This window comes from Pituophis catenifer, unplaced genomic scaffold (genome assembly GCF_029215685.1).
Source record: "Pituophis catenifer annectens isolate HBS135680 unplaced genomic scaffold, rPitCat1.0.hap2 SCAF_2, whole genome shotgun sequence".
Lineage (NCBI taxonomy): Eukaryota > Metazoa > Chordata > Lepidosauria > Squamata > Colubridae > Pituophis > Pituophis catenifer.
In genome coordinates this window covers 159296402-159352062 of record NW_027256882.1, presented here as the reverse complement: position 1 = coordinate 159352062, position 55661 = coordinate 159296402, and the positions used below count along the sequence as shown (strand labels likewise).

The window sequence follows — 55661 nt, the reverse complement described above, 5'->3', positions numbered from 1 at the left end:
TTCTCAAGCTAGGGGATAATTATGTCTAAAATTGCATGTCTGTATAGTTATTTTACATACGTCCTCACTCTTTGGGGGGAGGGAATTCATTTGGTGTTACCCTGAGGCGGGAAAGGGAGAGTGAAATGGTGACTCATCCCAGGTATTATGAATGCATTGCTGTCACACGTTGTTGCACCTTCCTGTGCTGCTTCTCTCTCTGTATCTGGAATCCAAGCATACGTGGAATGCTGTTGTTAGCTACCAGTGCCAACTTTTATCTCCTGTTATTGGTTCTACTCCTGGTCCCATTTCTACCAATTAATCGCAGTTCTCCTCCCCTGATCTACACTGTTGACTTGTTCTAAGCAACACAAATGATGGCAAGTTTCCTTCCTTCTCAGCTCCTTCTCTCTCTGCATCAGAAAAATGCAAGAACTAAATTGGGATAATCTAAATGGCTACGGGAGACAGACTGAGCTCTATTGAATAGCCCTCAAAGAATTTCTGTCTGCTGCTTCTTGGAAGATGGAAATTAAGCCAAAGGAAAGAACTTTGATGTACTGTATTCCCTTTGAACCCTGGAATCACTTTAGGAAGGGAATGGCTGCAGGCAGTTCCTGAGGACACTTGCTCCCATCGGCATTCTATGCCAAGAAGAAGACTCTTTATAGATCTTAAAGTACTATCTTCTTTTAAGAAGATCTGCCTTCCTGGGACCTCCTACAAATCCTCACAGGTTCCAGTGCAAAGCTGCTCTCAGTTTTTCCCTCTTTCACAAGCCAACCATAACAGCCTTCAGCTCAGGGTTTCGCTTCATATTTCGGCTGCCTTAAATATTGAAGTTAAAAACATCCTACTCATTTCAAAACAAGTAACAAATATTGGTGTATAGATGAGAGGAGCTCAAGCCACTGTGCCCCCCTCCCCCCAAAAAAGCCTGGAGCATATCAATAAACCTGTAATGACAAATTCTGGACTCCTGCCATGAAGTCAAATGTCAATATCTAAACAAATGACTGTGCCCTGTTGTAAAAAGAAAGAAGAAAATAAATGTGGATAGAACAATCCTGGAGCACATCCAGGTTTCTGCAGCCCCAGGAGGTGAAGGTACTGTCTTTGTCTGATTTTGCTGTTTGAATGAGCCATGTTTTCTCATCCACTCACATACATACAGCCGCGGATTCAAGACAGTTATTTAGGCAAGTAAGCTGTTTCCATTCCCTCTTCAGGTCCTGGGCACTGGAGGAAGTTTCTTGGGCCTACAAGGTATACAGTGAGTGTTTATGGACATGCAAGCCATCCGGTTCCTTCTCTCCCTCTCCTTCTGATCGCTTTTGTTTATGGAGAAGACATTTCCATGCTTTTCTCTTTGTCTTCCCATTCTTCCTCTGACTCATAAGTACCTTTGATGATGGCTACTCTTTCATTCATATTCATTGAGTGAGGAAGCAGAAGGTAGTTGTACAACAGAGAAGCTAGAATGGCTCCAGAAATGGGTCCAACCCAGAACACCTAAAAAACCAATACAAGAAATTAGTTAAAGACTTTCCAATTTCGCCAACTAAGCCAGCTAGCGCAGTTAATACAGTTATTGGTGGGTTTACACAACATACGGGTATTGGTTAAATAGGGCCGAAGTAGGTTTGGTAGGTTCTGAAAAGCTATTTATTATTTTAACAAGTTGTATGAATCAGAATATCCTATTAAGACATAATAACATTTGATTTGATATTATGTGATACATTATGTGATTTATTATGTGATATTATGTGATACAGCCTAGTTCATAATGCCTCTGAATTTGAGAAACATTGAATTGTTTCTGCTTATGCAAAATATCTGTGACTTTTCAGAAGCTAGTATGAACTGTATCCGGGCAGTGATGTGTGTGTGTGTGTGTGTGTGTGTGTGTGTGTGTGTATATATATATATATATATATATATATATATATATATATATATATATATATATATACACAGTATATACATTTCTTGATTGTCTTCAGATTCTGATGAAATTACATCAATTTGAAGGTTCTTTTTTTAAAAAAAATAAAAACACAAAGACAAACAAAGAAAAATACTGTTTCCAAGGAAGGAAATAATGTTTCAGTGATACTTGTGGTGATGTTATGGGCTTCTGCATTTCACTGTTTTTTCAGTTCAAATTTTGAGAACCATAGTTTCAGCTGAGATATGAACATGTGAGACTAGAGAGAGAGAAATCCTGTTCTGTTACGAATGTTACAGAATTTTTGGCTCAGCATGGTTGCAAAGCAGAAGAGAATAATGCTATACTTTTTTTGAAATATTTCTGGGTTATATATTGTAGTTTATGGAGTAGACCATAATCCAACCCTATTTCTACGTAGCGCAAGGATCCATTTCTTATGATTTGGAAACTATATTTCTGTTGACCAACCCTCACTTTGATAAACTACAATGTCAAGGTCCTTTTCATACGTGATGTTATTAAGGTAGGTATTGCCCATGCTATACCTGTGGATTAGGTATTTTTAATGGAGAACTTTGTATTTATCTGATTAAATTCCATTCTGTCCTTTCCTCCCGCTTTTTTAATTTATTATAATATCTTGGATGTTCTATTTTCGTCAGTATTAATTATCCTTCCCGGTTTTATTTAAGCATCCCTTCTCTAGAAAGCTGCCATTAAGAATATGGTTTGATCAATTTCATTTTGATTACTATGAGCTATGCCGCTATGATAAATCCACTTCTTACCCAATGAGCAGAGGTAAATCTTTTCATGACAACTGCAGGTCCAAAAGACCTGGCAGGATTCATAGAGCAGCCGGTGAAATAGATCTGTAGAGGAGAACAACAAAATAGGTTAGGCATATAAACTTCCCTTGCCACTTCAAGGCGGAGTTTTCTAACAATCTGTCTGCTCCTTCCCCTGGAAGATCACCTGTTCACAGAGAACACGAAAGGTCAGGCAATACATACCAAGGAAGAGTTATTGTTTAAGAGGAATTTTGGCACTTCCTTCTGTGGCTTGATGCTACAGAGGCTCTACCATCTGTGCTGATGTTTGGAGGAAAGAGAGCCAGCTTGAAGTTCAACACAGGCACCACATGGATTGTGAAGACTGAGTGTTATGAATTCTGTTAATTACACTACTCACAAAAGCTTCTGCCTACAACATGGGTGTCCAACCTTGCCTTGGGCTGCATTGAGTGAAGAGGAATTGTCTTGGGCAGTATATATATTATATAACATAATTAATATGTATTGATAACAAACTTTATTTTTAAAAAATATTTTTATTGTAGGGCCACATTACTAGTTGTCCAGGGTTGTATGTGGCCTGTGTGGTTGTTTGTGGGTTGGAAACGCCTAGTCTACAATGCCTATAGTAGATCCTAAGTTTGTTTTGAAAACTTGTGCCTCAGAATTGGGAAGTAGTTGTCTAGGAAGTTATCCTATTCTCAGAAAATCCCCATATTCCTAATGGTCAACTGTGCAGAAAAGATTGTAGCTACAGATGCCTTGTTCCCCTAGAGTTCACACACAAGCTGCTTGCACAGAAGGAGAAACAGACTGTCATAGTTATAGCACCTTATGATCTGAGGGTGGTTACCAGCCAAAGTGGCAGTGATGAGTCGAATAAGTACACTGCTTTCTTCGGCTTTTGCACAATGAGCACAAACAACACTTACCCCCACCAGATGGCCCAGGGTGACTGACAATCCAATGGACAGAGATGGGGATCCCACGATGTCATTTCGGCGGTTGTCGGTTGAGGCAAAAATGCACAAGACAAGCTGGAAAGTCAAGATAATCTCCACAACCACAGCCTGACCTGCTGTTGTGTTGTTGCTAAGCTGTTAGAAGAAAAAGGACACAGGTTTAGTCTTTAGTCTTTTATGTTCTTGTCAGGAAGTCACTTCTGCTGAAAATCAAGAAGAATTGTGAATGCTGAACTGTGGAACAGATCTTCGTCATTGCCTTTTGGTTTAAATCTTTTGAGATGTGATCTGCAATTAACTCTGCACAGTGGTTTTTCTTGTGTCATTGGGGGGGGGTGTTCCTTAATCTCAAATAAACAATTCCACTTACCAAGTTTCAGCACAGGTATGAGATTAGAGGTACCTTCCCAAAAGAACAAGCTAAGAGGCTTTTGAAAGCTCTTGAAAAAATAGAGCATGGTTCTTTGGGTGTTAAGAAGTTCAACCCTGATTTCGTAAAATCTCTTTCATATTGTGTCTTGGTCACAGAAATTAAGCCTCGTCTCCTTCATCCCATCTGGAATATTTTCCTTTGGATAATGTTGTATCTACCAGTATGTCAAATGGGCTTTAAAACCATGGGGGCTTGTTGAAGATAACAGAAGGAAAGATAAGAGATTGTTCAGTAATTTGGAATAGATTTAAATTTTCTTTTAGGTAGTCTCAGTTGGAGGTACCCTGACCTTTAAATGGGTCCTGATATCATACTTAATGCAAGAATCTATTAAATATGACTTAGAAAAGACTAGTATTAATATATACTTCATTTAAATTCCATTGGGGATTTACATATATTTTTTTACCACCTAAGGCAATGCTTACTTTAGTTGGGGTTATAAAGCAAATAGAAAGCTTTGATGGAGCAAGAGGCTCTGGGTTACTCCCCTTAGGTTTTTCTTCTAATAACCATAATTAGACAATTGATACAATATCTACATCACTGGGACGGTGAGTGCTGATGAAGTAAGAAGTGTTGGAGAAATAAAGGGAGAAATAAAAGCTGGTTTGACCTAGTGGTTAAGACACCAGTCTAGAAAAGAAGACTTGGTGAGTCCTAGTTTTGCCTTACATGACAGCCGGCTGGGGGACTTTGGACTAGTCACTCTCTCTCAGCCAAGCTCACTTCACAGGGCTATTGTTGTGGGGCAAATAAGAGAAGGAAGGTCTATTAGGTATGTTTGCCACCTTGAATTATTTACAAAAATTATAAAGGCAGGGTCAAAAATCTAAAACAAAGGGGGTCCTTGGGAAAAGCGTGGAATGAGGGGAGTTCATCCATAACCTGAAATCATGGCATAATTCTGAATAGAAGTAGTCTCAAATTCTACTTGCAATTCTTAGAGATGAGACTTGAAACTCCCACTTGCATTTAATAAGGGAGGTTTATGGATATGATTTCCATTATTCCATATTATCTCCATGCCGTTTTCTGTATCTCTTTTTGTCCAGCTCTAATAATGGTTCTCACAAGCTTCCCAGATTGTTTGTCTAATTTATTATGATGAAGCCTTGGGTTCAATGAATTTAAGGCTGCCCTGTGATCTTTTCCAGGGATCTTAAAATAGGCCTGTTCTACATGTTTGTAGCTGTCTGTCCTTTTCTGTTCAAAACCCTCTTTCTTTGCACTGAGCCAGAAATGATTACCTTGATTATCAAAAGCTATTTTTCAGGAGGCTTGGAGGAAACAATATAGTAAATGATATGTATGTGTATGTTTGTGTGCGCCCATGTAAATCCTAGGCATCATTCTTTTGATGCCTTTCCAAGAACACACAAGCCAACACTCACAAATTTGCATCAAGTGTGAAATTACTGGGAAAAGGAAAACAATGAATCTTTAATAAACACCCAATAACTCTAGGTAGATTACTTAAACTGTTCCTGCTGATCCTTTGATCTATGGCAGTGATTGAGTTAATGCAGTTTTTGCTTTCCTTTTTAAACCGACTCACTCATCCCCTTAGGATATGGGGACATTTGCACAGAGCTCTTCCTTGTAAATAGCTCCATGCATGCTAGCAAACTTCTAGGGCCATGGATAAGAGAACATTTCCCTCTTACGTTCCATCTGTTGTACCACCTGCTCTCTGGGAATGGAAAAAACACTCTTGCACCAGTATCCAGGAACAGAACAGCTGCTATTTCTTTTCCCCTGAGATGCAAATTTTCCTTGGACCTGCCTGAGAATTCTTCCTACAGATAATTAGACCCCACCACCTTGTGAGAAGATGTACTTACCCCATTGGCTGCCAGATTACCACGAGCATTTGTGGGGGTCACTCCGTAAAGGATGCCTGCACCAGCAATGCCCCCCAGCAGCTGAGCCACGATATAAAACAACATCCGGAGGAAAGAGATCTGATTCCCAACGAAGAAGGCGATGGTCACCGCTGGGTTGATATGGCCACCACTGATGTGACCAAATGTCTGTACCATTGTGCCAATTGCCAAGCCAAATGCCAGGGAAATCTGAAGGACAGTTGGCAAGGCTGATGGCCACTTCAAGGCTGACCCCAAACCAAAGAACACAAAAATCATGGTTGCCAAGAACTCGGTGAAGACAGCACGGAGAAAAACAACGGTGCAAACTTCTCTCCTCATGGCTGGGCTGGAGCTGGTGGACTGGCAATGATAAGGCCAAAGATGTAAAAGGATTGTCCAAAAGTTGGGGCCATGCAGATATCTATAAATATATATAGCTTTCTTTCTGTAGGTGTAGCAAGAAGGGATTCTGCCCAAGTGTGGGTGGAGCCCAAGTGTGGGTAGAGCCAAGAAGTTGGCCAGTCCCTTTTTCTACCTGCTCTTGTGGAGTTTGGAAACTTTCCATCTTCAAGCCAAGGTCTAAGAGCTTTCCCCTTTTCCAAGCTTCCAATTTGGATGCTAATTTTCTTATTTTTATCTCCACACAATGGAGCCCTGTTGAATGGCCTTGCTGTCATGAGATAGCCACAGCACTGCATAATGACATACAGATTAGCACCTAGTCTGTTTACTCTGGCCCTTCCCACTCCCAGGCCTTTCCTTTTCTAAGCATCTTTGATTTGTAACCTTGGGCTTTTTTTTTTTAAAGGATTTTTTTTAAAACAGCATTTGGATTGTGGCACCTTTGGTCTACTTCTTCTTTTAATCCTTGGACAATTATAAGTGGGCAGCTTTGCCAAACTGGATTCTTTGGAAAATGAATATTTTTCCCCCAATGAATTTTTTTTTCCAGAGGAAAGAAACTGGAGAACCTGAAAGCCAGGCCATGCCCTCATATGCTGATTTGTCCCAAGGCTAGAGTTCCTAAGGAAGCTGGTGAATCAGGTATAACTATAAAAAGAGCTCTTTGCTGCAGAAAACCTGAAATCTATTTGATTGGACAAGATTCTTCATGATTTACAATCAAGGGAATGCTACATCAGGAGCGCTGGTGCCTTACAGTTTAATTGGCCCTAGTTGATTCTCAGCAAATATCTTCCAATGGAGTTTCTTCAAGCCCTTGGTAGATCTATTTGTTTATTATGGTTATCCTGCCTTCCCTTCAGGAACTCAAGAAACTGCACTCCTTCCTCCAAAAGCTGTGGTGGACACATGCAGACTCGATTTGGATTAACTGCCATTGCTCCTTGCCGAATGTTGTTTCATTTCACAGTTGTTATTTGATATCAACAATTATTATCTGTCTCATCTATCTTCCGAGATAGGTTGATGGACTTTTCATTTTGCAAGTAAAAAAAAAAACAGTCTGAGAGACAGAAAGGCAGCAAAACCTTTACTCAGCTGTCTGGGCAAGGGTTTGTGCTCAAGGAAACTGTCTGGATTGAGGGTTTGTCCTCAGTCCCGCCACTGCTGGATGTGCACAGAAATGAATGCAAAATAAAACAGACTGAAAATGCCACAGGTCAATGAGGTCTGCAAAATGATTAGCATTGACCATTATCCATGTTTAAATCTAGGCAATGCTCCCTGTTCAGTGGTGGGTTTCAAAAAATTTTACTACCAGTTCTGTGGGTGTGGCTTGGTGGGTGTGGCTTGGTGGGCATGGCAGGGGAAGGTTACTGTAAAATCTCCACTCCCTCTTGATCAGCTCTGACTCCGGAGGCAGAGAATAGATGGGGGCGGGGCCAGCGAGAGGTGGTATTTACTGGTTCGCCAAACTACTCAAAATTTCCGCTACCGGTTCTCCAGAACTGGTCAGAACCTGTTGAAGCCCACCTCTGTCCCTGTCCCAGTGGGAGACATGTAACCAGCCTCCATACTATGTTTTTCCATAGCAAACCCACAAACGCACAGGACCTGTTTTCCATTAGTAGAGAATCTTAATAATGAGAGAATTGTTGCTGGGAGCTGGACTGATAACACTTTCCTGGCAAGGTTGCTTAAATTCAACTGGAGAGGAAGCTGGCAGCCTGCTGGCAAATACATATCCACGCAGGCTTGGTTTGCCACTATAATCTTTCATGATTTGTAGCTACAAAGGCAAATAAACAGTGCTCTTTCTCTGTGCATGAATGCATATGTCAGCCTGTCTGTGTGATGTGAGCACAGAAAAAAAAAAGGGGGTGTGGGTCTTTGCAGGAGGGACAGAGGCAGTCTTATATATCTCTGTGTGTGTGTTAGTCTCAGTGATGGGTTCTGCCTTCTCTCTAAAGACATTCAGCAGCTCAGTGAGTCCTAGGAAATGATGGGGGAGCAAACACGGAAGAAAGATTGGAGTATTAAATGAGAATTTGGACTATGTTTTACTTGGAACAGTTTACATCTTATATCAACAATATCTGCCTATTGCAGGCCCTTGGGAAGGACTCGATAGATAAATAAAAGTGTCAGATGTAGTCTAAACATCTGGCTGACTGTGCAAAAAACTTTAATCCCCATGTAATTAAAACCGCAATATGCATAAATTAATAATGTAATAAAATCTTAATTAAATAATCAATATAACATTGATAGTAATTATATATTATATTATTATTTTATATAATACATGATCCCCAAAACAACTGGAGCACCACTTGAACAATAATTGGCATTGACAAAATCGTCATCGGTCAATTACAAAAGGCAGCTTTACTTAGAACAGTTTATATCTTGCAATCAGGGGCAGGTTTCAAAGCCCGTCTCTACCAGTTTGCTTCTTATTATGAAGGGCAACCAAGCCACAACTATAACTCCAAATGCCTCGTTTCCCACATGGGTACTGTGCAACAATTGGGGTGGGAAGGGGTTAGAGGTTGTCAGAAAAATGGGTTAGTAAGCCAATTTTTATTTATTTTTTTAAATTTGATTTATATGCCGTCCTTCTCCAGAGACTCAGGGCAGCTTACAATGCGTTAAGCAATAGCCTTCATTCTTTTGTATATTTTATACAAAGTCAGCTTATTGCCCCTACAAACTGGGTCCTCATTTCACCTACCTTAGAAAGGATGGAAGGCTGAGTCAACCTTGAGCCTTGGAGAGATTCGAACCAGCATAAATTGCAGGCAGCTGTGTTAATAACAGGGTGCACTAAACCACTGTACTATCAAGGCTCAAAATTAATTATTTGTTTCCTTGTTGGCAGCAAATATCAAGTAAAGGACCAGAATATAGGTCCCCAGCCCAGGTGCCCATAAACACCAATAGGTGGCCTGAGGCTGTGGTACATGTGGTGATTAATTGTAAGAATACAATTAGTCCTCAACTTTCAACAGTTCATTTAGTGATTGTTCGAAGTTACAATGGACTGAAAAAAGTGACTTATGACCATTTTTCACACTTACGACCATTACAGCATCCCCATGGTCATGTGTTCAAAATTCAGATGCTTGGCAACTAATTCATATTTATGAGGGTTGCAGTGCCCCGGGGTCATGTGATCACCTTTTGCGACCTTCCGACAACCAATGGGGAGGCCAGATTCACTTAACAACCATGTTACTGACTTAATATCTGTAGTGATTCACTTAACGACTGTGGTAAGAAAGGTCGTAAAAGGGGGAAAACTCACTTAACAGATGTCTCACTTACCAACAGAAATTTTTGGCTCAATTGTGGTCATAAATCAAGGACTACCTGTAGTAGATGGAGGGACAGAAGCCATCTGTAGTGTTAAAACGAAAAAAATACTCATGTAGTGCAAACTGGCTGGGAGGGAAAGGTCATAGTTGTGCCCTGCTTGTTCTCTTCACACCAAGAAGGAGTTCTAGAAGGTTCTATATCGGTCTATGCCATTACTCGTCCTAGTGTGCAATCTACAGAACAGACACTGCACATGGCAGATAGCCTAGAGGATGGTGACTGATGGGGGCAAATCAGGTCCCACAGCAGAGCAGAGGAAAATAAAATCCCCATCATCAATGGCCTGAACGGCCTGTGGGGAAGGGATTCTTCTTGATTCCGAATACAGGTAGTTCTCAACTTACAACTGCAATGTAGCAAAAAAGAAATTCTGTTGCTAAATGAGACATTTGTTAAGTGAATGTTGCCCCATTTTATGACCTTCCTTGCCAAGCTGATAATGAATCATTGCTGTAGTTACGTTACTATCAGGGCTGTTAAGTGAATCTGACTTCCTCATCAACTTTGCTTGTTCAGAAGGTCACAAAAGGGGTTCACATGACCCCAGGACACTGCAATTGTCATAAGTATGAATCCGTTGCCAAGCATCTGAATTTTGATCCCAGGACCATGGGATTGCTGCAACGGTCGTAAGTGTGAAAAATGGTCATAAGTCACTTTTTTTCAGTGCTGTTGCAACTTCGAACGGTCACAAAATCGAGGACTATCTGTATCGCAATCTAGAAAATCCAGTTGCTCCATTGACAGTGCCAGGTTAACAGTTGTCTTTGTAGTGCCACAGACTTTAGAAACAGAGGGACAACGCATAATCAGATCAAGAAGGATGGACTCTCGCAATCTGTGAGCAAGACTGATGGAGACATGCAGAATTAGCCTCATTGTTTCCCCTTCCCTTGGAAGGAAGGAGGAAGGTGGATTTATGGAAGGTGTGGTTTCATATGAATTCAAGCTTACAAGGAGTTGGGCATTGGGTGTAGGCCCTGAGGTGGCAACCAACACAGATCTTGAGTATCTAACCCCAAAACTAGGGGCATTTGCAGGGGAGGTGATAAAAATCAAAAAGGGTGATCAGGACTCTATGTTTGACATTCCCCCCCCCCTTTTAATATGCATCGTTAGTGCAATTGATTAGAAAACAGGTGGGGCTTTGATCATGAAGTTGTGACGGCCATCTTCATTTGTTTGTTGTCCCACTGTGAGCAGCTCTTTCTGAAACATGCAATACCTTCACATAAGGAGTTCAGTTTCCCTAGTTCAAGAGAAGGTGATTTAAAAAAAAAATGTTTTGGGAATGTTTTCCAGTTCTAATTCCAAAGTTTTTCAAGTCCAATTCCAGACTTTCAGCAGCGAAAGATAACAATGGGGTCAAAATACAGTAACATTACAAAGAGTGGAGAGGCCCAAAATATTTGTGGGTTTCTCTCTCTCTCTCCCTCTCTCTCTCTTCACCGCCCTCCCCCCTTTCTCTCATTCTCTCACTGTGTGTGTGTGTGTGTGTGTGTGTGTGTGTGTGTGTGTGTGTGTGTTTGTGTTTGTAAGGAGCAGAGTGAAGTAGTGCTTTACTTTTTTAGATTTATAATGTCTATCCAAAGGTTGACATAGCTTTTCCTTTTGCTTCTATTTTGACAACTGAAACCAATTTTTTATATATATGTTGGTTTCTCACCACACTTCATAGTATCATTTTAGTAACAGTAACAGAGTTGGAAGGGACCTTGGAGGTAATCTAGTCCAACCCCCTGCTCACGCAGGAGTCCTGTACTAGGGATTCAAACTGCTGACCTTTCTGATCGACAAGCTCTGTGTCTTAGCCACTGAGCCACCTAAATTTATTTTTAAATTCTAAATTTAGCCACCAGGCTAAAATCTCAAAGCAGTACTAGGCCTATACAAATGGGGTTTGGGGGTGGGGTCTAAGTTGACCCATGGGGGATGGAGGATTCCCACAGACAATTCTTCTTACTTCAGTGTCTTCTGTTCATTTATTCTAGTAGACATCTCATTTGGGATCTGTGACATTTGTGACTCTTGAGAGAAAGAAACTCCATCAGTCAAGTCTCACCCTGGTGTCATTTCAGCTCAGCATGAAATTACAGAGTAGAGCAGTGTTTCTTCTCCAAAACAATTTTCTACACCTCTGAGCTGAGAACTTGTACAGCATTTGTCAGAGGGGGAATGTATCTGGCTTATTGTTTTATTTGGAGTACTGATGGCCAGATCTTTGAACCCTCAACCTCTCTCATAAGACTTGTGCATAAATCCTCTTGAAACATACCCAGACCAATTTGAGGTGGTCCATTGCAAGATCTGGGCTCAAAAGATGAGCAAATATCTTTCAGGAAACGTTTCCTTCTTTCGCCATGGAATACGTAGGAAGAGTAAGGGATCCAGATTCAGAAATTATTGGAAACAGTTACACAGTGTATTTTAATTATTTTAAATACTATAAAACATTAGTGTAATAATGGGAAGACAAAGAGACACAAACAACTGTAAAAAAGTAAAACAAAGACCAAAGACTAGGGGAATTTGGGCTACTACTAATTAGGTACAGTATAGCTTAGATTTTTGAAAAACCATAGAGACCTATAAGGAGAAATTAGTGTAAAGATAATAACAGATAGATCATGATGTATTTTTGGAAGTTTGAACATAATTTTACCAACACAATTCTATCATAAAATGAAACATATTATGTATGAAAATATTTGACTGTTGATACCTTGTGATTTGGGGAATTAAATCATCTTCTCTCATCTGCCCATGACTAACCAATAAACATGAGACATGAATCATTAAATAAATAGATGGGAAATATATAAAAACTACTCAGGAACCATTTTAGCTCTCCCAAAAAACAACTCCTCTTTTGCATGTTTGATTCAAATAAGCAATTATTTGACAGGCACAAAAACAGTAGTTCTTTGGAACAGAAATGTATTACTAGTATGTATTGTTTAATAAATAATAAATTTTAACAAATGTGAATGTTATGCTGTATATTAAGCTGTTGAACTAATCTTTTGGTATAGATTTGGCCGTGATGTATTAGATTTTGAACAGTATTTATGTTAGAAGAAGAGAAGAGGAAAACCTTTTGTCCCAGAGAATGATTTAAAGATAAAATTATTGTATTTGTAAGACTCCATCAGACATTTCCCAAGGAAATTTGACAGTGTATTACAAAAATGGTGTCTGGTAATTTGTATGGCTAATGGCTTAGCTAAACAGAGCTTAACTAAACAGTGTGATGTTACAACATTCTTTTTTTTAATAGAGAACAATTATTCTTAAGCTTCTTTTTCAAGAGGCTTGGGGGAATATGAGAAAGTTAAACAAAAGAAAACCTCTTTAAACACAACTTAAGTACCAGTGCTTTACAATGGAAATTTGGACCCTGAGACCAAATCCATATAGCCTGCTGAGATTTAATGTAATATTTTGTTGTGAGTTTGACTAGGATGTTGTACGAGTCTAGCCGTGGTTCATGGCTGAACACATTTATGTTAAGGGTTAATTGCTGAGGGCTTAAATGTTACACAAGTCCAACAAATAATAGTTTATTCCATACATTGTGGAAAACCAAATCACCCTTTCCACATTCTGTTGAACTCAAGTCCACTGTTCTTTAGCAGCACTGAATTCCACAAGCATTTTTTAAAATGGACTTTGTACATGGTGTCTGAACACAGATTTTATTTCCACTGGTGTCTAGTGTCATGCTAGTCTAGTACATCATGTTGCTACCTCTTGGGGTAAAAAACCGGTTTGCCTGGATTTTTTTTGGTAAGTGGCCAGTTTAGTTTCCTTTCAAACTGCATGCAATTTCAAATGCAGCTCCAGAGGATCGCAGACTACAGCAATTGCAAAGCTTCCAGTACCTTTGTCTCCTGTTAAGCCCAGACCAAGTGGTCCAGTGAATGTCAGATGATTGGATCATTCTCTAAATGAATGTGTGTCTCCTTCATTTGCGTTCTTCTGTCAAGAAGCTCCCATGGTTTACTAGAGAAAGCAGTTTTAATGGTCAAGGCCCAAATTTATTTAATCAAGTGTAACTTCTTTCCTGGATTTATGAAAGGCTAATTTTGTCTAGAGGGAATTTGACTTCACGACCCATCTTGAAAGCAGTATGGAAGGTGAAGCTCTTTGTATGTTTGGATCTGACAAGCTTAGAAAATAAGCTTTATTATTAGGATGGGGTGGTGTCCAAATTGGATCACCAGTCATGCAAAATTAACACGAGGGAGGACCCTGGAGTCAAAAATAGCAAGGGATTCCTTTTATCAAAAAAAACTGAACAGAGTGCACAGGGTGTATTTTATATTAGTTAATTGGATTAGATTAAGAATTCTGTTTTCGGAGCAATTGCAACATAGGTACTTTTGTCCAAAAATGCACAGTTATCATATCATCGTTTAAAATGCCTTTTGATTCATAGCTCCGAGCTAACAAAGTGCTTTCAAACTATTTTTTAGCATTAGAGAAAGTAACATGAGTTTTACAAAATATTAAGCCAATAAAGACTATTTGTAAATGATTGTTCAAAGACACCAAATTTCAAGAATATAGAACAATATGGGTTAAGGAATAGCAGTTTGCAAGCATGAATGTTTGCTCAGATATTTAAGTTGCTTCGGCTCAATTTCTGAGCAGTTTACAATCTGCCTACTATATAGTAAGATTAAAACTGACAAAGAACAAAACAATAAAAAGGGCCTGGTGGCTCAGCAGACTGATAGCATTGTGATTAACACCAGCTGTCTGCAATTACTGTAAGTTCGAATCTTGCCAGGCTCAAGGTTGACTCAGCCTTCCATCCTTTCTAAGGTAGGTAAATTGAGGACCCAGTTTGTGGGGGCAATAAGCTAACTTTGTATAAATATACAAAAGTATGAAGGCTATTGCTTAACGCATTGTAAGCCGCCCTGAGTCTCCGGAGAAGGGCGGCATATAAATCAAATTAAAAAAAAAAATAAAGAACAGCAAACACAGAAATATACAGCTGCAACCACTTTAAAATCTGCAGCTAAAACCTGGAGATAGTAGCAATCTCTTCTCCAAGACCATTTCTCAAACAACTGAACAGGGAGAGGGCAGGCCTTATATCTGGGGAGAGGATAATTCCACAAGAATGATATGTTGCCACTTGCACATCATATTTCTATAGATCTAAAGTTAAGATCAATTCAACTACAAACTGAAACTCTATCTGTTGGTGGCGTCCTGCAGCTGACATGCTGGGAACACATAGTGTGGTCTGCATAGGGTGATTCCTCTTGTAGAATACCGATATTTATTCATTTCTATAGATGCTCAGGTTACTAAATGTTTGGACATTTAACAATGGAAATAGATATCATGATTTTTTTTATGATTGTAAACAACAAAATCAGCTCCCCCAATTCCTACTGAGTTGAGAAGACACTGGTTTTCCATTAGTTATAAAAACATGAAGTTGGACCGCACATTCAATTTTACTATTTTCTCCACTTTGTGATTTAAATTTGAGTAAATGTGAATATTTATTCATATCATAGGAACTCTTATCATAGGAAGGGAATATATAAGATACAATAGTATACAGGACAAGTAATTGCCTATGGGAATCCATCTTCACTCCCTCCTTCCAGGCATATCAATTAAACAAAGAAGCATCATTTATAGCTCCCACAATGCCTCTTATCTGACATCCCTTTGGGTCATTATGCAAATTAAATAATAATAAAAAGGGAAAGAGGTCCTGGCAATGTAATAATTGCAGGAAATTCACTCCTTGTTCTGGGCCAGGATTTCAGAATGGCTCAAGGCTTGACAAATGTATATTTGATTAGAGAAACAGAATGATAAATAACAGAGTTGGAAGGGACCTTGCAGGTCTTCTAATCCAACCTCAGGCAGGAAACTATACCATTTCAGACATATGGTTCCCAAAAGAGAGGGTGGCTTAGCTAAATCTTATACCAATATGTGTTGACACAATTCTTAAATATCCATCTATTCTTGATCTCAGTTGCTTATTCCCAAGCTGATGCACCTCCTTTCAAATTAACAGGTGGGATCAGCTCCCTGCTTGCGGGAGAAACAAGATGGTGGCTGCATTAAGTGTTAACCCTGTCCTTTCTGAACACACATCGACATACATTTACAAAGAGGGTGGCGCTTCCACTGTGTAGTTGTGCTGTCATCTTCACTTCCTTGCCTCTTCTCCCCCATGCTGTTCCTTAAATCTCACACTTTCAGACAAGGTTATTATACACCCTCCTCCTCTTTTATTGATAATAAATAATTCAATACATAACAAATAATGACAAAGCCTACAAGCAAAACACTTACTTCTTTTGTAGAAAAACAATAGTTGGACATGGCCTGTTCCCTCCAAAATTAAGTTATAAAGCAGACAAGTGTATAACATTTGTTCTGGACTTTTAGGTGGAGAATGAGGGCTTTTCCCCCTCATAAAAGGTAGGCTTTCTTAAAATTCAACTTTTGGCTTGGTCTTTCATCACATTCTCTTGAACCACAGCTGTTGTCATTCAGGGAACTTTATCTTGGTTTGTAGGCCTGACAGATAAGGTGGTCTTTCTCTGCAAGTAGATTCCCCCCTTCCCCCATCAGGCACACACTGAGCTCAGATTAGTTTATTTAGGACTTCTAAGTGGAGAATGAGTCTTCCCCCTGCCCTATATATCAATCAGGCTTTCCTAAGGCCCACCCGAGAACCCTTTTGCAGCCAATATAATTTTGTCCACATGGATGTTATCTGCTCCTGATCTTTCCCCAGAGCGCTAAGAAATATTGCATCTTTCTCAAGCTAGGGGATAATTATGCCTAAAATTGCTTGTCTGTATAGTTATTTTACATACGTCCTCATTCTTTGGGGGGAGGGAATTCATTTGGTGTTACCCTGAGGCGGGAAAGGGAGAGTGAAATGGTGACTCATCCGAGGTGTTATGAGTGCATTGCACTCACGCGTTGTTGCACCTTCCTGTGCTGCTTCTCTCTCTGTATCTGGAATCCAAGCATATGTTGAACGCTGTTGTCAGCTACTAGTGCCGACTTTTATCTCCTGTTATTGGTTCTACTCCTGGTCTCATTTCTACCAATTAATTGCAGTTCTCCTCCCCTGATCTCCCCTGTTGACTTGTTCCAAGCAACACAAATGATGGCAATTCTCCTTCCTTCTCAGTTCCTTCTCTCTCTGCATCAGAAACATGCAGGAACTAAGTCGGGATGATCTAAATGGCTACGGGAGACAGACTGAGCTCTATTGAATAGCCCTCAAAGAATTTCTGTCTGCTGCTTCTTGGAAGATGGAAATTAAGCCAAAGGAAAGAACTTTGATGTACTGTATTCCCTTTGAACCCTGGAATCACTTTAGGAAGGGAATGGCTGCAGGCAGTTCCTGAGAACACTCGCTCCCCTCGGCATTCTATGACAAGAAGAAGACTCTTTATAGATCTTAAAGTACTATCTTCTTTTAAGAAGATCTGCCTCCCTGGGACCTCCTACAAATCCTCACAGGTTCCAGTGCAAAGCTGCTCTCAGTTTTTCCCTCTTTCACAAGCCAACCATAACAGCCCTCAGCTCAGGGTTTTGCTTCATATTTCGGCTGCCTTAAATATTGAAATTAAAAACATCCTACTCATTTCAAAACAAGTGACAAATATCGGTGTATAGATGAGATGAGCTCAAGCCACTGTGCCCCCCTCCCCCCCAAAAAGTCTGGAGCATATCAATAAATCTGTAGTGACAAATTTTGGACTCCTGCCAATGTCAATATCAAATGTCAATATCTAAACAAATGTTCAGTGACCTGTTCAGTGGTGGGTTTCAATTTTTTTTACTACCGGTTCTGTGGGTGTGGCTTGGTGGGCGTGGCTTGGTGGGCGTGGCAGGGGAAGGATACTGTAAAATCTCCATTCCCACCCCACTCCAGCGGAAGGATAGTGTAAAATCTCCATTCCCTCCCCACTCCAGGGGAAGATTACTGCAAAATTCCCATTTCCTCCAGATCAGCTAGGACTCAGGAGGCAGAGAATAGATGGGGGCAGAGCCAATCAGAGGTGGTATTACAGGTTCTCTGAACTACTCAAAATTTCTGCTACTGGTTCTCCAGAACTGGTCAGAACCTTCTGAAACCCACCTCTGGACCTGTTGTAAAAAAAAAGAAAAAGAAAATAAATGTGGATAGAACAATCCTGGAGCCCATCTAGGTTTTTGCAGCCCCAGGAGGTGAATGTACTGTCCTTGTCTGATGAATGAGCCATGTTTTCTCATGCACTCACATACATACAGCCGCGGATTCAAGACAGTTATTTAGGCAAGTAAGCTGTTTCCATTCCCTCTTCAGGTCCTGGGCACTGGGGGAAGTTTCTTGGGCTTACAAGGTATACAGTGAGTGTTTATGGACATGCAAGCCATCCGGTTCCTTTTCTCCCTCTCCTTCTGATCGCTTTTGTTTATGGAGAAGACATTTCCATACTTTTCTCTTTGATTTCCCACTCTTCCTCTGACTCGTAAGTACCTTTGATGATGGCTACTCTTTCAGACATAGTCATTGAGTGAGGAAGCAGAAGGTAGTTGTACAACAGAGAAGCTAGAATGGCTCCAGAAATGGGTCCAACCCAGAACACCTAAAAAACCAATACAAGGAATTAGTTAAAGACTTTCCAATTTCCCCAACTATGCCAGCTAACGCAGTTAATACAGTTATTGGTGGGTTTACACAACATATGGGTATTGGTTAAATAGGGCCAAAGTAGGTTTGGTAGGTTCTGAAAAGCTATCTATTATTTTAACAAGTTGTATGAATCAGAATATCCTATTAAGACATAATAACATTTGATTTGATATTATGTGATACATTATTATTATTATTATTATTATTATTATTATTATTATTATTATTATTATTTTATTTGATTTATATGCCGCCCTTCTCCGGAGACTCAGGGCAGCTTACAATGCGTTAAGCAATAGCCCTCATACTTTTGTATATTTATACAAAGTCAGCTTATTGCCCCCACAAACTGGGTCCTCATTTAACCTACCCTAGAAAGGATGGAAGGCTGAATAAACCTTGAGCCTGGTAAGATTCGAACCTGCAGAAATTGCAGGCAACTGTGTTAATAACAGGGTGCCTTAAACCACTGTACTACCAAGGCTCTTATTATGTGATTTATTATGGGATATTATGTGATACAGCCTAGTTCATAATGCCTCTGAATTTCAGAAACATTGAATTGTTTCTGCTTGTGCAAAATCTCTGTGACTTTTCAGAAGCTAGTATGAACTGTATCCGGGCAGTGATGTATATATATCGATTCCTTGATTGTCTTCAGATTCTTATGAAATTACATCAATTTGAAGGTTCTTTTTTAAAAAAATCAAAACACAAAGACAAAGAAAAATACTGTTTCCAAGGAAGGAAATAATGTTTCGGTGATACTTGTGGTGATTGTAATGGGCTTCTGCATTTCACAGTTTTTTCAGCTCACATTTTAAGAACCATAGTTTCAGCTGAGAAATGAACATGTGAGACTAGAGACAGAGAAATCCTGTTCTGTTACGAACGTTACAGAATTTTTGGCTCAGCATGGTTGCAAAGCAGAAGAGAATAATGCTATACTTCTTTTGAAATATTTCTAGGTTATATATTGAATTATATATTAGATCATAATGTTATTGATCTGGAGTAGACCATAATCCAACCCCATTTCTACGTAGCGCAAGGATCCATTTCTTATGATTTGGAAACTATATTTCTGTTGACCAACCCCCACTTTGATAAACTACAATGTCAAGGTCCTTTTCATACGTAATGTTATTAAGGTAGGTATTGCCCATGCTATACCTGTGGATTTAGTTATTTTTAATGGAGAACTTTGTATTTATCTGATTAAATTCCATTCTGTTCTTTTCATCCCACTTTCCTAATTTATCATAATAACTTGGATGTTCTATTTCCTTCAGTATTAATTATCCTTCCCGGTTTTATGTCATCTGCTAACTGAATAAGCATTCCTTCTAGAAAGCTGCCATTAAAAATATGGTTTGATCAATTTCATTTTGATTACTAGGAGCTTTGGCGCTATTATAAATCCACTTCTTACCCAATGAGAAGAGGTAAATCTTTTCATGACAACCGCAGGTCCAAAAGACCTGGCAGGATTCATAGAGCAGCCAGTGAAATAGATCTGTAGAGGAGAACAACAAAATAGGTTAGGCATATAAACTTCCCTTGCCACTTCAAGGCGGACTTTTCTAACAATCTGTCTGCTCCTTCCCCTGGAAGATCACCTGTCAATTGTCCTTCAGGTAGCATTTCTCTTGCCATATACTATGGGAAACCTGGTTTTCCGTATCACAGCAGCCAAATATTAAAGGCCTCCTATGGCTCCTGTTCCCAGCACCAGTCATGGAGAACACGAAAGGTCCGGCAATACACACCAAGGAAGAGTTATTGTTTAAGAGGAATTTTGGCACTTCCTTCTGTGGCTTGATGCTACAGAGGCTCTACCATCTGTGCTGATGTTTGGAGGAAAGACAGACAGCATGAAGTTCAACACAGGCACCACATGGATTGTGAGGACTGAGTGTTATGAATTCTGTTAATTACACCACTCACGAAAGCTTCTGCCTATAACATGGGTGTCCAACCTTGCCTTGGGCTGCATTGAGTGAAGAGGAATTGTCTTGGGCAGCATATATATTACATAACATAATTAATATGTATTGATAACAAACTTTATTTTTAAAAAATATTTTTATTGTGGGGCCACATTACTAGTTGTCCAGGGTTGTATGTGGCCTGTGTGGTTGTTTGTGGGTTGGAAACGCCTAGTCTACAATGCCTATAGTAGAGCCTAAGTTTGTTCTGAAATCTTGTACCTCAGAATTGGGAAGTCGCTGTATAGGAAGTTATCCTATTCTCAGAAAATCCCCATATTCCTAATGGTCAACTGTGCAGAAAAGATTGTAGCTACAGATGCCTTGTTCCCCTGGAGTTCACACACAAGCTGCTTGCACAGAAGGACAAACAGACTGTCATAGTTATAGCACAGGGGTGGGCAGATGTGGCCCTTTTACAACCTGTGGACTTCAACTCCCAGAATTCCTGAGACAGCTTGGCTTTTTCAGGAATTCTGGGAGTTGAAGTCCACAGGTTGTAAAAGGGCCACATTTGCCCACCCCTGTTATAGCACCTTATGATCTGAGGGTGGTTTTCAGCCAAAAGTTGCAGTGATGAGTGGAACAAGTACACTCCCTCCATTTGCTCCTTTCTTCGGCTTTTGCACAATGAGCACAAACAACACTTACCCCCACCAGATGGCCCAGAGCGGCTGACATTCCAATGGACAGAGATGGGGATCCCACGTTGTCATTTCGGCGGTTGTCGGTTGAGGCAAAAATGCACAAGACAAGCTGGAAAGTCAAGATAATCTCCACAACCACAGCCTGACCTGCTGTTGTGTTGTTGCTAAGCTGTTAGAAGAAAAAGGACAGAGGTTTAGTCTTTAGTCTTGTATGTTCTTGTCAGGAAGTCACTTCTGCTGAAAATCAAGAAGAATTGTGAATGCCGAACTGTGGAACAGATCTTTGTGATTGCCTTTTGGTTTAAATCTTTTTTAATTTTCTGAACTGCAATTAACTCTGCACAGTGGCTTTTCCTGTGTCATTGGGGGGTGTGTTCCTTAATCTCAAATAAACAATTCCACTTACCAAGTTTCAGCACAGGTATGAGATTAGAGGTACCTTCCAAAAAGAACAAGCTAAGAGGCTTTTGAAAGCTCTGCAAAAAATAGAGCATGGTTCTTTGGGTGTTAAGAACTTCAACCCTGATTTCGTAAAATCTCTTTCATATTGTGTCTTGGTCACAGAAATTAAGCCTCGTCTCCTTCATCCCATCTGGAATATTTTCCTTTGGATAATGTTGTATCTACCAGTATGTCAAATGGGCTTTAAAACCATGGGGGCTTGTTGAAGATAACAGAAGGAAAGATAAGAGATTGTTCAGTAATTTGGAATAGATTTAAATTTTCTTTTAGGTAGTCTCAGTTGGAGGTACCCTGACCTTTAAATGGGTCCTGATATCATACTTAATGCAAGAATCTATTAAATATGACTTAGAAAAGACTAGTATTAATATATACTTCATTTAAATTCCATTGGGGATTTACATATATTTTTTTACCACCTAAGGCAATGCTTACTTTAGTTGGGGTTATAATGCAAATAGAAAGCTTTGATGGAGCAAGAGGCTCTGGGTTACTCCCCTTAGGTTTTTCTTCTAATAACCATAATTAGACAATTGATACAATATCTACATCACTGGGACGGTGAGTGCTGATGAAGTATCTGTATCTTTTTTTGTCCAGCTCTAATAATGGTTCTCACAAGCTTCCCAGATTGTTTGTCTAATTTATTATGATGAAACCTTGGGTTCAATGAATTTAAGGCTGCCCTGTGATCTTTTCCAGGGACCTTGAGATAGGCCTGTTCTACATGTTTGTAGCTGTCCATCCTTTTCTGTTCAAAGCCCTCTTTCCTTGCACTGAGCCAGAAATGATTACCCTGATTATCAAAAGCTGTTTTTCAGGAGGCTTGGAGGAAACAATATAGTAAATGATATGTATGTGTATGCTTGTGTGCACGCGTGTAAATCCTAGGCATCGTTCTTTTGATGCCTTTCCAAGAACACACAAGCCAAAGCTCACAAATTTGCATCAAGTGTGAAATTACTGGGAAAAGGAAAACAATGATTGTTTAATAAGCAACCAATACCTAGGTAGATTCCTTATGTTGTTCCTGCTGATCTTTTGATCGATGGCAGTGATTGACTTAATGCAGTTCTTGCTTTCCTTTTTAAACCGACTCATTCATCCCCTTAGGACATGGGGACATTTGAATAGAATAGAATAAAATAACAGAAGGGACCTTGGAGGTCTTCTAGTCCAACCCCCTGCCCAGGCAGGAAACCCTACACCACTTCAGACAAATGGTTATCCAACAACTTCTTAAAAATTTCCCCTCTTGGAGCATTCACAACTTCTGCAGGCAAGTTGTTCCACTTATTAATTGTTTGCACAGAGCTCTTCCTTCTAAATAGCTCCATGCATGCTAGCAAACTTCTAGGGCCATGGATAAGAGAACATTTCCCTCTTACATTCCATCTGTTGTACCACCTGCTCTCTGGGAATGGAAAAAACACTCTTGCACCAGTATCCAGGAACAGAACAGCTGCTACTTCTTTTCCCCTGAGATGCAAATTTTCCTTGGACCTGCCTGAGAATTCTTCCTACAAATAATTAGACCCCACTCCCTTGTGAGAGGATGTACTTACCCCATTGGCTGCCAGATTACCACGGGCATTGGTGGGGGTCAATCCATAAAGGATGCCTGCACCAGCAATGGCCCCGAGCAGCTGAGCCACGATGTAAAACAACATCCGGAGGAAAGAGATCTGATTCCCAACGAAGAAGGCGATGGTCACCGCTGGGTTGACATGGCCACCACTGATATGACCAAAGGTCTGTACTATTGTGCCAATTGCCAAGCCAATTGCCAGGGAAATCTGAAGGACACTTGGCAAGGCTGATGGCCACTTCAAGGCTGAGCCCAAACCAATGCACACAAAAATCATGGTTGCCAAGAACTCGATGAAGACAGCACGGAGAAAAACAACAGTGCAAACTTCTCTCCTCATGGCTGGGCTGGAGCTGGTGGACTGGCAATGATAAGGCCAAAGATGTAAAAGGATTGTCCAAAAGTTGGGGCCATGCAGATATATATATATATATATATATATATATATATATATATTATATATATATATCTTTCTCTCTGTAGGTGTAGCCAGAAGGGATTGTGCCCAAGTATGGGTGGAGCCAAGAAGGTGGCCAGTCCCCTCTTCTACCTGCTCTCCTAGAGTTTGGAAACTTTCCATCTTCATGCCAAGGTCTAAGCTTTCCCTTTTTGCAAGCTCCAATTTGGATGCTAATTTCCTTATTTTTATCTCCACACAATGGAGCCCTGTTGAATGGCCTTGCTGTAATGGGATAGCCACAGCATTGCATAATGACATACAGATTAGCACCTAGTCTGTTTACTCTGGCCCTTCTCACTCCCCGGCCTTTTTCCTTTTCTAAGCATCTTTGATTTGTAACCTTGGGCTTTTTTTTTAAAAAAGGATTTTTTTAAACAGCATTTGGATTGTGGCACCTTTGGTCTACTTCTTCTTTAATCCTTGGACAATTATAAGTGGGCAGCTTTGCCAAACTGGATTCTTTGGAAAATGAATATTTTTCCCCCAATGAATTTTTTTTTCCAGAGGAAAAACTAGAGAACCTGAAAGCCAGGCCATGGCCTCATGTGCTGATTTGTCCCAAGGCTAGAGTTCCTAAGGAAGCTGGTGAATCAGGTATAACTATAAAAAGAGCTATTTGCTGCAGAAAACCTGAAATCTATTTGATTGGACAAGATTCTTCATGATTTACAATCAAGGGAATGCTACATCAGGAGCACTGGTGCCTTACAGTTTAATTGGCCCTAATTGATTCTCAGCAAATATCTTCCAATGGAGTTTATTCAAGCCTTTGGTAGATCTATTTGTTTATTAGATGGTTATCCTGCCTTCCCTTCAGGAACTCAAGAAACTGTACTCCTTCCTCCAAAAGCTGTGGTGGACACATGCAGACTTGATTTGGATTAACTGCCATTGCTCCTTGTCAAATGTTGTTTCATTTCACAGTTGTTATTTGCTATCAAGTTATCATCTGTTTCATCTATCTTCTGAGATAGAATTCAGCAATAAAAAGAATAAAAATATTTAATAAATCAGAGAAGCTAAAATTAGAAATTATATGCCTACAAGAAGTTCATATTGGAAAACAACATAAAAAACTTTTGGAGTGAAGAAAATTGGGGACATTGTATACAACATTGGCCTGTCAAAGTAAAAGAGGAGTAGTATTTTACATTAAACGGACAATACAATCCAAAGAAATATTTGAGGATGAGGAAGGAAGAGTACTAATGGTAGAAATTGTAATGAACTACAAAAAAGTATTACTGGTGGGTATATATGCTCCAAATGAAAATCAAGAAGAATTTTATGCAAAACTACACAAGAAAATACTAGAATATGAATATGAAGAAATTTGCATAATAGGAGATTTTAATGTGATTGTTGATAACGAGCTAGACTATAAATCTAGAAAAGTGAATAAAAATCCAAGAAAGACACTTCCGAAAACATTTAAGACAATGAAAGATGAATTAAGCTTGCAGGATGCTTGGAGAAAAAGAAATCTGAAGGAGAAACAATATACATTTTATTCAAACAGTCATATGTCATGGTCAAGAATAGACATGATGTGGATGTCAACAGACTTAATATCTAAGATAGATAACATTGAAATAGAAGCAAATATATGGGCAGATCATAATCCAATAATGATGATATGGAAAGGACAAGGAAAAAGAATGAGATGGACATTAAATCAAAGTTTACTAAATGAGAAAGACTTTATACAATATATGGAAAAAGAATTGATTTTTTTTCTTTAAAGAAAATAGAAAAGAAGATACATCATTGCAAAATGTATGGGACACTAGCAAAGCATATATAAGGGGTTTGGTAATGACCTATACAGGAAAAAGAAACAAACATAATAGACAAGCTCAAAAGAAATTGGAGGAGGAATATAAGAAGTTAGAGAAAGAATTGCAAAAAAATCCACAAGATAAAAAAATAAAAAACTTAATGGACTTGAAAAAACATAAATTGAACTTAATAGAAAATGAAGACCTGGCAAGAAAAATAAAATCATCAAAGCAAAGTTTTTTTGAAAATGCAAATAAACCAGGAAAATGGCTGGCATATAAGATGAAGAAGGAAAAATAAAGGAAATTGCTAATTCAATTATTAGATCAAGAGGGAAAGATATGCTATTGAATTGAGGAAAAGAATAATAATAATAATAATTGAGGAATACTATAAGAAATTATATCAACAAGAGCAGATATCAGAAGCAAAGATAGAACAATATTTGGAAAAAGTGATGATCACTAAAATACCAGGACAATTTAAAAAAGCATTAGGAGAAAGAATATCAATTAGGGAATTGATGGAGGGAACTAAAAAGCAGAACAGAAAAACTCCAGGACCAGATGGACTACCAGCATAATTATATAAAAAGTTGCAAGATGTACTAAGCAATACACTGTTACAAGTATTTAATGATTTACTAATAGAAGCCAAGGTTCCGAACTCATGGATGGGGGCATATATAACTCTTAAACCAAAAGAAGAATCAAATAAAGAATTATAGACCAATTTCTCTATTAAATGCAGATTATAAAATATTCGCATCAATTATGGTGGAAAGATTAAAGAGGTTGCTAAATGAATTTATAAATTTAGATCAAAATGGTTTTTTGCCTAAAAGACAAATTAGAGACAATATAAGAAATACACTGGATACATTGGAATATTATGAGGCACATTCAGAGAAACAAATGGCATTGTTATTTTTAGATGTGCAGAAAACATTTGATAATGTGAATTGGCAATTTATGACTTTACAATTACAAAAGATGGATTTGGAGGATAGGTTCATTAATATGGTTAAGACCATATATAAAGACCAATCGGCAAAGGTAATCATAAATGGTGAAATGACAGAGAAAATACATATAAGACAAAGGGTTTATTTTGACCCTAGAAATTTTAAACAGAAAAATAAGACAAGATAAAAAGTAAAAGGGATGAGAATTAAAAAAGAAGAATATAAGCTACAAGCATTTGCAGATGATTTAGTTTTCATTATGGAAGAACTAATAGAAATGGGCCCAAAGCTAATTGAGCAAATAGAGGAATATGGAGAAGTAGTGGGATTGAAAATAAATAAAGATAAGACAAAAATTATAGTTAAAAATATGAGAGAAAAACAAAAGAAGCAACTAACGGAGAAGTTAGATATTCAAATACGGAAGAAAGTGAAATATTTGGGCATCCAATTAACTCCAAGATGTATTACAGTGAAGGAAGATAATTAATGTAAATTGAGAAATCAAATTGAAACAGATTTGGAAAAATTTACAACTATCTTTAATGGGAAGAATAGCGTTAATCAAAATGAATATATTGCCAAGACTGTTGTTGTTTTTTCAAACAATTCCGATAAAGTTGGAGAAAAAATATTTTGAATGTCTGAATAAAATGATGTGGAAATATATATGGCAAGGGAAAAAAGCAAGAATTAATCTTAAATTGCTTCAAGATTCTAGAACTAGAGGAGGATTTGGTCTACCAAATTGGGAATTGTATCACCAAGTGGTGATGTTAACTTGGATTAAAGAATGGATTTTATTGAGGAATATAAGACTATTGACTTTGGAAGGACATGATTTACAACTAGGTTGGCATGCTTTCTTATGGTATAGAAAAAATAGGATACATGGATACTTCCAGAGACATTGTGTAAGGAATGGTTTGTTAGCAGTATGGAGAGAGAGAAAGAAAAACACTATATGGAAATACCAATGTGGCTTTTAACAATAGAAGCGTTGACACATCCAAATATGATTAACATGGACAAGATTGTACGATACAAGGACATTTTAACATAGAAGGGAGAACTAAAACAGAAACAAGATTTAGAAAAACAAGGGATTGAGACTGATTGGTATACCAGGCTGCAGATACAATAAAGATATGATAAAAATTTGAAACAATATGATTTTAATCTGGGGGAATCAGAGCTGGATCAGATAATGACTGGGAAAATGAAAATGATGAAAAAATGATTAAAAGATTGTACAATTATTTGTTGCAAATTAGACTGGAAGATGAAGAAGTAAAAGAGACAATGATAACATGGGCGAAAAACTTTGGTTATGCAATAGAATTAGAGAAATGGCAACAACTGTGGGAAAGGAATGATAAACTGACAATGGCAACTGCATATAAAGAAAATCTATATAAAATGTTTTATAGATGGCATATGCCACCAGAAAGAATAGCAAAAATGTTTAAGGATAAATCAGCCAAGTGTTGGAAATGTTCACATTTGCCAGGATCATATTACCATACGTGGCGGTCATGTGTAGAAGCGAAAAATTATTGGTCTAGAATACAGACATGGTTGGAGGAAACGTTACACAAATCTATAGAATTAAAACCAGAGGGTTTTTTATTGGGTATTCTCCCAGAAAGATATAGTAAAGAAGATGTATATTTAATTATACATATAATAACAGCAGCAAGAATTGTATTTGCGCAAAATTGGAAGACAGAAAAATCCTGTCAGAAGGTGAAGTAATAAAAAAGATTTTAGACTGTGTGGAAATGAATAGATTAACTTTAAGAATAAAAGATAAAGAGGAATTGGTGTTTTTCAAGACATGGGGAAGATTTTATGTATGGTTAGAAAAGAAATATGAATAAAAGATGATAGATAAATGATTTAGATAATAGAAAGTTAAATGAGGGAGAGGAGAAAAAAGAAATAGAAACCCAGAGTAAATGGAAAAGGGGGATGGGAGGGAGGGAAAAGAAAGAAGACTATAAGGATAAATGTACAATTATAAAGATAACAGTGATAGATTGAGTAAAATTGAAAAGAAAGCGAAAAGAAGGTATATATTATTAGAATACTGGAATTGCTTGGATACCAAACAAGGAAAATATTCCATAACAAAGGAGAAAGAAAGGAGAGAGGAGCAGAGGGTAAGAAGAGAAGAGGGAGAGAGGAATGGAAGAAAGGGGAAAGGAGAGGAAGAAAAGGCAGGGGACAGGAGTAGGAGAGAAGGTAAGAAAGGGGGAAAATAGGAGAGGAGTGGGGGAAAGGAAGGGAATGTAGGAAGAGGAAGGAGAGGAGGAGGGAGAAAGTAGGAGAGGAGAGGAGGGAGGGAGGGAAAGAAGGAGGTTTGTTGTGAAACGAGGGAAAAGAAAAGGTAGAAGAGCAACCCCAAATGTAATTAAAATGCCTTATTTTTATACTTTCTTTAAGAAAAATATGTATATGTATGACCAATTATATATAAGAGAATGTACATTTATATTATGTGTATAAGAAATAAAAATGAAAAGTTTTTTTTTTTTTTTTTTTTAATGGCAACTGTCTGGATTGAGGGTTTGTCCTCAGTCCCGCCACTGCTGGGTATGCACAGAAATGAATGCAAAGTAAAACAGACTGAAAATGCCACAGATCAGTGGGGTCTGCAAAATGATTAGCATTGGCCCATATCCATGCTTAAATCTAGGCAATGCTTGGTGGGCGTGGCAGGGGAAGGATACTGTAAAATCTCCACTCCCTCTTGATCAGCTCTGACTCCAAAGGCAGAGAATAGATGGGGGCGGGGCCAGTCAGAATTTTTACTGCTGGTTCTCCGAACTACTCAAAATTTCCGCTACCGGTTCTCCAGAACTGGTCAGAACCTGTTGAAACCCACCTCTGTCCCTGTCCCAGTGGGAGACATGTAACCAGCCTCCATACTATGTTCTTCCATAGCAAACCCACAAACGCACAGGACCTGTTTTCCATTAGTAGAGAATCTTAATAATGAGAGAATTGTTGCTGGGAGCTGGACTGATAACACTTTCCTGGCAAGGTTGCTTTAACTCAACTGGAGAGGAAGCTGGCAGCCTGCTGGCAAATACATATCCACGCAGGCTTGGTTTGCCACTATAATCTTTCATGATTTGTACCTACAAAGGCAAATAAACAGTGCTCTTTCTCTGTGCCTGAATGCATATGTCAGCCTGTCTCTGTGATGTGAGCACAAAAAAAAAATTAAAAAAAATGGGGTGTGGGTCTTTGCAGGAGGGACAGAGGCTGCCTTATATATCTCTCTGTGTGTGTTAGTCTCAGTGATGGGTTCTGCCTTCTCTCTAAAGACATTCAGCAGCTCAGTGAGTACTAGGAAATGATGGGGGAGCAAACACAGAAGAAAGATTGGAGTATTAAATGAGAATTTGGACTATGTTTTATTTGGAACAGCTTACATCTTATATCAACAATATCTGCCTATTGCAGGCCCTTGGGAAGGACTCGATAGATAAATAAAAGTGTCAGATGTAGTCTAAACATCTGGCTGACTGTGCAAAAAACTTTAATCCCCATATAATTAAAACTGCAATATGTATAAATTAATAATAAAAATCTTTAATTAAATAATCAATGTAACATTGATAGTAATTATATATTATATTATATAATACATGACCCCCAAAACAACTGGAGCACCACTTGAACAATAATTGGCATTGACAAAATTGTCATCGGTCAATTGCAAAAGGCAGCTTTACTTAGAACAGTTTATATCTGGCAGTCAGGGACGGGTTTCATTTGTGACTCTTGAGAGAAAGAACCTCCATCAGTCAAGTTTCATCCTGGTGTCATTTCAGCTCAACATGAAATTAGAGTGTAGAGCAGTGTTTCTTCTCCAAAACAATTTTCTACACCTCTGAGCTGAGAACTTGTACAGCATTTGTCAGAGGGGGAATGTATCTGGCTTATTGTTTTATTTGGAGTACTGATGGCCAGATCTTTGAACCCTCAACCTCTCTCATAAGACTTGTGCATAAATCCTCTTGCAACACACGCAGACCAATTTGAGGTGGTTCATTGCAAGATCTGGGCCCAAAAGATGAGCAAATATCTTTCAGGAAACGTTGTCCTTCTTTCACCATGGAATACGTAGGAAGGGTAAGGGATCCATATTCAGAAATTATTGGAAACAGTTACACAGTGTGTTTTGATTATTTTAAATACTATAAAACATTAGTGTAATAATGGGAAGACAAAGAGACACAAACAACTGTAAAAAAGTAAAGCAAAAACCAAAGACTAGGGGAATTTGGGCTACTACTAATTAGGTACAGTATAGCTAAATTTGAGTAAATGTGAATATTTATTCTTATCATAGGAACTCTTATCATAGGAAGGGAATATGTAAGATACAATAGTATACAGGACAAGTAATTGCCTATGGGAATCCATCTTCACTCCCTCCTTCCAGGCATATCAATTAAACAAAGAAGCATCATTTATAGCTCCCACAATGCCTCTTATCTGACATCCCTTTGGGTCATTATGCAAATTAAGTAATGATAAAAAGAGAAAGAGGTCCTGGCAATGTAATAATTGCAGGAAATTCACTCCTTGTTCTGGGCCAGGATTTCAGAATGGCTCAAGGCTTGACAAATGTATATTTGATTGGAGAAACAGAATAATAAATAACAGAGTTGGAAGGGACCTTGCAGGTCTTCTAATCCAACCTCAGGCAGGAAACTATACCATTTCAGACATATCGTTCTCCAATCTCTTCTTTAAAACTTCCAATGGTGGAACATTCACAACTTCTGGAGGCAAATTGTTCCATTGATGAATTGTTCTGTCAGGAAACTTCTCCTTAGTTCTAAGTTGCTTCTCTCCTTGATTAGTTTCCACCCATTGCTTCTTGTCTTGTCCTCAGGTGCTTTGGAGAATAGTTTGACTCCCTCTTCTTTATGGCAACCCCTGAGATATTGGAACATTGCTATCATTTCACCCTAGTCCTTCTTTTCATTAAACTAGACATACCCAATTCCAGCAACCATTATATGTTTTAGCCTCCAGTCCCCTATTCATCTTTGTTGCTCTTCTCTGCACTCTTTCTAGAGTCTCAACATCTTTTTTAACATCGTGGAGATCAAAAGTGAATGCAGTATTCCAAGTATGGCCTTACCAAGGCATTATAAAGTGGTATTAACACTTCACATGATCTTGATTCTATCCCTCTGTTTATGCAGCCCAGAACTGTGTTGGCTTTTTTGGCAGCTGCTGCACACTGCTGGCTCATATTTAAGTGATTATCCACTAGGACTCCAAGATCTCTCTCACAGTTACAAATCTGATCTGCTTGTGGGATATATGCAAGGGAAGACCCGTTAAACAAATAGGCATCTTCTAAGTCAGGATTCTCCAACCTTGGCAACTTTAAGTTTTGCTGGCTGAGGAATTCTGGGAGTTGCAGTCCTCAAGTCTTAAAGTTCCCAAAGTTGGAGACCCCTGTTCTAAGTGTTTCTTTTGTCTAATGTTTTCCTTCAAAGAGTCCTTTGAACACAATAAGCTGCACAGAGTTAGCCTGTAATAAGATGGGTGGCCAATAAATAACAAAGAAACAAGAAAGCAAGCAAGGAATGGTACATGCTGCTAGTTTTAGATCCTGGATTTAATGCTTTTATTTCTGCAAAGGACAAGAAAAAGGGCTGTCCCTTTAAGGTCGGGTAGGAAGCATGCAGCTAACATTTCTCTTTACACTTGCCCTCTCTTACAGAATCCACAGCAATCCCATACTTTGTTTGTGCCTAGGTTCCTGAGGAATTAGAGAAATACCGAAGGGAATCAAAGCCAAAGACCTGATTTAAATAAAGAATTTTATTGTTGAATTGCTGGAATCTCTAGCCTGTAATGCATCTTACTATTTTGGTGCAGACAATAGGCAGAGTGATCCTGCATAGGGGATGTGTCTGTATTACGTGCCTGGTCAGGATAGACTTTTTCAATGTTTTGGAAAGGGAAATATTAAGATCATTCTTCTTCTTTTTCTTTGCCATGTTATTCTTGATTTAGTAAAGAGATTGTAAGGGTGTGTTTTCCACTTTAAATTGATGGAAACCTAGTTCTATAGAACCGGTAGTAAAACTGGCGGGAGGCTCTGCCCACTCGCCACGATGTCATCATGGCTGATCTGCGCATGCGCGCACTCCCGTTGCGAACCGGTAGTAAAGGTAAGTGGAACCCACCCCTGCTCCATACCAATAGAAGTGAATATTTGTAGCTCAGGTTGAACTGCAGGGTCTTTGGTGCTGCCTGAGCTTGGTTGTTTTCTTGCAGATGTTTTATCACCACAACTAGGTAACAACACTAGTGCTGTGCAATGAAACATCTGCAAGAAAACAATCTCAGGCTCAGGCAGCTCCAAGAACCCTGAAGAAATAGATTTGGGGACAGTAGCAAGGGGTTCTCTGCCCGGTTGCTGGGTGGGTGTGGCCTAGTCAGCCTCCTGCACCATGGTGCGGGGGGGGGGGGGGTTGCCCTCCCTAGGCTCCTGAGGCTTTCGTCGATCCTCCAGGATGGCGAAAATTGCCTCCTCAGGCTCCAGAGGCCTTCTGGAAGCCTTCCTGAACTTCCAGTAGGCCCGTTTTTTCGGCCTCCCCAAGCCTCTGTGTGCGCCCTGCACTTACTTGCATCCAAAACAGGCTGTGTGGGGACTCCTGGGAGGGGAGGGGTGGGCGGTACCAGCCAGGAGTGGGATTTGGGATTCTCTGAACTGCACAGAATCTTAGCTAGCGGTTCTCTCGAACTCCTGCGAATCCCCCAGCAGCCCACCCCTGAGTATATGGCTGTAAACATGTGCGTATTCAGATGTAACCCTTTTAAAGATATTAAGAAAAAGTGCTGGCATGTGCAGAAGCCAAACCTGTTTCTCTTGCCTGCCTCTGGATTAGTTGTGATCTGAGTTGTTTCCAAAAGAAACCAAGCCAAAGACAGAAATCAAAACCATGCATTCATTGTAGCTTGACAAGGGTTATTGTTCGGCACTTCTGCCCTTTTGAGACGTTAATCCCTTGATTTTTAAGTTTGAGCGCTTGCTTTTATGTGTCATCTTGTATAAAATACATTGGGAGGGAAAGAAGGAGGAAGGGAGGGAGAAAGAGAAGGAGAGGTTCACCTCTTTCATTAAAGAGAAAGCTTTCATACAGCTTTCTCAAACTTGTGGGTACATGATGGAGATGTTGTGTATGGACATATGGGGATGCATCTGTGGCATGCAGAGAGCCCCAGAATCAAGAAAAAGTGAATATGGGTGGGTGGGTGTTTAAATCTCAGGTCTCTGCAAATCTGAGACGGTGCTTATTTTCGGGGTGAATTTTGGGGTGAGGGTAGGATTGTCAAGGGAAATTGTCAAGCTCCAGGGAAATTAGGAGATTAAGGCAGTTCAAATGAGTATACAGTTTTATTGCAAGCTTAAATTCTCTACAAGAATCTGAACTACTAGTAGTCAAGGGAAACAAGTGGGAATTAAGAAAGGAATTCAAGGTAGGCTGGAGTTAGATTTTTTTTATGGGTGCACAACGCACAGGGACCTGTGACTGATGACATGTTTGACTCCTCCCTTGGGGTCCGCCTGGTCATCTCCTATAGAAATACAGTGCATGTGTGTTGCATACAGTATGTATATATAGACTCTGTCATACATACACATACAAATGATGGATCCAGGCATCGATCAAGCCTATATCACTTAGCTTCTAGAGCAGTGGTGGAATTCAATTTTTTTTACTACCGGTTCTGTGGGTATGGCGTGGTGGGCGTGGTGTGGCATGGTGGGCGTGGCTTGGTGGGCGTGACAGGGAAAGGATACTGCAAAATCTCCATTCCCACCCTACACCAGGGGAAGGATACTGCAAAATCTCCATTCCCACCCCACTCCAGGGGAAAGATACTGCAAAATCTCCATTCCCACCACACTCTGGGGCCAGCCAGAGGTGGTATTTGCTGGTTCTCCGAACTACTCAAAATTTCCGCTACCGGTTCTCCAGAACCTGTCAGAACCTGCTGAATTTCACTCCTGTTCTAGAGTAACCTGTGTTACCATCAGCTGCTTCTCTGAGTAGCCTTGCTGTTAGACCCTGTCAGAAATTTGTTGTCACCCATGAAAAATATCTCTTGCACCCCTTCTTGGTAACTCTTCCACAGTCCCTTTGCAGCACTGTGAAACTGAAAAAGACTTTAAAGGCCTTGGCATCCTCTTTCCTTCCTGAAGTTCAGCGTTGCTCCTTTCCTTGCGCTAAGCTGCTTTGAGGGCTCTGAGAAGCAGAAATCTGGGCTGTTCAGTTGATCAAACTGAACTGATAAATAAGAAATAGCGAAGTCTAAATAATGTATGCTTTAATGAAAAAGGCACTTTCATTATAAATAAATAATGATTTTTTTTAATTTTCATTATGTGTTGATTTGATTAGTTGATTGATGTGGCCTTCTACTCACCAAGTGGCTTTCAGCCAGTCTTCATAAATCTAACACATAAAATTGCAGTTTGTACTAGCAGGGCTTGAGCTGAGTGAAAGCACTCAATGGCCTGTTAGAAAACTCAGGACAATGTGATTTGTGCCTCAGATGTATAGCCCTGCTCTTTGTTTTACACAGATGCCACAAGAAACAAATACATACAGTAACTCACCAACATCAATCATCTGCAAGGGGAGAGATAGATACAGAGATAATACAACATAGGAGCTGACATCATTATACAAATAAAGTAAGGTGTACTTCCATTGGAAGTCAGGATAAAATTGTTTTTTGTGTGCCTTAGGAAAAATGCCCTGCATTTCTTTGGCCTTACTGGAGCATTGAATGGCATCATTCCATTCAATGGCGAAATATCAACAACCTCAGATATGCAGATGATACCACTCTAATGGCAGAAAGTGAAGAGGGACTAAAGAGCCTCTTGATGTGGGTGAAGAAGGAGAGTGCAAAAGTTGGCTTGAAACTCAACATTAAGAAAACTAAAATCATTGTATCTGGCCCTCTCAATTCCTGGCAAATAGATGGCCAAATCCTGAAGATGAAACTCAAATACTTTGGCCACCTAATGAAAAGGAAGGACTCACTGAAGAACTGCCTAATGCTGGGAAAAATTGAGGGCAAAAGAAGAAGAGAACGATGTGGCTAGATGGAGTCACTGAAGCAGTAGGCGGGAGCCAGTGGTGGGTTTCAAATTTTTTTACTACCCGTTCTATGGGTGTGGCTTGGTGGGCGTGGCAGGGGAAGGATACTGTAAAATTTCCATTTCCTCCCGATCAGCTGGGACTCGGGAAGCAGAGAATAGATTGGTGGGGGGGGGAGTCAGAAGTGGTATTTACTGGTTCTCCGAACTACTCAAAATTTCCACTACCGGTTCTCCAGAACTGGTCACAACCTGCTGAAACCCACCTCTGGCGTGAGCTTAAATGGACTCCAGATGATGGTAGAGGCAGGAAGGCCTGGAGGAACATTGTCCATGGGGTCGCGATGGGTCAGACAAGACTTCACAACTAACAACAAAAAAGGAAAAATGCCCTGCATTTCAATGGCATCACAGCTTGTTAGGTATTTCACTTTATCTTTGAATTTTCCTCCCTTTTTCTCACTATTATTCCAATGTGTCCTCAGTATTGCAGAATCTTTTCCTCAACACTGAAGTTATTAAGTCTCTTAAATGAGCTCAACTGAGCTATGATTGATGGTCACTTAAGCACAAATATATACTGTATACAAAACATATCTCAATACCTATTGTCCATTGTTGTGCTTACCATTCTTCTTAATCATGGTGAATAACTTGACCACTAAATCTTATCAGGATGTTCCCTCCATCATTGTTTCTATGATTTCATCTCCTTTGTTTGCATTATTCTGTTGATTTAAAGTTTAATTGTAGACCAGAATTGTATAAAAAGCAGCATGGTATGCTATAGGAAGGAGATGAAGAACGCTGGAGAGAGAGATCCTTGTGCTACACTTCTCCCAATTCTGGAATTTAAAAGGAAAGATAATTGCCTTTTGCTCTATCAGCAACTTTCCTTAATAGCTTCCATTGTCTTCTCACCCATCTCTTTTCCTTTTATCTTGCCCCTTTCCTATTTATTTCATGGCAAACAATACTGCAATTACAATTCCAGAGAAATCCTAGGCTATAGGATTTGATCACACTAATCTTTTGATAATGATATGTGGTTTTGGCCTGGTTCTTATACTAACCAAATGGTTGATACACTGATCAAAACTTGTCAAAACTGTTAACAATTTATTATTTATAAACAATGCTAGTATAGTAGAGACTTTGTTACCGGTATTAAACATAAAAATTTATATTTCTTGTCTTTTTAATATTATGAAAACAATTCAGTGTACTTTGCTTGGTATCTTTTATTACTATTGTATTTGAGCACCAATTGTACAATTAATTGTAGTAATTCTATCCATTTATAGACATTATCTTTAAAAAAATATATTTCTGTTTTAAATAAAAAGGAGGGGAAAAAACCTGTTAGGCATTTTAACTTCTCTTATCCATAGCTGTTTTTGTTATAATTAAAAAAACCCTACACTAAGTGGTAGTCCAGATTCTTGGTGATGCAATCATACATTCAACCAGTCAGTCAGTCACTCAATCAATCAATCAAGTCTTGGCCTTAATACCACTGAAACTCTCCACCCTCTGCCTTCAGCCCTTTTCGGTTGTGGTTCAATTCTCTGGTAACTTGAAAGCTCCTTCTTCTGATATTCCTGTTGAATGTTACCATATCTTGTCCTCTAAAGGAACTCATTAACATATTGGAAAGGCTGCAAGGTGTCAGGAGAGATCCCCCACACCAAAATCCTGTTTCAAGAATCTGCACTAGAACTTTCCAGCCTTCTTCTGGAAGTTCTAGTGCAGATTCCTCAAAACTCCATCTGTATATCTGGGGATTCTGTTTCCTCAAAAAGCTTTGAGATGAAGGGAAGGTATTCAAATGAATAACCAGCTATGACGTTTTCTTGCTATGCTTGTATTTCAGGGACCGTCAAGCTTATTCACTTTTGAGCAATTTTCCTTCATCATGTTTGCTTCTTGAGACAGTCCTCATCTTTGGAACTGACAATCTCCAATTAGTAGAGTCACCTGTTCTTTGTCATTTGTCAGTTTCAGAGTGAAATTTTCAAAGTGGATTTGGCACAGAAGGTAATTCCACTGGTTTTAAAGTCACAACCTTTTCTTTTGGTTTATTTAATATTATAGAACATAATTGATGGGAGATCAAATACCATTAGTCTCACAGATTGAGCAAAGATACAATGACTTCAATGTCTAGGATACTGGTAAATGGTTTTTTCAATGTTAGTCTAAGGTTGGGCCATCTTTTGCCTTCTGAAATGTATCACAAAGCATCACAAAATTGGAGAGTATTTTGGAGATCATCTCTATCCTTCCTGTTAAAGATAGCAGCTGCAATCCAAACTGAAACTATAGCATCTATGGGAGAAACTCAGCATCTGCATAAATTAACATGAGGTAACAGATAGCTCTCTAATTTCTCTGGTATTGCTTTGGTTATTCATCCAAACATGTGTATTGCTGTGGTTATTCATCCAGACATACAGAATAATCTATGATCAAACTCTAAAGTCAACTTCCTGTTTCTGGTAGGGAAAGGTTTCTACTATCATTGCTGTACTCCAAGATCAAATCAGATTAACAGAACAGCCAGTGATAAGAGTTTGAGGGGGGGGGGGCAGGGATTCACTAGAGTGATTTAATCTTTGTTCTGCCATCAAGGGAGCAACCAAATAGGAGAGTGGGTCTTTCCCATGGCTGCTCTTAGACTCTGGAATTCCCTACCAAGAGATGCCTGGTTTTCCTGATAGATAAGCAGAGGCTTATCTTTACCACACTTGGCAAAAATGCTACTTTTCTGGTATGTCTTTGTTGTATGGGCTCATATTGAGCTGCAGGATTAGTCCTGTTTGCTTTCTTAATGTCCCATCTGTTTGTGTTTTGATTTTATTATTGTTAGCTACATTGAACACCACAGATTAGTATGAAGTATTTGTTCTTCCTAGGATTTTGTCTTACATAAGTTTCTAGACCCTTACTTTCTTTCCAAATTTTTGAACAATGGATTCCAATTTGTTAAAAAGCGACATGTCATTGCTGTTAGCTGTAGATTCTGCTGTTGTCAGGAGATACTATGATAGAGAGGACAAGCTGAAAAGCGAAGACCAATTTTCCCAGTGACAGCTTGGTTGGAAGTCACATTTTATCTCATCTGAAAAAAAAAAGAAGCTTCAAAAACAGCTCACAAAATATACAAGTATATTCCTTCTATCTCATTCTAGTAAAAATATCAGAATAATAGTTCGGGTATCCAATAATCACTGGTGTCCTTTAATTGAAAGCAGAAGTCCAGATTTTTTTTTAAAAAAATGAAATTATTAAAATGATTAAAATCAATAAGTGACAGATTTGTAAATTGGGAGAAAGTAAAACTGGCAGATTTAACAGTCTAGATAAGTGGATTTGCATACTTAAGCTTTTAAACACACACTCTGCCTCCACAAACACACACACAAACAAACACACACCCCTATTCATCTTTCTGACCCACACCTACCCACAATCTTTAAATATATTTGTGATGCTCAATTAAAGTTAACATCTGGTTCTACTTCTCCCCTGCCATCTTTTGCAGTTACACAGTGGACAGGACTATATTGGTTATCCCCAAATTCTTTAGGAAAATTGCCTCAGCAGAGGAATTCTGCTCAGGTTATTTTTTTTTTTAAAAATGCCAACACCTACAATTTTCTCCAAAAAGAGTTGGAAAGAATATTAATGCAAGGAAATGCTTTCAGTTATCTAGCCACATATTTGTTTAAGGTGTGGTTGGTAAATTAGAATTTGCCAGGTGATATCTAGATGCTCAGGTGCTTCAGTCCAATTTCCATTCAGAGCAGGCAGTTCATAGTATAAGAATGTACATGCCATTTGCTTCTTTATCAATATGTTTAGCACTGGTAGTTCTTGACTTACAACAGTTCATTTAGTGACCTCAAAAAGTGACTTATGACCACTTTTCACACTTACAACCTTTGTAGCACCCCTGTGATCAGGTGATCAATATTCAGATGCTTGGCAAGTAAAAGTTCCAAATAGCACAGTCTTGGAAGGTGTTGGAATTTCTAGCATGTATACACTATTGAAACAGTGACATCTACGCTGTCTGGGGCATGTCGTGAGAATGGCTGATGGTCGGATTCCGAAAGATCTCCTGTATGGAGAATTAGTGCAGGGAAAGCGCCTCAGAGGGAGACCACAGCTGGGATATAAGGATATCTGCAAGAGGGACCTAAAGGCCCTGGGAATGGACATTAACAACTGGGAAATCTTGACCTCTGATCGTTCAGCTTGGAGGCTAAAGACGCAGCATGGCCTTCTCCAATTCGAAGAGACACTTGTTCGGCAGGCTGAGGCAAAGAGGCAGTCCTGGAACCAGCGAAATCTGGGGGCTGGGCAGGGGACAGAATGTATCTGCCCTCAGTGGGGAAGGGATTGCCACTCTCGAATTGGCCTTTTTACGCGGCCAATCTGCGTCACACTAGATGCTGTTTTAGGACCTCTTTCCAGAGCACGATACCATAGTTTCTTGAGACTGAAGGATGCCAATGAATGGCAAGTAACTCATACTTATGACTATTGTTGTATCCCAAGGTCATTTGATCACCTTTTGCCACCTTTTGACAAGCAAAGTCAATGGGAAAGCCACATTCACTTAACAACCCTGCTACTAACTTATCAACTGTGGTGATTCACTTAACAACTGACAAGAAAGGTCGTAAAATGGGGCAAAACTCACTTAACAAATGTCTCACTTAACAACAGAAACTTTGGGCTCAATTTTGGTCGTAAGTCAAGGACGTATGGCCTGGCTGATGTTGGATAAATCTTTGCTATTGAATAAAAAGTTGAATTTTCAACATTGATGGGGTGATGGGATCTGGTTTCAACTTGCCTGCTAATGGGCCTGCTGGTTGCAGAATAGAAAAAAAATAATAATCTTTGGGTTGATAGGATCTTGGTTTTACTACAGCAACACAGAGATAGTTGCTATGTCTTCTATATTGTTTCTGGCTCTACAGCTTTTAAATATCAAAAGATCTCATTTCATTTAACTGAGGGGAGAGAAAATGAAAGCAATGCTATAGAGATTTCTGAGGAGATTGCAAGTGGAAAAATAACTTAGGAAGAAATATTCAAAGGAGCTAATTTTAAAGCTATTTTTAAATAGCTTTAAAAATAAAGCTTAGTTAAGGGGTGTCATATCCTTTTCCATGCACAGGACAAGCTTGGCTATGATAAAAAAAAAAAAAAGGGACCATGCATATTTTTAAAGGTCTCACGTCCCTTATTAAAATCAAACTCTTGGTTTGAAGGTTTTAACTAGAACCATGCTTGTTTGAAGCATTGGGGTATTTAAGAAAAGTGTGAGAATTCTCATGTCATGTTTAGTTTGACCTTGACTTTAGATCAAATAATGCATTTAGCCAACCCTGTCAATGGTAATAATGCTGTTCATGTACCGAAATAGAAATGCACATGTTCATAATACAATAAACAATGGAAGAACGTTGCTATTTTTACTTTACGGTAAGATCAGCTAGGAAATGCCATTTTTGTTTTAGTGATATGAGAAAAGGTACAGGAATATTCATTCTGACACAATGGTGCAGTGATAAAGCTGTGGCTAGGATGTATTTTCAAATCCTACATTATCCACAAAAGCCTTCCTTCCTTCCTTCCTTCCTTCCTTCCTTCCTTCCTTCCTTCCTTCCTTCCTTCCTTCCTTCCTTCCTTCCTTCCTTCTTTCCTTCCTCCCTCCCTCCCTCCCTCCTTCCCTCCCTCCTTCTTTTTTCTTCTAGCATCTTTGCTGTTGCTTTGTCTGCAGAAAGCCCAAGGTTCAGTTTGGTATCCAGTGGCAGCATGGATTTTATCTACTTGATTCCATCTAATGTTTGTGAACTGGCAGTTAAATCTCCCTCTTTATCTAAGGAAGTCAGGAGCCCAGCATGTTCAGGCCTGAGTGGAGAGCTCCTAGTCTCCAGTAACAACAATGGATTGATTGCCTCCAATTCTCATTGCCTGCATGCATGCCAGCTTCCTTCTCTGCAGCCATGACTGTGTGACTTCAAGACATTTTTTTTTGACTCCCCGTGACCACTGGTACTTGTAGTTTTCTTAACGCAGTTTTTTCCCCCAGAAATGGTTTGCCATTGCCTCCTTCCCATGGCTGAGAGAGAAGGTGTGCTCCAAGGTCTCCCCAGCTTAAGGCACGACTAGAATTCACAATCTCCTGGTTTTTAGCCTAGTGCACTAATCATTATACCAAACTGGCTCTCTTTGCAGCCACAGCAGACCTTAAAGTCTCAGAATGTTTTAGAAAAGCAGGACTTGAACTGCAGGATGGAGCAGGAAACCACATAAAGCAAGAAAACAAGGGAGCAGGGATTTCCTTTAACAAGGCTAAATCCAGTTCCTTGCCTAGCCAGATCCAAGAAGAGAGCCCAAACCAGCCAACCAAAATGGAGGATTATGGGCTGAAATGGGCTTTTGCTTGACTGACAGAATGCAGTTTGTATCACATGAGGGATAGGAAACCAGAAATTAACTAGAAGATTTCCACTTCAACTACCAACAACCTTTCCTCTAAATAGTAACCCTTATAGTCTAAAATATCAAGAAGGCATCAGGATGCTCACTTATATATACCACTATATATACACACCTATATATAGTATATAGAATAACTATATATACCTCTATCAACTTCATATTTAATGGATAAAAATTAACGATGTTTGTTCTAAGCATGGATGACCATGAACATATTACTCTGGGATTTTAACTCTGCCTTGTACTTTCAGTGTTTGTTCTCTCCCTCTCTCTCTCTCTCTCTCTCTCTCTCTCTCTCTTTCTCTCCCCTCCTCCCTCTCCCTCTCCCACCCTCTCTCTCTCTCCTCTCAATAATTACTTTCAGTGATTTTCACTTTCACTCTAACTTCTTCACCCACCTTTTGGGAATCAAAGACAGATTTAGGAACCTGAAACAATTGGTATTAATTGCTATGGAGATGGCTATCTGCCTCCTATTGTGCAGAGAAAAAAAATTGTCAACTATGGTAGGACAAAAACAGCTATTTCTCAAAAAGGGTCTGTCATCTCCGTCACTCTCAGAAAACAAATCGGCTTTTTATTGAACAAATGAAGTTATTTAAATCCCCAGGCTTTTCCTTTCAACTCCAAGGAGCCTGGAAAAAAACAAGCATGAGCTATTTTTGTACAGGTCCACAGATTTTCTAATGTTATTTTGCATTACATCAACTCTAAGGGTAGCAATTATGCATCCTGAACAATAATACTTTTCAGAGCGAAAGTTATTAGTTTTCTGTTAGATAGCACACGGGTTTGCAATCAGTGGAATCCAAGCCTTCAAAAAAAGAAGAAAAAAAGTCCAATTGGCATTTTTAAGAATTTTGCTTTGAATACCCAGGTCTGGTCTCAAATCTTGATGACATCTGACAACTAGGCTGTTCTCTATAGAGCTGTAATGGCGAACCTATGGCACAAGTGCCAGAGGTGGAACGCAGTGCCCTTTCTGTGGGCACGTGAGCCGTCATCTCAGTTCAGGTCTGCCACACATGCGCGCGCACCTCCTGCCAGCCAGCTGGTCTTTGGGTCTCTGCCGTGCATGCGTGTGGGGCATGGGATGTGCGTGGGGCGCTCGTGCATGCTTGGGAGCTGTAGCGCATGCATGGGGCCATGTGCGGTGCGGTGCACGCATGGGCATGCACATATGTGGGGGCGCACGTGAGGCGGGGCACATGTGTGGAGGCTGCATCGCATTGCATTTTGGGAGTTCGGGTGCACTTTGGGCAGAAAAGTTTAGCCATCACTGCTATAGAGGGTTTCATATGGTTCTGATGCCTTAAATCCTGGCTTCAGTTAGTCTTCACCAATAGCTCCCTATTTTTCCTGATCTTACCTAACATATGGAGGAAAGGCATAGATTTGAACTTAACATTTTATGTCATACTGGCTCAATGGTTGATCTCAGTTAGCCTTGAGAGGGCCTTGCTGAATTAAACAACAGGTTGTTATTAGTGGATTTGTTTTTACCATGGTTATAAATGTTATATGTGTTGCCTTTTAAATTTTTATACTCTTTTATTTATTGTTAGTTGTCCACGGTCATGAACCTGATGTAGACAAACTGAAATGATAATGATGGTAAGATAGATGGTAGATATGGATTTCAGGACTACAATGTTTGGTGGGAATTATTTTTTGCAACGCTTCTGCCATCTCCCTAAATCTAAAGTTAGATTATGACCTTATTTCAGATTAAAATATTTATATTAGTTATTCGTTCTGTGATCAATCGAACATATGAAATAGGAAATCCCCCATGAAGAACTAAATTTTCAACAGCTGGCAAAAATTTTTCAGACTTTGATACTGTATGTTTCAGATTTCAACTCTACCTTGTGATGCTGAGGGATATTTGAAAATTTTCGTTTATGATCTTTTTATGGTACTGCTATTCAGCTTTTCAAATTCTTTTTGTTGCCAGCTACTTTATATTGCTGTTTCAGCAGGGAGGGAGATCCACCCATGACACGGAAGGCAAGCTGTTGGAGACCTTGAAATATACCTGCATCAGGGGTGAAATCCAGCAGGTTCTGACAGGTTCTTGGAGAACCGGTAGTGGAAATTTTGAGTAGTTCAGAGAACTGGCAAATGCCACCTCTGGCTGGCCCCAGAGTGGGGTGGGAATGGAGATTTTGCAATATCCTTCCCCTGCCATGCCTACCAAGCCACGCTCACCAAGCCACACCACACCACGCCCACCAAGCCATGCCCACAGAACCGGTAGCAAAAAAATTTGGCTTTCACCACTGACCTGTATAAATTATCTTCCCACAATGAAAGAAATGAGAAATGGGTTATATTATGACCATACATAGATCTACAGTTCCCTAGCCCCCGGTTTCAGACACTTCACCTTTGCCACCCTTGCCACCGTAAAGAACCCTCAAGTATATCAATCCCGAAATAGCTTTTTCTTCCCATTAATTGCAGTGTATCAGTAGCGTTAATGTCCCCCTGCTTTTATGTATAATCCTCCCCCCCTTTTTTTTGACCTGCTGATTGTAGAAACAAGTAGCCTTCCCAATACCACCCACCCACCCACTTAGAATAACTGCAGTTCTAAGACTACCTTAACAGACCATCAAGGCAGTTTTGAAGGTGATGCAAATAAGAAGTAGACAGGTTTATATTTCATCAACTGTGCCAGAAATGATTCTTCCAGATCAGAAAGCTTTGCAAATGCATCTGATTGTGAGCCACACAAAATACTGGAGTGAAGAGCCATTGCTCTGAGCAAGATGTTTCCCACACTCTCATTTGTTTTGGAGTTATAATATATAATAACAGAGTTGGAAGGGATCTTGGAGGTCTTCTAGTCCAACCCCCTACTTAGGCAGGAAACCCTACACCACTTCAGACAAATGGTTATCCAACATCTTCTTAAAAACTTCCAGTGTTGGAGCATTCACAACTTCTGGAGGCAAGTTGTTCCATGGATTAATTGTTCTAACTGTCAGGAAATTTCTCCTTAGTTCTAAGTTGCTTCTCTCCTTGATTAGTTCCACCCATTGCTTCTTGTCCTACCCTGAGGTGCTTTGGAGAAAAGCTTAACTCCCTCTTGTTTGTGGCAGCCCCTGAGATATTGGAACACTGCTATCATGTCACCCCTGGTCCTTCTTTTCATTAAACTAGACATTCCCAGTTCCTGCAACCGTTCTTCATATGTTTTAGCCTCCAGTCCCCTAATCATCTTTGTTGTTTTTCTCTGCACTCTTTCTAGAGTCTCAACATCTTTTTTACATTGTGGCGGTGAAAACTGAATGCAGTATTCCAAGTGTGGCCTTACCAAGGGATTATAAAGTGGTATTAACATTCCACGTGACCTTGATTCTATCCCTCTGTTTATGCAGCCCAGAACTGTGTTGGCTTTTTTGACAGTTGCTGCACACCGTTGGCTCATATTTAAATGGTTGTTCACTAGGACTCCAAGATCCCTCTCACAGTTACTACCACATATACTGTAACTGTGCATTTTGTTTTTCTTGCCTAAATGTAGAACCTTGATTTTATTATAGTAGTTATTGTTCTATTTATTTATTTATTTATTTATTTATTTATTTATTTATTTATTTATTTAATCTATTTTGTTTGTAAAATATTTATATAGCTATCTATTGTACTGTTAGTTCTTGTTAACATTTATGTAATTTATTTATTTATTTATTTGTAAAACATTTATATAGCTGTCCATCTTTCAACCAACTCTGTTCAAGTTCTAATATTAGGGCGATGGTGGTGAGGATTAAATATAGTGAAAACAGAAAAAATGCAGCAAGATCTTCTTCATCTGAATTCTTAGGAATTAATTAGAAAAAAACCAAACTATCTTGTTACAGAAAATGGCTTGTATAGAAAGAAGCACTGAAATTAATCGCCCACTCTTTTTTAAGTGTGATACTTTTTACAGTATCAATTTTATTGCACAGCTTCTGACTCATCCTTCCAATAGTTGCACCTTATCTGCCAGGCATTAGGTTTAAGCTACCTGTATTAGGTAGTTCAGTATGGTTTAGTGCAGGGGTCAGCAACCTGCAGCTCTGGAGCCGCATGTGGCTCTTTCATCCCTCTGCTGCAGCTCCCTGTTGTTGTTCAGCGCCACAATTTTGAGAGGAGCTTCCGGTTAAGGGGGAAAGCATGGTGTGCCAGGAGGAGACTCTATGGCAAGGGGCGGGTTTTCTGGTCAGACACAATTGATAGGGCTTTTGGTTAGGACAGATAGAGGAAAAAGGACACCGCACTAGGAGGAGACTCTATGGTGGGACCCGGACTTCTGGTTGCCTCCAGAATTGAACAGGGGGCTTCCGGTTAGGACCTTTGTGGCTCTTTGAGGGTTTAAGGTTGCCGACCCCTGGTTTAGTGCATATCAACCCACAGCATCAAAGGCATCTTATACCAAACATATGATGCAATTTTTTAAAAAAGGCAATTGTGTGAAAAGTGCTTCAATTCCTTAAAGAATGCTATCTGAAAACAAGGAAGTGATATTTAGCAATACATTTGGAACAATTCACGCACACACAGATACGCAAATGCTGCTTTGATTAAAACATACCCACCCTGCTCCCAGTTGCATGGAAAAATGATCCAAGGCAACATGCTTCAAGCTTTGCAAAATGAATACCACATGTACAGCAATGGAAAACAAATCTTGCCTAATAAACCAATTAAGGTGAATTCACAACTTTCTTTCTATAGAACAATATAGTTGGGAAAAGTGGCCAAGGCCTAATTTGGCCTAATTTAGCCAAATTTACGTTTGTTTCTTCCCTTTGATTTCTACCAGATACCGGTAGATGCCCTCCCACCATCTGAAAGTATTAATGAAGTTGTAATTTAAGAAAGCCTGGAGAAAAAACAAAACAAAATGCAATGATATATAGCAGGTTCGTTACAAACACCTTTGATTTAAAAAAAAAAAAAAGAATGTGGCTGCAACAAATAGATCTGCTCTTAAGATCTCCCGATCTTTGTTTGATCTAAAATTCAGCATAAGCATTACATTGTATTTTAATAAAATATATAAAACTATAGACAAGAAAATCATTGTGTACACCGTGAGAAACTGGATGAGGAGTAAAATGATACCGTGGCTGATTATGTGATGGGCAGAATAATCCTATGCGTGCTTACTCAATTCCTATTCTATTTCATGGTCTTCACTCTTTAGGGAGTATATTTAGGATTGCAACCTAAAGCTACTACGTAAGCTTGCACACTTTGAAGTAAATAATGACAGTGCAATCTGTTTACAAGATCTAGGAGAGTATTATTTCTGTTTCCTAAATTTTCTCAGCCATAATTCTGGATAACATTATTACCTCCAGAACCTGCCATTGTAGTGCCTGGGGAGGGGACAAGATACCCAAACTAGATAGAGAGATGATGGAGGGAGGGAGATGAAGAATTTCTAGAATTCTTCATGCAAGGTTCTAGAAAGCTCATGTGAAATTTAGCTAGCTTGAACCAGAGAAGAAGAAAACCATCAGTGAATTCTTTCATCAGTGTATACAAACAGGCTGCTACGTGCTCCTTTTGATCTAGATCAACATCCTGGAGATCGAAAGGTACATCTTTTACAATTTGAGGAGAAAACGGATACACACTTGGATGTCCAGATGAACAGCCACTCTGACCCAGGAAGTTCTTAATACACACTCTGTATCTGTAGCATATATGGATGCATATTTGGCTCAGAAGAACATGGTTAGCTATGACCTGCTCCTTTTACTGGCTCTCAGGCTCTTTAGACTTTTTCCATCACTCCCCGAGGCAAAGTTTGGGGAGAATGCAGCTCCATTGACTGCCTCCTGCGAACTTCACGCTCTTCCCAGTCCTCTTCTGGCTCATAGCCTTTGAAGATTGCTAGCCTCTCTGACAGAGTCTTTCTATGAGGGAAGAAAGCATAATTGTAGAGCAAGGAAGCCACCACTGCTCCAACCATGGGACCCAGCCAGAAGACCTGCACATGGAAATGACAACATGAGAGAGACTCAGAAGCTGGCAGACACAATGATTACTCTTGGGTAACACAAAGAACCAAAATAGCAATAGCCATAGCACTTATATACCATCCCATAGTGCTTTACAGTACTCTCTCAGCAGTTTACAAGGTCAGCACATTGTCCCCAACAATCTGGGTCCTCATTTTACCGACCTCGGAAGGATGGAAAGCTGAATCGGTCAGGATTGAACTCATGGCTGTGGGCAGAGTCAGACTGCAATACTGTATTCTAAGCACTGTGCCACCATGCCACTACCAAAGACAATTGGCAGATTTATTTGCGTTAAACATCACATCATTTCATCTATATTTTATTCTATAGACAGGAAGAATTTCATTAAAATAAATTTAAAGTAATTTATTGGAGAAGGCAGGAGAAAAATGGCAGGCTGCTTCCTTCCCCACCATCCCTCCCCATATAGGTGGATTCTGGCCTGGAGAGTCAGTTAATGAATTCAGTGATTCTACACTCCTCTTTTTCTTCTCCTTTTAGTTTTTATTTTATTTTATTAAATATGTTTGCTGCCCATCTCACCATTTTTGAAGGCCTCCTTCTTCCCTTCTATTTATTTCTCCAAATTACTTGTCTTCCTAGGTTTCTCCAGCATTTACAAAGCCATTTTTTTTTTTGGAAACTCCTGATAACTTTTGATCATTGCATCTGGAATTCCTTCTTCTGTGACCTCCAAACCTTCCTGCTTGTCCTGAGTTGTGAGTAACTCGATCAATAACACCCAGAGATTGCAGTCTTGGGATGTAAGAGCTGGGGCAAGGGATGGGCTGGACCCATGGACTGAGGTCAGCTTTATTGATCGCCAGCGGTTGAGTTAGTTGGTGGTTGTATAAAGTGCCGATGTGTGGATTGTATGCAAATTGCACTATAGTATTTTCTACCTATGTACAATTTTAATCAACTATAGTCCATATAGATTGGAGCTAAAAAATTTAAAATACATGAACTGTGAGTTTGACGGAATGGTTTCCACCACTGATTTTGTTGCTGTATTGCACTTTAGTCTGGTCGTGTGCCAGCTATGTGTTTTGGATGTTTTGGTCTTTTTGGTCTATGACCGCAATAAAGTATGTTGTTGTTGTTGTAACACCCAGAGATCCTTCTGCTCATAATTCAGCTCTTGGTGACAATGGGGCAGCTAAACTAATGATTACTAGTTAATCCTTAATATATGGTAATTCTAGAATCGGTATACAACTCCTCATCATAGTGGTTTTCAATCTGTTTCCAATCCAAGAAGCTTCATACAATTGTCAGACATTGCTCGTCAAGGAAATCAGGTTATGAAAGCTTCTCTGCAAAGTATATTCAAGCAACGGGCAATGGGATTTATAGTTAAGCCCTACATTTGGAAAGCACCACTTTGGGGAATGTGGACTATAGAGTGCATCCAATATATTACTGGAAAAGCAAACAAGGTATTATTTCCTATTATTCAGACGTCAGTGCTGAGTTATTTCATACCTTCCAACTAAGGCAACATAACTAAGATGCTAACAGTACTGTACAGTTCCTCTGGTGGGGAGTTCATGGACAACTGCCAAAGGATTTTGCTTCCTTCATTCTTTTACTTCATTGAATATGAATGTTAAAAGTCTCCAAAAACTCAAAACAAGAAACCAAAGTCACGTCCAGTAACAAACTGGCCTGAAACTGGTTGAAACAAGAGCCTGAAACATTCACATAGAGCTGGAATGGGATGCTAAACCATTGCCAAACCATTGAAACTTCTTCTCATTAAACATTTGTGTGCCAATGGCAGCCCTTCTTGGAAGGGGAGGCTCTGCTCTCAATCATTCATACCTTAGTCCCTTCCTATTTTGACTATTGTAATGTAATCTAAATGGGGGTATCCTTGAAGAACATTTGGAAGCTGCAGTTGGTCTACACGTAACGGTACTGCACCGTTTAGGATGCACCTGGTAGCATCTCTGCTTCATAAACTGCACTGATTTCCAATATGCTTTTGGATACAATTAAAATTGTTAGAGATCACCTGTAAAGTCCTACATGAGCCAGATTATTCATGGCACTGCCTATTCTCAGTTATTTCTGCTCATCCCACTGGATCTCACTGGATCCCACTGGATCCAATAGTGTATCTGGATCCTTTCTCTGAAACAGTGCCATCTAATGGAATCTAGACAAAAGTACCTTTCAGTTGTGGTGCTTGCCCACCTCCAAGATCTGGATGGCCAAGACTGTTAGACATCTGCAAAGTCCTGAAGACTTGACTTTTCTTTCAGGCAAAGGAACATGTATGATTCTGGCACTGTTATTTTATTTCTTCTTTTTATGTTTTGTTTTGTGAGTTGCTGAGATCACAACAGTAAGATAGGCAGCAATCCAGGAGCCTGAATAGCTCAACAGACAGAGCTCTGTAATTTAACACCAGCTGTCTGCAATTAAAGTAAGATCGAATCCCGCCAGGCTCAAGGTTGACTCAGCCTTCCATCCTTTCTAAGGTAGGTAAATTGAGGACCCAGTTTGTGGGGGCAATAAGATGACTTTGTATAAATATACAAAAGTATGAAGGCTATTGCTTAACGCATTGTAAGCTGCCCTGAGTCTCCGGAGAAGGGCGGCATATAAATCAAATAAATATAAATAAATAAAATAAATATTGTAAGGTCCTAAAGATGTGTTTTGCCAGCGGGCCTGCGGAACCCAGAGTGGGATGGAGGAGCCCATTAAATGGCTGATTTGAATGTGTGTTGTCACCAAGGGTGCATGTGTGTGTGAGGGTTTATTATTTTATTATTTTTATTTCTTCCACATTGTTTTTGTCTATAAGCCGCCTAGAGCAGGTGTCTACAAACTTGGCAACTTTAAAACTTGTAGACCTCAATTCCCAGAATTCCCCAGCCAGCATGGTTGTATTCACACTTTAAGGCTCCGCAGCATAGTTGGCTGGGGAATTCTGGGAATTGAGGTCCACAAGTCTTAAAGTTGCCAGGTTTGGAGACCCCGGGCCTAGAGTCTCCATGAGTGAGTAGGCGGTGATATAAATTTTCTAAAATAAATTAAAAATATGGCTTCCATACACAAACAAACAAAAAACAGCCCTCTTATGGAGACAAGAGCTGCTCCTGGCCCATCAGTCCTGTTGCAACTGTCCTAAGTGATAGTTGTTTTCTTCTTGTAAGGTTATGCTTTAATCAGAAGTTTGCAGAGAGACACCTTGTGCTGCTAGAAAAAATGGACAGGGCCATATGGCCAGAGTGGATGAGTTCATTTTGTTTCATGCACCGTGCCTTTTGCCTTGTGTATATGGCATTCATCCTTCTGTACTCAATAATTCTTGTGCACAGGCATGAATAAACCAGGTCAAACTCCAAGTCTAAGTGAATCTGGGGACCTTGGTAGCCTCCTAATATTGTGGTGTCCCTTACAGTAAGCAATCTATCCAGGGGTGGGATTCTTTTAGCAACTGGTTCTCTGCCTGGTTGCTGGGTGGGTGTGGCCATGATGGGCATGGCCTACTCAGCCTCCTGCACCACGGCGGGGGGATGACGGGACATTTTCGTCCTCCCCAAGCTCCGGAGGCTTTCCTCGAGACTCCGGGAGAGTGAAAACAGCCTCCCCTGGGCTCCAGAGGCCCTCTAGAGGCTGGAAACACGCCTGTTTCCAGACTTTTGGAACTTCTGGGAGGCCCATTTTTCGCCCCTCCCAGAGCCTCCGGGTGGGCACTGCACTTACCTGGCATCCAAAACGGGCCGCATGGAGATTCCTGGGAGGGGTGGGGTGGGGTAGGCGGGGCCAGCCAGTTCTTGCAACTACCGGTTTGGTGAACCAGATGTAAAATTAGCATCCGGTTTGCCCGAACCACTCCAAACTGGCTGAATCCCTGAATCTATCCCATCCTTATCTTCCCATCCTGCTCCTCACTTGTATTCTTGGTCACACTTGGCTAGGGCAAGGACATGGATTGTGTGGAGTCTTCAGCTTTGGTCTCTAAGGCCTGCCTCTTCTTTCATAGTTTCTCTGAGACTCAGCAATCCTAGTAAGGATATGTTGAGGTAGGAAATCTTGACACCTCACCTTCCATCTAACTAATTTTAGCAAAAACCATCCCCCCCCATCATTAATAGGAACAGAGAAAATGCAATTCCCCTTTTAAAAAATACTGAGGGAGGAAAGAATACAAGCTTGGCTTGTTTCACAAAAAGTCAGAGAATATCTGTCTGTGTACATATGAGAGACAAAAGGGAATATGCAACTATGTGAATCTGTCAACGATCAAGTTAATGAATATGCTTACTTATATGGATCATGGCATGTCTCAAATGGTTGAGACTCCTAAGATTCACAACCCCCCAAACATTGCTATCCCTTTTTAGTGGTCTGTTGCAACTGTAGATTATCCGGAGCAGGTTTTCTCAACCTTCTTACCTGGAGAAAACTTTGAAAAAATGTTTGGGTTTGTTGGAACTCTTGCATTAAAAATCAAACCCACCCCCCAAAAATGTGATAACTTCACAATGCATTTCATTTCCAACATACACCATCTATGTTTTCAACAATTACCACCACCACTACTATAACAAAATGACAGACTAAGCATCTGGATTGCGGCGAGTAAACATTACCATTATTGCAAGTGCTAGCATTGCACACTGTGTGAAGTTAAAAAAATGGGTTGTGGGTGTTGTTTTTAAAATCAGGATCTCCAGCAGAACCCCTTCCATAGAACCCAGTGGAGAAAGGCTGGTCGGGTATCTTACCCAATGATTGTCAAATTCACCAAGAATCACAGCAGGGGCAAAAGATCTAGCAGGATTCATGGAACAGCCAGTGTAGTAGATCTAGGTAGAAAAATAGGATGAGATTAGTGATATGCAGTATATGACTCAAATGATGAAGGATGGAGGTTGGATGAAGGTTGTCACTGAAGGATACAGAACATAATCTCATCTGCTGGTCCGCTATGAGTCGATGGGAGGTGGCGTGTTTTTTGTCTGCCCAATCTAGGGCTGAGAGAGTGATTGGCCCAATGTCATCCAGCCAGCTTCCATGCCTAAGAGTGGACTACAGTCTGAGTTTTATTTATTTATTTATTTTTCACATTTTTCTAGTGCCCATCTCACTCAGAGTTTTTGTGCTTATGGTCCGCACCTTAACTACTATACCACACTGCCGTGTGTGTGCATGTGTAGTTAGTAGTAGAAAGGGATTGGATTAGATTAGTGGCCCCCAACGTTTTGGGCACCAGGGACCAGTTCTGTGGAGAGAGATTTTTCCGCGGTTCAGAGGGGACGTGATTTTGCGTGCTGCCAGCATCCCACAGATGGGGCTTTGCTTACTTGTGCGGCCTGGTTGCTGGCATGCCACAGTCTGGTGCTGGTCCACAGACCAGGGGTTGAGGGACCCCTGGATTAGATAATCTCCAAGATCCCTTTCAACTGTTATATACTTTGATTCTTTATGGGAAAAATCTAAGTTAAAATCTCAATTCAACTTGAAACTGATGGAAATATCTTGGACTGTTGATTTATTGCACAGTTTTATATAACAGGATTTCTAATGAGGATAAAAATGAGAGAGAGAAAATCCATATCTGTCACTCTAAAGCAGTGGTTCTCAACCTTCCTAATGCCACGACCCTTTAATACAGTTCCTCATGTTGTGGTGACCCCCCAACCATAAAATTATTCCTAAAACCATTGAAAATATGTGTTTTCCGATGGTCTTAGGTGACCCCTATGAAAGGGTCATTTGACCCCCAAAGGGGTCGCGACCCACAGGTTGAGAACTACTGATCTAAAGCATTAGGTAAATTAATATATGTAGTCAGATCTTTTGACAGTTTTCTTTTCCCTTATTTGTTTTTCCTGAGAAGAAAATAGCAGTAATATATTTTGATTAAGCAAATGATCTGAAGACCTTGAATACAGTTTAATTCAGCATAATGGCTTTAATTAAAACTGGCTAACGGTAAGGAACACCATATAAATATGTGACCAAAGCATCACTGAGACTGAGCAATCAGCAGAAAATGAGGAAGAGTCAACAGCAAGGGTGAGTAAAACTTTGGAGAGGATTAAGAAAGTTTTAGATTTCAAAAAGAGCCAAAATAATCAGAAAAAAAAAATAAAGTCAAATCACTCAGGAGGAAGACAGGGTTGAAACAAAAAATTAACATATACTTGAATAATTGGCCTATCTATGAACAGGATTTTATGCTGGGTAATTATATGAATATCTCTGAATCTCAATATGGTGTCTTAAAAAAAAGCTTGCACGCTTCTATTAAAACTAACATTTAAGGTACTATTGTTTCAACTGAAAATCATGTTCTATTAGACTTGTCATTCTTCTGTGGCTTATCTTGCTATAATAGCACTTAGACTTATATACCACTTCTCAGTGTTTTACAGCACTCTCTAAGTGGTTTACAGAGGCAGCATATTGCCCCCAACAATCTGGGTCCTCATTTTACCTACCTCAGAAGGATGAAAGGCTGAGTCAACTTTGAGCCTGGTGAGATTCGATCTGCCAAATTGCAGGCAGTCAGCAGTCAGCAGAAGTAGCCTGCAGTACTGCATTCTAACCACTGTGCCACTGCGGCTCCAAGAGCCACACCATTGCTTCTTCTAGAGTTATTTTGCATTGACTGAAAGTGGCTCTCCAGAGTTTTGGGGCATTTTCATATCACTTTGTTCTTATTTTCCTAATTTTTCCAAAGAGGCTTTGAAGGTGACTTCTAACCATCATCCACTCTGCCAACCTCACAAAGCTGAAAACATGCACAGAATGTTAGGGCCAATCAGGGCTCCCTCCTGCTGTTAGGAAGAGAATGCAAATAATATTAAATAATATCGAACTCCTGGCAGTGGGAATACAAAGTTAGCCTGCAATATTGTATTCTAACCACTGCGCCAGCATGGTCCATGGTGGCAATAAAGCCAGTATAGCAATAGAATATACAGTGGGACACTTGTTGGTAAAATAAGGAGAGGACAATATCCTTCCTTGTAGCCACTTCTAAGCATACACAATCTATGGCAGAGGACTGGAATAATCTTCATGGGGAATTTTTTGAAAGTACAGGTCGTCCTTGACTTACCCATTGATATAGCGACTGTTCAAAGTTACAACGGCACTGAAAAAAGTAACTTTTTTTCATTTTTCACATGATGATTGCAGCATCCCCATGGGCATATGAAAAAAATTCAGATGCTTGGCAACTGGTTCGTATTTATGACGGTTGCAGTGTCCCGGGGTCATGTGATCAACTTTTTCAATCTTCTAAGAAGCAAAGCCAATGGAGAAGCCAGATTCATTTAGCAACCAGTGTTCCTAACAACTGCAGTGATTCACTTAGCAACTGTGGCAAGAAAGGTTATGAAATGAGGCAAAATTCACTTAACAGCTGCCTTGCTTAGAAATTTTGGCCTCAATTGGCTCAATTTTGGCCTCTCCAAGGCTCAAGGTCGACTCAGCCTTCCATCCTTTCTAAGGTAGGTTAAATGAGGACCCAGTTTGTGGGGGCAATAAGCTGACTTTGTATAAATATACAAAAAGTATGAAGGCTATTGCTTAACGCACTGTAAGCCGCCCTGAGTCTCCGGAGAAGGGCAGCATATAAATCAAA

The 55661-nt window shown here is 39.7% G+C and overlaps 3 protein-coding genes across 3 annotated transcripts in view; all 3 read right to left on the bottom strand.

Moving 5' to 3' along the window:
* Positions 1-1018: 1018 nt before the first annotated feature.
* On the bottom strand, positions 1019-6332 carry LOC139310704 (aquaporin-5-like). Its single transcript, XM_070934914.1, has 4 exons — positions 5970-6332; positions 3663-3827; positions 2725-2808; positions 1019-1494 (listed from the first exon to the last, which is right to left on the bottom strand). The coding sequence occupies exons 1-4, from the start codon at positions 6330-6332 to the stop codon at positions 1321-1323; spliced, it is 786 nt and encodes a 261-aa protein (XP_070791015.1). The 3' UTR covers positions 1019-1320.
* An 11900-nt stretch (positions 6333-18232) lies between these two features.
* Positions 18233-23478, bottom strand: LOC139310703 (aquaporin-5-like). The gene is made up of 4 exons (XM_070934912.1): positions 23116-23478; positions 21093-21257; positions 19886-19969; positions 18233-18406 (listed from the first exon to the last, which is right to left on the bottom strand). The coding sequence occupies exons 1-4, from the start codon at positions 23476-23478 to the stop codon at positions 18233-18235; spliced, it is 786 nt and encodes a 261-aa protein (XP_070791013.1).
* A 24318-nt stretch (positions 23479-47796) lies between these two features.
* Positions 47797-55661, bottom strand: part of AQP2 (aquaporin 2) — a 20995-nt gene continuing 13130 nt past the window's right edge. Inside the window, exons 3-4 of the mRNA XM_070934911.1 lie at positions 52792-52872; positions 47797-48012 (exon numbers count right to left, since the gene is read on the bottom strand). Coding sequence (XP_070791012.1) covers positions 47797-48012; positions 52792-52872 — 297 coding nt within the window. The remainder of the gene's footprint in view (positions 48013-52791; positions 52873-55661) is intronic.

Bases quoted from the DNA above. Each gene is read 5' to 3' on its own strand.
- LOC139310704 (XM_070934914.1), bottom strand. From the start codon at position 6,332: ATGAGGAGAGAAGTTTGCACCGTTGTTTTTCTCCGTGCTGTCTTCACC. The intron at 3,828-5,969 runs GTAAGTACATCT...TTCTTCTAACAG, and splicing joins GTAATCTGGCAGCCAATGGG to CTTAGCAACAACACAACAGC. The intron at 1,495-2,724 runs GTAAGAAGTGGA...TTGGTTTTTTAG, and splicing joins GATTTACCTCTGCTCATTGG to GTGTTCTGGGTTGGACCCAT.
- LOC139310703 (XM_070934912.1), bottom strand. From the start codon at position 23,478: ATGAGGAGAGAAGTTTGCACTGTTGTTTTTCTCCGTGCTGTCTTCATC. The intron at 19,970-21,092 runs GTAAGTGTTGTT...TCTCCTCTACAG, and splicing joins CTCTGGGCCATCTGGTGGGG to ATCTATTTCACTGGCTGCTC. The intron at 18,407-19,885 runs GTAAGAAGTGGA...TTGGTTTTTTAG, and splicing joins GATTTACCTCTTCTCATTGG to GTGTTCTGGGTTGGACCCAT.